This window comes from Capsicum annuum, chromosome 2, assembly GCF_002878395.1.
Source record: "Capsicum annuum cultivar UCD-10X-F1 chromosome 2, UCD10Xv1.1, whole genome shotgun sequence".
NCBI classification, from domain to species: Eukaryota; Viridiplantae; Streptophyta; class Magnoliopsida; order Solanales; family Solanaceae; genus Capsicum; species Capsicum annuum.
In genome coordinates, this window is record NC_061112.1 from 131,291,990 (window position 1) to 131,364,078 (window position 72,089).

At 34.7% G+C, this 72,089-nt stretch overlaps 3 protein-coding genes, 1 long non-coding RNA gene and 1 pseudogene across 5 annotated transcripts in view; 4 read left to right on the top strand and 1 right to left on the bottom strand.

Annotated features, from left to right (window-relative positions):
* The first annotated feature begins 12,632 nt into the window (after positions 1–12,632).
* Positions 12,633–31,371, top strand: LOC107858197 (annotated as a pseudogene).
* Positions 31,372–34,725: 3,354 nt separating this feature from the next.
* On the bottom strand, positions 34,726–38,160 carry LOC107861232. 2 transcript variants are annotated; one of them, XR_001671774.2, is made up of 3 exons: positions 38,060–38,160; positions 35,546–35,664; positions 34,726–35,470 (listed from the first exon to the last, which is right to left on the bottom strand). It is a non-coding gene; the product is annotated as an uncharacterized LOC107861232 (long non-coding RNA). The 2 variants fall into 2 exon arrangements; XR_001671773.2 differs by having other exon boundaries at positions 38,056–38,157.
* An 8,070-nt stretch (positions 38,161–46,230) lies between these two features.
* On the top strand, positions 46,231–51,500 carry LOC107858198 (F-box protein At5g03100-like). Its single transcript, XM_047407822.1, has 2 exons — positions 46,231–47,220; positions 51,183–51,500. The coding sequence occupies exons 1-2, from the start codon at positions 46,231–46,233 to the stop codon at positions 51,498–51,500; spliced, it is 1,308 nt and encodes a 435-aa protein (XP_047263778.1).
* Positions 51,501–63,024: 11,524 nt separating this feature from the next.
* On the top strand, positions 63,025–66,383 carry LOC107859468 (putative F-box/LRR-repeat protein At3g18150). Its single transcript, XM_016704494.2, has 3 exons — positions 63,025–63,940; positions 65,064–65,240; positions 65,826–66,383. Exons 1-3 carry the CDS (start codon positions 63,044–63,046, stop codon positions 66,138–66,140), a joined length of 1,389 nt encoding a protein of 462 aa, XP_016559980.1. The 5' UTR covers positions 63,025–63,043; the 3' UTR covers positions 66,141–66,383.
* An 854-nt stretch (positions 66,384–67,237) lies between these two features.
* Positions 67,238–72,089, top strand: part of LOC107859469 (bifunctional riboflavin kinase/FMN phosphatase) — a 7,020-nt gene continuing 2,168 nt past the window's right edge. The window contains exons 1-6 of the mRNA XM_016704495.2: positions 67,238–67,520; positions 69,687–69,774; positions 70,099–70,285; positions 70,673–70,803; positions 70,929–70,998; positions 71,093–71,158. Of these exons, the coding sequence (XP_016559981.1) occupies positions 69,699–69,774; positions 70,099–70,285; positions 70,673–70,803; positions 70,929–70,998; positions 71,093–71,158 (530 nt within the window). The 5' untranslated portion in view covers positions 67,238–67,520; positions 69,687–69,698. The remainder of the gene's footprint in view (positions 67,521–69,686; positions 69,775–70,098; positions 70,286–70,672; positions 70,804–70,928; positions 70,999–71,092; positions 71,159–72,089) is intronic.

The window sequence follows — 72,089 nt, forward strand, 5'->3', positions numbered from 1 at the left end:
TCTTCAAAGATACAATTCACCGATACTGTATCAAAAGTTTGATAGAAAAATGTCTCCTCTACATTGTTTGCTTCAATAAGGGACAAGGGAGAATATTCATAGCCGGACAAATCCCCTTCACCATGAATAACCACTTCTTGCCTGTCATGCTCAAACTTGATCATTTGGTGCAATGTAAATGCAACTGCCTTGGCCTTGTGGATCCACGGTCTTCCCAACAATAGATTGTAAGAGGATTCGATATTCAATACTTGAAACTCTATGGCAAACTTAACAGGACCTATAATCAACTTTAGTTCTATTTTGCCAATAGAGTTTGATTTTGCACCATCGCAATCCCTGACACATACGTTGTTAGGCTTGATCCTCTCAACACCAATATTCAACTATCGCAAGGTAAAAATAGGGCAAATATTTACGCCAAAACCTCCATAAATCATGACATGAGTGACGTAGAAATCTTCACACTTCACGGTAACATAAATCCCCCGATTATGCCCCGTACCTTCAATTAGCAATTCGTCATCAGAGAAGCTGATTCGATTGACCTCAAAGATTTTTCCAACCATTTTCTCAAGCTGATTTACTGTAACATCCCTAGGAATATATGCTTAATTTAATACCTTCAATATAATATCACGATGTTCCTTGGAATGCAACAACAACGATAAGAAAGAAATTTGAGCAGGGGTCTTCTTCAACTGATCTATTATTTAATACTCCGGAAATTTTATCTTTTTCAAAAATTCTTCGACTTCTTCTTCAGTGACAGGATTTTTGACAGATGAAGGTCCACTCCCAATTGGCTTGGACTTCCTTAAACTTTAAGGAGCGAAGCATCTTCCTGACCAAGTCAAACCCCCTACCTCATCTACATCTTCCACTACTTTCTTCCCCTGATAGGTCATCACAGTCTGTAGTTCCAGGGAACCTTTTTATATCAACTATTAGAGGTTGGATCACTGGTTTGATGATAATAGGCACCGCAAGAGCTCCTTTCACCGTCAATATAGGCTTACACAGAGCTCCTATCACCGTCAACTTAGGCTTGTCTTGACTTAAACCAACGATTGCTCCGACTTTTTTCACTATGATTGTGGGTCTCTTTATGCTTTCTTGGACTTTAGCTTTTCCCATTCCTTCCTGGCTTAATGACATTGCTTTTAATGAATCTGCTACATTCGCCGATTTTTCCTCATTGGTCTGTATCTTGACAATAGGCTTATAATACCTTGATGACTCTTTCCCATCATATATCAATTCTACATATTGGTTTCAGCATGGGTTGGCAGCGGATTTTGGTTAATGTTTGGAACCTCTGGGGCCTGGACCAGCATCTGATTTGTGTCAATTAAATCTTAGACAGCTCTCTTTAAATACCAGCATTTCTCGATATCGGGGCCTGGCATGTCAGAACAATATGCACACCTTAAAGAATAATCGAGATTTCTCGAAAGTGTAATTGAAATCCTTCCTTGAATTGGGCTTAAGACCTTCATCTTTCTCAACCTATCAAACAAGCTAGAATATGACTCCCCAAGAGGTGTGAACTGATTTTTGACCGCCTTCTCTTTCTTATATTTGGGCCTGGGTTGAAAACCAGGTCTGGAGGGGTTTTGGTAATTTAGTGGAGCTGATGGACGATTTTGTGGAGCTTGCGCACACCATTGCGGGTAAGAAGGGGTTTGGGCATATGGTTGTGTGCTATATCCTGGGTAAGGAGGGGGTAGAATAGCATATGGTGGGTTTTGCAGAGGGTAGTAATGGTGGGGAGGAATATATGGAGCTTGGACATAAGCTTGGGCTTGGGATTAGGGATAGGGGCGAGGCGGTCTTTTGGGATAGGAATGGGGTCCAGTAACAATGGTCGCCACGTCCTGTTTCTTCTTTTTACCTCCGAACGCGCCAGATCCACCTTGAATCACTTGTGTGGTGGCTTTTAACGCGGCAAAACTCACTATTCGGCCAGTCTTAATTTCATCCTCTATCATCTCTCATATTTTGAGGACTTCAATAAAAGACTTTCCCATTGCCGGAAGTAAATGTTGGAAATAGGTCTCATCCTGTGCCTGAATGAAGAACTCTACAGCTTACTCTCCTTTATTGGAGGCTTCACCTTGGCGGCCTATTCATGCCACCTTATCGCGTATTCCTTAAAGACTTCAGTGTTTTTGTTCTTCATGTTGACCAAGGATTTTTCTTCAGGAATCAGGATAACATTATACTGAAAATGTTGCACAAACTCGGAAGCTAAGTCATCCCAGTTGTTCCATTTGTCGATATCTTGATCAACAAACCATTCTGAAGCCAGATCGGAAAGACTCTTGCCAAAGAAAGCCATAAGCAACTCTTCCCTTGTCCCTGCAGCCCTCAATTAGTTGCAATAACGTCTCAAGTGTTCCATGGGATTACCGTGCCTAGCATACTTCTCGAACTTGGGCATTTTAAAACCGAGGGAAAGGTTGACATCTGGGAACATGCAAAGATCTTAATAGGAAATACTCCTATAACCTCCAGTTCCCTACAGGTGGCTGAGCATACCCATATGGTTCATTCATTCTCAAAGTAGGATTCGAGGCATAATATTGACTATCTGAAACCTTCAATACTGGGTCACTGGCAGACCGAGGAAGCACTATTGTCGGACTCACAGCATATGTGGGAGCTTCAGGAGGTGGCAGAGCCACAAACACAGGCGCTGCCTGTGGCACCAGCTGAGTTACGGGCCTTGGTTGAGAACTTCCAGGGGCACACTAAAAGTGCTAGGGTAATATTGCCGCGGAGTAAATCCTGGTGCGTGCTCTGGTGACTCAATGGGAAAAGAGAATTGTGCCTGAGAGAGTGGTGGGAAATTAGGGATATTCCCAAGATCTTCAGAGAGTGGAGGAGGAGGCATGCCACTAGCCCATGCTCGATACAGATTTAGCAATTGTTGTCTAAGTCTCAATACCTTATCATTGCATTCTGAACTTTCTTCCCTGGGATCCTGATCTGGGTCAATGAGCAAATTTTCAATCTCCCTACTAGCCATGGAGAGCTTTGCTTTTGATCTACTGAAGTACGGGTGACTAGCCAGAGTGCTGCAAATCGACCACTGTTATCTGAAAGAACATGCTTATCAAGGACAACACCCGTTAAGATTAGGGCACACAACACGCATGGGAATCGCATTGGTAAAATTGTCCTAGATTTATTTTCATTTCTACCAGCCTTTGAGGGTAGCGAGGTCATTTTAACATCATCCCGATTTCTATCTACGCTGATTCGCTTCTTTCCTCCAATCTACACCTCTTTTCTTTTGCCTTCATTTCTCTCTCCTTTTGTATCTGTCTCTGTTCTTTCCCTTCCTTCTCTCATCATTCTTTCTTTCTTTTCTTCTCTCGCTATCTACCTTTTTTTATCATTCTTTCTTTCTTTTCTTGTCTCGCTATCTATCTTCTTTTATCATTCATTATGGCTTTTGCTTTTCTTTAAAAGAGGAAAAAAAAATGAAAAACAAAGAAACAAAATGATCAGATCGAATCCAAAAGTAGGTTTCCTACATATCATGTTGTACATGAATCAGATCTTGCGTAGTTTGGGCAGCGCGTGCATAAATATCATAAAGTTGAAGATTTTTTTTTTTTGAATGACAAAAAATAAACAAAAAAAAGAACAACGCAATGTCACAACATTTCATAAAAGACTACTAAAATCAACTTCAAATTTAAGGCAACCTTAATACTAATAAGCAAAGACTAAACGATATTCTAGACCAACAGTACGACATGCATAACATTCCTACTAAAGACCCTAATGTTAAAACCACCTTTACACCGACTTAACAATAACACGAGGATAGAAAATAAAGGACTCAAACTATATAAAAGATAAAAAAAAAGTACCCCTTCAAACTGCTGCGCCGCGTGATGGCCCTGGTTGAGATTGACCTATTTATGAAGTTCTCACCTTTCCACTCAAACTTTCCAACATATCCTGCAATGACGCTTTGACACTCGGGAATAAGCTTCTCGCACGCATCCCCGCCTCTTGGAGACTAAACCCAAAAAGGTTTTTCTGATACCCTTCCATAGTTTCGATCAGACCTGATAGCTGAACTCTCAAAAACTCCATTTTGATACTAGGATCTTCCTGCTCATCGTCCTCAACCATAAATGCTTCCCGTGTTTGCCCCTTGGCTGAGCCGGTAATGGTCTACTAATGCCACAGGGTATAGATTGTAGCAAGATTTCATAGTTTTGAGTGCACCCTAGATTATCCAGACCTTCCACAAGAGTATCAACACCTAGCTTCATCGCGTTATTCCAGAATTGCTCATATCTGCTTTTCCCCAAGGCCTGGTCTTTAAAGTATTCTACATCCTTTAGAAGGTCCATTATTGGTGGGACGTTTTACACCCTACCCAACTGATGCATCACCCTTCTCGGACTGTAAGGCCTACTACAGTTAAGTCCTATCAAAACCATAAGGAGTTGCATTTGAGATCCCATCAAGATTTTCTTAGGACAAAACTACATATAGGACCAAAGAATGTTGTCCGGAGTTCTTGATTCGAGAAATTCGACCCAGGCATTGACTCCCATAGGAAAAGAAAATTTATCAAAATGCATTCTCTCTTGCATGGCTTGTACTCATTCATTCAGACAACGGTCGACCACATCTGCTTTAATCAAAGAAGGCATATACAAATGTTCCATCATCCACAACTGCAATATCAGATTACTCCCCTCAAAAAATTGTACCCCTCCTTTTACTTCAGTAAAAGCCTTTTATATTTTTGTTAAGATCATTGGTACAATGGTGACCTCATCTTTTTTCTTGAATAAATCTATAACCACTGATTGTAGACGAGTATTGATACATCTCTCATCTAACGGGAACACTAAGATGCCCAAATAATCCAGACAGAAAACCTCAAGACAACATTGTTCCCAGATATTTTTGATGGTATAGAATTCATCCCAAAAATAGTCAAAACCCTCTAAAGATCCATATCTAGCAAACAAATAATCAAAGGAAATCCAAGATTGTTTGATACATCCCAGATGCTTGTTATCTTTCAATCCACAGAGTCAAAGAAATCTCTTACGAGTATGATTGCGGGCTAAAATCATCTGCTGACACATATAAGTCAACTGAAACAAACGAGATATTTCTGCCAGGGTAGAAGTCAATTCACAACTTCCAAACCTAAACACCAAATTGTTTGGATCCCAAAAAGTCAACGCAGCTTCTATTAGATCCTGACGGGGCGTGAGATCCAAGAGTGCTACAAGATTGCCTAACACTTTTCTCACTTCGTGCTTTTTAGAGTAGTCGAATGTGCCCCACCACTTGACCAACTTTTTGGGTACCTTGACAACCATAAGGACTCTAGACTTTGTGGGCAGATCCATTCTGTAATAACACATAGGACATTAACTTAAACATTCGATAAGATAGAAACAGATCCCCACCTATAGGATTGTGACGCAGACATGTGTCGAAGGGACAGACCATTTTATGACTCAAATTTTCCGAACAGTAGCACTGAATAAAATCAGCCTACTTGGCAAGAACCCGCTAACAACACTAAATTACACGGAGAAAAACCCAGGCTATGACTAATATGAAAGCCAAAAAATAAAGATTACCTGACCTACCGAAGGTTGCCTACGTATCCCGCCCCGAGGAATGGGAATCAAGTATGCGTAGTTCGTCCAAGTTAGACAATTAAGGATCAAACGAACTAAGACTTGACTTAAGAGACGCAATTACAGACGAACGATGAAAAATAAAATCTTTTTGGGTTTTCAATTAGACATTTCACACAAAACTGACACCAACAACTATGAAAGAATTTTATTTTTTTGCGATATTTTCGTTATACAAAATGTACAAAAAATTTGGCATTTTTTTTGAATTTTTCTTTTATAAAAAGCTCCTAAAAGTGATTTTTTTTTTTTTTGAATTATGAATGCATGCTAAAGAAGACAAAGGGGAAATCTTTTTGAGGTTTGTTTTTTTGTTTTTGAGTAAATGCGTGAAAAAGGTAAGAAAATCTTTTAAATTTTTGGATTGTGAAAAATAAAAGCCATAAAGAACTCTAAAAATAAAATACGAAGCTCTCATCTTTTTGTTTTTCAACCGACTTTCCTTTTTTTTTTATTTTTATTGTTTACACACTCTACTTCTAACACATGCTTTCCCCAAATCAGTCTGTCAAATGACCATGTTACCCTCAGAGATGCAACATTTAGCATGTAGGGATGCTTTAAAGGTGAGTCTCCTACAAAGGACCGTGTGGGCCCCGCTAGGTCTCAATATGATGCACATAAGAATGACCTAAAGCTGACCTACGTTGTGGTTTACTAACAAGGCCGTTTGGGGGAGCATATAGTTGATAATGGCTTCTTTGCTTTCCACCTACTCCTACATCCAATGGCTCCCCCCCGAAAATAAGGGTGACTCAACTAAAGTCCATGCACACGACATGCACTCTGGGACATGTTGTAGAAAGAATTAACTCGGATTATGCAAATGAAGTCATATATAAAGCGGTAATAAATAAAGAAAAATTGTAAAAAAAGAGCACAGAAACACACAACAGTGATAAAAATAATACAAACAATAATCACAAACAATGTTTATACACCCATAATGCCAAACAAAGCTGATACGACTCAAAAAAATAAGCTCAAATTCTGGAAAGGGTCCCCAGCAGAGTCGCCAGAGCTGTCACACCCCCTTTTTCGACAAAAGATTGGTTTTTAGGTTTTGAAAGGGTTTTTATTTCTAAAGTGACAAAAATGAAGATTTTGTTTCGAAAAGAATTATTTACATTTAAACTCAGAGTCGCCACTTGACATAATCCGGTGTGCTAAGTCACCATTGGAAATCCTTTTTTGGAAAAATAATTTTTGACTCTTTTAAACTGATCCGCGAACAGAGATTCCAGTTAAGGAATTCTATTGACCGAGGGGAAGGTGTTAGGTACCCCTCGATCCCGTGGTTCGACCACGGTCGCTTGGTGGAGTGAATCGGCTAATTTGGCACCACGAATGTTTAAACCACATAAAGCACATAAACAAACATCAAACAACAATCCAAAGATCAAAATAATAATATCCAGTCCAATTATACAATCCTAAATAAAAAGGTACTGAAGAGAAAACCTAAACTACGCTCCCATGCTTAACCCGATGCCTCGGGCCTTCATCACGAATGTTTTCCGCCAACATAATACGTCGGGGAATTCCCCAGTGAATAAATACAATGTGTATCGGGGCATTCCCCAGCCAAATGAGTACAATTTTTCATTGCGAGAAAACCAAATCATTCACCCAAATTTCAAACATTCAACAATATTTCAAACATTCAACAAAATCACAAATTCTAAACTTTGCCTACCCAACCTACGTTTGCCTAAATCAATCAGCGTATCGTGATACTACCAAGTTCAATTAACTGTCATTTCAAGTTTAAACAAACAATTAAATCAAACTAACCAAAATCACCAATTATATCAAATTTTCAATTATCACCCCCAAATTTACACATGAATTTCAATCACGAAAAATAATTATCCACCCGACATCAACATCGATTTCATGCCAATGACTAACTACTCAGATACGCAACATCAAAACATCAACCAAAATCGTCTAATCCACAGTTATCAACACACAAACATTACTGCACTCAACAAATAGAACACCGCATCAAATCAATATTCGGAATCATACATAAAATTAAGAGATAGAGTTGAGAAATGGACCTCGATTCTGGTATGATAATAAAGAAATCCGAAGACCAAAATACTCGAATGGAGAACCTCAAACGCTAATCCCAAATGTACCTATCCTCCGCAATCCAAGCAGATTTCAACCCAAAGACCCAAGGTACAAAAGAAAAAACTGAAAAGCCGTCTAGATGGAGCTTCGGTGAGCTTTAGACGGGCTGTAGCGCCTAAACTAGACCCTAAAATATCTGATTTCGGCAAGTAACTTCACCGAAATAGTGACCTAAGCGCTAAAATAACATTTTCCAATGAGATCTAAGCGCGTGTTCCGATGAAAATGCGAATTTCGATGGAATCAACTTGTTTTTGTGATTATCTTGTACCCCCGCTATGAATTCTTGACTTGTGCGTGTGTATATGCGACTTTTTTATTGAAAATGGAAGATTTTGTGTCTATATCGAATGGTCCATGGATGGTGTGTGCATATGTGTTCTCCTAGAATGAACCGTGGAGAAGAAAGAAAAATTCTAGTGTGTTTGTGCTTGTCTTGCGAACCAAAAGAAACGAAGAGAAAAAATGGTCTTTTCCTTTTCGTGAGATTTTCTTTTCTTTTCTCAATGATGGATGATGATCTCCTCCTTTATCCTGATGTAGTGTGCCTATATAGTGTTGTTGTGTGTGAGTGGAAAATTCAAAAAAAAATGAAAATTGTGTGGGGGGCCCTTGAGAGTGTATTGCCAAGGTTCTTTTTCTTTGCTTTATGGACAAGAAATAAAAGGGGGTCACGTGGTGGGGGTTAGGAGAAGGGTGAGGTGTTGTTTTTTAATTGGAGAGGTGGTTAGGATAGTTAAAATAAGATAAAATTTTGTTAGGGAGTTTGTTATTTTTTGTATTTTTATGAAAGGATTATCACACGGGGTAGGACATATGGTAAGACGAGGGTAAAAATGAATAATTTGAGTTTTCGGGAGGGACAAAATTAGGTGTCTACAATAGAGAGTGGGTTTGATAGAGAAATCGATGAGGGAGAGAAAAATGCTTAGAATCTGAGAGAGGAGGATCGAAAATGCGATCTGGCCGGTGTTCTTGGCCGGAAACAGCATCCACTTGCCAGAAAAAAGTTGTTTCCATCCATTTTGGCTTGTTTCGATCACCGTTGGTGCTCACCGAAGTTCCAACGAGCTAATAGTTGTGGATTCTGACCCAAATCCGATCCAAATCAGTCAAGTTTTACCGGTTTTGGATTCGATTCCGGTAAGGTTTTGCCGAAAATCATCACACGAGGTCTTGGTTTTCCTTTAGAAGTTTTTTTGGGGTTCGGGCTGCTTGTTTTTTTTTTGGTTCAGGTTGGAAAGAAAAATAGAACAAAGGGGTGAAACCGAAGCTTGGATGGTTCGTTGTTGAGGTTTGCCTCGAGAATTTTGGACGCGGATTCTACCGGATTAATTGGAATAATACATCGATTTTTGAAAGCGGCATTGAGGTTCAATTCTATCTTCTCTACTTTTAGTTTTTACGTGAATGATTTATGTGTTTGGTATGTTTGAATCTTCGTGACATGTGGGGTGATGTTGGATTTGGATATGAAAACTTGATCGGTGGATTGTATATTGAATTGGTTTAATCGTGTTGAAGAGAATTTGGGACGCGAATTGAAAAATTGCTAAAGTGAATTAGGATTAATTTTGATTTATTGTTGTTTTGATTCATTGATGTCGTCTATAGAGATAGTGCCATGATAGGTCGAGTTTGGTAGGCAAATGGTAGGTTGGGTTGGCAAAGTTTAGGATCTGTGATTGTTGAATGATGAAATGTTTGTGGAGTAGTTTTGATTTATGCATTGGGATCTATTGTATTCATTTGGTCGGGGAATGCCCCGAGGGATTTGTATTGATTTATCCAGGGAATGCCCCGAAGGAACATGTACTTGAAGACGGTGCACGATCAAGGCCCGAAACGTCGTGTGGAGAAAGCAATAGAGCGTAGTTAGGATTAGCCTAGAATAGAGTAGGTTTACATTTCCGTATTTTTCTATTTTTTGGACTGTATAATTGGACTGAACATTATTATTTTGGTTTTGGGTTATTGTTTGACATTTGTTTGGTGATTGTTTGTGTTTTACGTGGTTTATACATTTGTAATGTCAAATTAGTCGATACACTCCATCAAGCGACCGTGGTCGAACCACGGGATTGAGGGATGCCTAACACCTTCCCCTCGGTCAACAGAATTTCTTAGCCGGAATCTCTGTTCGCGGATCAGTTTTAGAGTCAAACCGTTTTGAAAAGGATTTCCAAAGGTGACTTGGCACACCCGATTTATGCCAAGTGGCGACTCTGAGTTTTGAATATAAATAATCCTTTTTGAAACAAATTTTCACTTTTTGTCACATTGATAATAAAATTCTTTCGAACTTTAAAATGAATCTTCTTGGTTAAAAAGAGGGTGTGACATTATCTTACATGTCTTAAAGTTCCTGATGATTTGCTACTTTCTTACGTAAAATAGTCTAAGCACTAATAAGAAGGAAAAGGGGGTTGACATGCTAGAATATTTACCACTATACTACAACGATCGATTGTTAGGTGTATCATGACAAAATATTACTTTTCTCAGTTTATTTTTACTTGTCCACTATTTTTTTAAGAAGCAGTAAATGATTCAAGTTATTTTACCATATTATTCTTTCAATATAATAAATTTAATGCTTTGAAAAAAATGCATTAGATAATGAATCAAATTTAATGTTAAGGAGATAAAATGGATAAAAATAGATAAATTATTCATTGATTTTATAAACTGGACAAATATTACTGATGACCCAAGCTACTTCTGCATTCCATTTCATAGCTCTTCTTGCATACCCTTACCAAATGAGTATCTTCTCCCATATTATTTTGGCTGAGTAGTCACACTTTTTAAATGCTAACATGTCAAATTTTAGACACATTAGGAACATATTTCGTCAGAATATTATTTCCTTCAATACGTAATTAGCAAATTACCATATCCAAATATGATTTATGATACTAAAGTTTGATTCTTACATCTTCAGGTCATATTAACCCGTCATAGCTGGTTACCAACTAATTTCTAGTTAATTTTCTATTTCAAAAATTATATTTCTTTTTCTACTCCTCTCCTATCTTCTCTTCAAATTTTCCCATCTTCCTCAAACTGTTAACTAATTGTCACATAATTCATTCACTATTCCATTATCTTTGTTAATTAATCTCTAAAAATCTTAAATGCTGATTTAATTTATCAATAAAGTGAAAGTCAATCTCCTATATCAATATTAATTTCTTGTTCTATTTCTTTAATTTTTGTGTGTTCTTTCTCTATATTAATTCTTCAATTGATAATTGCATTTAATATGTATTGGTGGTTATATTGTTATCAATTTTCTTGTCGTAATTTCATTAGAAAAACAAACAAAAATTTAGAAATTATTTGTGGCACTTAAGAATTATCTACTTATGATAAGTATAATGTTGAGAAAATGAATAACAAAAACTTGATTTAGAAAAGAAGATAAAGTTGGTTTAGAAGATACTTCATCGGTCCCATTATAGTTGGGCACATTACATCCCATTATAGTTGGGCACATTACATTTTATATAATGATTAATAAATTGTAAATTGAATAATGAGTTTTACTACTCTTCCGTCTTATATTAGTTAGCCCTCTTGCTAAAAATATTTATTTCATTTTAGTTGTTCAGGTTCTAAAATCAAGAGAAATTTATGGTATTTTGTCAATCCTATCCCTAGCATTAAATGACTATGTAAAGTATAAATATTCAAATTCATATTTTCAATGCATAATTAATTGAATTACTTTAGTAAAATAAACCTCTATTAAATAATTTCTAAAGGGTAGGCCAAGTCAATAAAGGTCAACTAAAATGATACGGATGGAGTATTTTATTCTTTACCCATATTAATGATATTTATTGGACACGGGAATAGACATTGGAAATTGAACTGTTATTAGTCACATTTAATGTATATTATTATTTGTAGCGGTAAAATGGAAAAAAAAATTAATTAATTCCATCCTCATAAGTGATTAGCTAATATGAGACATTTATTTTTAGTAAGATGATCAATTAAAATAGAACAGATGGAGTAACTATTAATTTTGATTATAGCACAAGGAGTACTTATAAACTTTTCTTGACATAATTATAATCATATTTAAAAAGGAATATTACAAATTACTTAATAACGTTATCATGTTTATCTATAACAGTAGCCGATGATGTACAAAAATCTTATATACTGACGATGTACAAAATTTAAACTCTATTTGATATCCATTTTCAATTTATCGAAATCGAATTCCAAAAATATCGAATATCGAAGGCTAATCTAAAACAATTTATTGAATTAGGATTATTTAATGAATTTATTAGCGGATTTTAAAAAGTAATATATTTGATATTCACTTTTAATTATGGAAATCACTCTAGAAAATAAATTATAGAATATCCAAGGATAACCTAAAATAATTTATTAAATTAGGCTTATTAAATGGCTTTCTTAGCAGACTTTAAAATTCAATATATTTGATATTCGCTTTTAATATATCCAAATCAAACATTGAAAATATCGAATAAAATACTGAAAGAGTGAAGGTTATTCCAAAATAATATACTCTCTCTTTTTCAATATATATGACCTAATTTCTTTTTTAGTCAATCTTAAAAAAAATGACATATTTATATATTCATTAATAATTTTACTTTAAAATATTTATTTTATCCTTAATGAATTTATTATCTTTTTTAAAAAGTAACTTAGTGAGTGAAGTTACCAAAAATGGAGGTTGTATCCACTATATATAATGTTGATAATCTTGGAAATGCTGCTCTACTTGTTGAACCCTAGGCTCCTCTTTCCTTCATCATGTCTCATTCTGATTCTTCACAAAGTGAAAGTGAAAATGTGGACACTACTTATGTCGATCAATGCTATAGTACTGATAAACGCTGTAAAATGGATAACAAACCAGATCGTCTTAGTGCCTTACCAGACCATCTCCTCCGTCACATCCTCTCATCCTTCCAGATGAAAGATGTTATACGAACTGGAGTTTTGTCTAAAAGGTAGTGCCTTTTGTGGACTTCAGCACACAACTTATTTTTCACCCACTCTCCTGAATCAAATCGCGATGTAACTGAATTTATTAAATCCATTGATGACACACTGATTCTCTCCAAGCCTAGTAAATTGAATAAATTTTTGGTTGAGTTTCCTTACATTGCCGACCAATTTCCTTACATTGATGACCAATTAGTTGACCATGTTAACAGATGGATGATTTTTGTGACGATTAAATCTGTTGAGGTACTGGATTTGAATCTGATGGGGGGTTTCGAAGAGGGTTATAGCTTACCACAGATTATGTATTCTAATGTGTGTTTACGTAAACTAAAGTTGTCCAATTGTAATGATTAATTGGCTTGTTCTTAGGCTTTTATCTCTTTGGTATGCTAAATTGGGCTCAGAAGTTGTTGATGCCATCTGTTCTGGATGTCCTGGTTTGGAATCTCTCAAGTTTTGTATGTGTTTTGGGGTTCTTGGTTTTCATATTAATTCAAAAAGCATGAAGAAGTTGGTTATCGGGGGATACTGGTATCAAGAAAATAAAAATAGTGACGATGAGTATAAAGAGCTGACGATATGTGCTAGGAATATTACTTCGCTGGAGATTAATGGATCTTTTCATAAGAAATTACTTGTTCTTCAGAATGTACAAGCTCTAGTCAATGCTAAGCTATATTCCTTTGACTTTAGGACTAGCCAAAAGATGTTAAGTGATCTCCTTGCATCATTGAGTAATGTTGAGAAACTCTTCATTGGGCCATAGTGCCTGCAGGTTTGACGTAAACCTCTCTAGTTCATCTAGTCATTAAAAATTGATGGTTCTTAATTTATTTGTTTCCCTGAGTGTTTATACTTCTCTTAGTGATGATGTGGATTAATTATTTACACAATCATATCACTTAATCGTAGGAAAATCTATAGGATAAACATTTATTGATAACTTGATAAAAATGATGATCGATGAACCTATTATAACAAGCTAAATTACAGTCATACAATTAAAAATATGTATACTTCATTTGTTGTAGCTTAAATCCCATGCAATAGTCCTACAATTTTAATAAAAGAATTGTTGTTGCACAATGTGAAATGTATAAAGTTTCATAACTTACCAAAAAAGAAATGTTTGAAGTTGCATACAATATAACAATATTTTATGAAGTGGTGGTTAGATTGACGTTGTTCGTGTTGGAAAAACTACTACAATATTCATATTGAAACTAAAATTAATTAATAATAGTAAGAAAATAGTCACAAAGAATGTGTCCTGACAAGTCACTACTTTAAAAGCGATTTCGACCTGACTTTGGTGCAAATCGTTGTAGCTGGTCGTTCTCCAAGGTTCACGGCTAATTCCAAACATGTGCACTCATGGCTGAAATTTTGGAGTTGCACGAAGAAACAAAGCGCCCAGAAATTAACAAAGAAAGGAAGCCAATATAGAGATAGAGAATAGATGAAGGAGAGAGTATTTGATTTTCTATGTTTCTACATGTTTAGCTTACAAATAATGCTTCTTAAATAGGTATATCATGTATGTTTCATCCATCAAAAGAGTAAAGGAAGATAAACATAGTTAATGTAGATAATGTAACATTATTTTTGAATTAATGACAAAGTTATAAAGGCAAGTAACTTTCAAGACTCCTAAATATCTTTTCATTCAAAAAGTTGCATTTGTAAGAAATCATATTGTTATTAAGAAAGAATGCGTAACATTTATGTAGTAGTAACTCTTCCATTCCATAAATACAATATACGACTTACGAATATTTACACAGATTTATCATGGAGAGTTATAAGATGTTTTTTTTCTTTTCATTAATTAAGAAGGAAAAACATATAGTTGTATGGGGTGGAGTGTTAGCCAGTCCAAAATTTACATATTTAGAAGATGCATGGCGCAGAGATAAGGTGTTGAGATAGATGTGTGGACATAATAGGTGCAATAGAATCAGGAATGATGAGGTTATTCGAGATAATAAGGTGGGAATGACCTTTGTGGTGGACAAGATGAGGGAATTAAGCGAGATTGAGATGGTTTGAAAATGTGATAGGGTGAGGTTCAGTTGACCCAGTGATCGAAGAGGTGCAAGAGGTTGGATATAGTAAATATGAAAAAAAATTGAGGTAGGCTGAAAGAAGTATTGATCGGGAGAGATGATTAGACAAGACATGATACATAACTACATATTCAGGTTACCGAAAACAAGACCTTAGATAGGGGACTGTGGAGGACGCGTATTAGAGTATGATATTCTACATGACATGGAATTTTAGTGAATTTAACTTGCGAGTTGCCTGTGCGTGAAACAGATTGATTTACATGTTTCAATGAAAACAATAAAGATAGTAAGTTATGAATATAATAGTTTTAAATGAAAAATACCCGACTTACAGAAAATATAAAAAGGTAAAACCTATACCTCGACATGATTTAACCCCAACTTCACTAAACATAATGAGCCTCCCAAAAGATTACAAACCTATTGAAATTATAAACTCTAATTCCTAATATTCAAGCTCCCAGTTTTCCCGAATTTGAAGTTAAGATAACATAACTCTTGCAAACTTAGGAACCAACTTTAATTCCTAAAAGCACACAAATCTTTCAAGGTTTATGTTTCCAAGTCTTCAAGTTATCCCAACTTGAAGACTATACTTCTAAACCGGTTTATAATACACTGACACTAAGGAAACATGAAAATTACATCTTGATTAAACAAAAATCAAAACTAGAATAATCAAAAACAGTAAAACATAGTGCTATGAAACAGGTTCTTCGGACTGGCAACACTTGGATGGCTAGGTAAAACTCTCTCAAATATTGTTCTTGCATATTTGCTCGTTTTCTACCTTCTTTTCTCTAAGTATAAGTGCATAAATCTTGTTTTGAAAATTCTTGTTTATTTATATTTGTAATTGATCTCCACAACTAAGTAGACTTTTAACTCCACTAGGACTTCCATGCTTCTTAGACTTTCTTCTTGAATTTAGTTGTCAAACATTATTAGAGTGCGTTCCCTACTAATTTTAATATTAGACTCTACTGGTTGCCTATCTGTGGAACAAGTAAGTAAGCATGGTTCAAAGAAGTAAAAGCTGAATACAGTGTTTTTACTTGGAAAACACCCGGCTCAAGAAAGGTGTAAAAAATCACGACCTGTACCTCTACAAGATTTAACCCCAACTTCACTATAACTCTTAAGCCTCAACAATCAATAAAATTATAAGACTTCTTGTCAACTAGGAATTAAAACTTCTAACTCCTAAAACTACAAAAACACGAATCTTACAAAGATAAGTGTTCCCAAGTCTTCGAGTTCCCTAACTTGAAGACACAACTCCTAACTCAGTTTATAGATCACTGAGACTAGAACAATGACTCATTATAACTCAAAGAACCTACCTATTACAAACAGTCTAAGACTTACTAAGTAAAGGACTAGGTTCTTCTTCAAGTAAGTAAACTGTTTTGCTGATTGTTGATTGTCTTATCAGTGCATGAGTGAGTTACTTGAATGTTGTTTGTCATATATATGCACACCTTGATACGATAAAAACAACAGAAATAAGAAATCAGTCCAAAAATAGTCCACAAAATGGAAGAAATCTATTAACCCTTTTGGAGACAAGTCTTGGCTTCCCAAGAACACAATAACAAGAAAATAATAAGGTATTTATTACATCAAATCAGCGGACAACAAACTAGATTAACAGCATAAGATGATGAACAAGAAGACACAAGATTCAGATTTAACAATAACAAAAACAACGAAAACACGAAATCAGTCCAAAAACAGTCCACAAAATTGAAGAAATTCGTGAACCCTTTTGGAGACAAGTCTTGGCTTCCCAAGAACACAATAACAAGAAGATAATAAGGTATTTGTTACACCAAATCAACGGACGACAAACTAGATTAACAACATAAGATGATGAACAAGAAGACACAAGATTCGAATTTAACAATAACAACAAGAACACAAGATTACAACACAAACACTAAACAAGATTAGAAGAAGGTAAAAGGATAAATAGTTAGACAAATTGAAGGTATAATCTTAAAAACCCAAAAGCCTACTCCACTCTTGGACCTTTAAAATCACACACAATAAATACCTAACTCTTACGTTGGCACAAGAGTGACCTCGATCTCCCAAGCATCCAACTTTTCCAAGCTTGAGTCCAACATGAGTGAAACCACACTCAATGTTGATTTTCCTAGTTACAAGTTTCGGCCATGGGGGCCTTTCTTATAAGAGAGAGAGTTTCAAGTGTTAAAACTTCAATATTCAATAAAAACTAATGACTAAAACCCTACATCATTCTATTTATAGTGTGTTACAAATAATAGGTAAAATGACCAAAAGGTCCCTTTAATGAAATGTGACCAAGGGCGCCCTTGGAGTGCAAGTTTAAGGTCGGTTTTGGTGTGATCCAAGGTCTTATCCCCACTTCACTTAGATTCTTTATTGAACGGGTCCAATGCATTCTCACATATGTGCATCCACGTGGTCGTACCCGTATTATCCTCCCCTTTTTGAAAAAGGATTCGACCTCAAATCCGTACCTCGCAAAATCAAGAGAAGACAACAAGCACACATCCTAAGGACATGAGGGGTTAGGGTTAGCAAAATACACACATCATATTTCATGCCAGAGGGGGTACAAACTTGGAGTATATCCATGGGTCCTTTGTGTTGAACATAAAAAGCTTAGTACAAAAGACACAAAGGAAGTTGTCATCATCCATAAAAAGAGATAAGGAAGAACCTTGTCTTTCTTCATTAGCACCCACAACCAAACATTGCTTGTTGTCTTGACCAAGCATTAAGTGGGGAGTGTAGAGATTTTCACATTCCAAGAGGGTGTCGGGATCAAATGGAAAAATTAGCAAGGTCTTTAGTCGAGGCTAGCACTCCCTTCCCCTAGAATGTCACTCCCACACTCACACACAAAAATATTTTCATACACATGGTCTCTATGAACAAAACTAATTGCAATGCTTTTACCACACAAGATGTTCAAAGAGTGATGTACATTATTAAGATCAATTCTATAGAGATCATCACTAACTTGAGAATTTTTAAGCACACTATTCACATGCTCAAGTAGTGAATTACATTTAAGAGTAAATTGATCAAAATGCACACTAAGAGTACTACCAAGAGTACTCATTTTCGAGACTACACATTCCTTGCCCATAAGAGTACTCTCATCTTCCAAGAAGAGATTTCCATCTTTAGGAGGAATGTTGTCACACCATAGTGGGTTAGCATATCGGCTATAGCCTTCAAGGCAATCCATACCATCATTTTCACCACTAGGTTCATTAGGAGTGTTTATATCATCTTCAAACAAAACATTAAACCTAAAGAGAGCATGATCTATCTCAGGACAGATTCGAAACTAGCAAGTGCTTTGCTCTCTATAAGTTCACTATCAAGTACCAAAGATGTTTAAATCTCCTCTTTACCTTGGTGTGGGTTGGGGTAGCCCACCTCTTACTTAGGAAAGCCCTCAGCACAAGGTGTTTGGACAAGGGAAGTAGGATTTTGTGGGATAATTTTAGTTAACAATTGGCGTAGCCTTTCCACGTGCCATTTCATTTCTTCAATATCGTCATTGATACGATCAAACATGGCATCAAGATTAGTGGCGTCCATGGTACCTAAAGCAAAGGACAACAAAAAAAAACAAAACAAACTTGTTAGTTCAAAATGCCTCACCACACTCTTACTCTCGGTTTTACCTCACAATTGGTTTCACAAGTGTTGAAAGCCGGCTTGTACTTCGTGAGTGATTGAGGGTCGAGTCTACTCTTGTCCGAAAAGGATTTTTGATTGAGATGACTCAAAGAAAATTTATTTACGGACTTGAACCAACAAGATACAATGAATTCACAAAAGAAAAAAGCACACAACAAACGTTTAAAATGAATGAACGAACACAAAGACTAACTAACAATCTAGTAGATGAGTACTAGTTTGTCAATTAGTATTGGAACCAACGAAATGGAAACTAAGGAACAACAAAAGAAAACTAAGAAATATGAAATTTGAGCTTAAATATGTTGCGTGAACAGTAACAATGATGACGTGGGAGCACATAATTGGTTGCGGTTTCTAACAATTTTTTTTTGTTGTTGTCCAATTTCAAGTCTTGGTCAATTTACAATTTAGGAATTGGTGGAATTTGTTTTAAGGAGGGAAATTCAAACAAGTTTTGGATCCTTTTCAAAGTCAAGTTTTCAAGACTTTGACTTTCTTGTACTTCTCCTTATAACATGGACCCTTGTTTTATGGAAAGTTGTTGGAAAATGGTTGAGATGTGATTGACTATTTGATGAGTGATGGGAAGTCTTTCAAGACTAACAAAGCTTCACCCCTTTTTCCTTCACCTTTATAGATCTAATGTTCACTTTATATTAACAAGCTATGAAGGTTGTGAAGAAATTTAAGAACAACATCAACAATCACCAAGAACAACCAACAACAATCTCCAAAAATACCACAATTTTCACATGGCCAACTTCTAATTTTCACAATACAATATCTTCAACACTTGTCCAAGACAACTACAATTTCAAAAAAATGGTTCTTAGGCCACCAATGAACAACACTATCACATGGTCAAGCTTATAACAACAACAAGATGAAGACCACAATGCCAAAACAGTCCACCACAACAATGTTTCCACAACAATTCGGCCAAGCCTTATGTTCACGAAAACAACACCAACAATGTAAGCTCAAACTTAAATTTAGACTCAAGAGTGTTAGAGATGAAGAAAACTAACACTATAAACAACAAAACAAGTAAAAATCTCAGCCAAGACACAGCAATAACACAATTTCGGCCAAGAACACAAAATGGACAGATTTGCTTCTTTTTTATTTTTCAGTTTTCTAACACCTTTTTTTCTTGAATTTTCTATCAAGCAAGCCCAAGATTGATCTTGTAGGAACAAGATCAATCCATTCTTTGATACAAATGATACGAGAAAAATAATGAAAACATGAAATCAGTCCAAAAACAGTCCACAAAATGGAAGAAATCTGTGAACCCTTTTGGAGACAAGTCTTGGTTTCCCAAGAACACATTAACAAGAAGATAATAAGGTATTTATTACACCAAATCAGCGGACAACAAACTAGATTAACAACATAAGATGATGAACAAAAAGACACAAGATTCAGATTTAACAATAACAACAAGAACATAAGATTACAACACAAACACTAAACAAGATTACAAGAAGGTAAACGGATAAATAGTTAGACAAATTGAAGGTATAATCGTAAAAACCCAAAAGCCTATTCCACTCTTGGACCTTTAACATCACACACAACAAATACCTAACTCTTACGTTGGCATAAGAGTGACCTCGATCTCCCAAGCATCCAACATTTCCAAGATTGAGTCCAACACGAGTGAATCCACACTCAATGTTGATTTTCCTAGTTATAAATTTTGGCCATGGGGGCCTTTCACACAAGAGAGAGAGTTTCAAGTGTTACAACTTCAATATTCAACAAAAATTAATAACTAAAACCCTACATCATTCTATTTATAGTGTGTTATAAATAATAGGTAAAATGACCAAAAGGTATCTTTAATGAAATATGACCAAAGGCGCCCTTGGAGTGCAAGTTTAGGGTCGCTTTTGGTGTGATCCAAGGTCTTTTCCACACTTCACTTGGACACTTTATTGGACGGGTCCAATGCATTCTCACATACGTGCATCCTCGTGGTTGTACCCATATCACACCTTGTGATAAAGTCCTTTTTGATCTTTACTTCTATCTTCAGTGGAACTCTATCAAGTAACTTCACTTCTTGTTGTAGCCGTCTCTCCCTCCTCGGTTGAATAGGATTCTTTTCATTTATCCCTTAGTCTTGCAGTATTGGAACACCTAAGTCTTCTCATAATATTGCCGCAAGTAAATCTGATAAGATTGAATCCAATTCAACTCCAAGACAAACTCTTCTGGATACTAGTTAGAGTTGTATTATATATCTATGAGCCTTACCCTTTGTTGTAGTTAGAACTCTCTATATATATACTTGTATATGTTAAATATAGTATGAATAAAAAGTTGAGAAATAATACATATGGCAAGTTCTTGATTTCATATGGTATCAGATAGCCATGTCTACCTCTACTTCTCTTCCTCTCTCATCCTCTATTCCCACCATGACTTCTCTTTATTATTCTCTGTTAAATCATGCACATCACTTTATATCTATTAAACTCACTTCCACAAATTACTTGTTTTGGAAAACACAACTCGTTCTGTTTTTAAGTGGTCAAAATCTTCTTGGTTACGTTGATGGAACTTTCCCGTGTGCACCTTCTCATGTTGCCAAAGAAGGAACCCCTCATATTGAATCCAATCCTGCTCACACCCTATGGGTTCAGCAAGATCAGTTGATAATGAGCCTTCTTATTTCTTCCCTGTCGAAAGAAACTCTTCTGCTTGTCGTTGGCCTATCCACCTCTAAAGAGGTTTGGGACACCCTCACGCAATCTCTTTCCTCTCCTTCAAATACTCACATACTTAGTCTCCATATGTCTCTCCAAAATCTAAAACAAGAGGATCTTTTAGTTTCTCAATACCTCCAGAAGGCGAAGTTACTTTCTAATGAACTTGCCGCCTCAGGAAGGCCCCTTTGTCTTGCAGACCAAAATATCTATATTTTTAAAGGTCTACATCATGAGCTCAAAGATCTTGTTACCACATTATCTGCCATAGCTGGACATGTAACGTATTCTGAACTTCACAGTCTCTTACTTAATAATGAATTTCTTCATGGTCAGCCCACTCTCTCTGTAACCCCAAATATCCAAACTACTGAACCCCTCCTTTGTCACGCCTCAAAACCTATTGGGGCGGACTGGCACCCGTAACCAAGGAGGCCCGGGAGAACCAGCTCATAACCTTATACTACCCATGCATACCTCTATGACAACCCAAAATTCGGACAGCATCATGTCGCATATAAAAGGAAATAATCACCTGTATAAGCTCGAGCACACATATATATGTATTTACAATACTTGGCCATTGGAGCCATCACGTCTATTAACAAAACACCACCTTGACTGTACATTAGGTCTACAAAACCTCTAGACAATACACGGAGTTTAACTAAGGTCGGGACACACCCCGCCATATAACTAACTTCTATACAATACCAAAAGTGACTGGATATGACACAGAAAGCCCTAAAGCAAACTGGAGCTCACCAAAAGCAGCTGGATATCCTGGCTCCTACTTGTGCGGTGTATGAGCTGAGGTACCTGTGCCTGCAGCATGAAATGCAGGTCCCCCATGGGGGACGTCAGTACGAAATATGTACTGAGTATGTAAAGCTGTAGATAATCACATATGATATAGGAGCTCAATAGAGATCAGAAACAAGTGAATAAATCGTAATAGGAGTGGACCACACTTACTAGAACTTGTGACAACCTGTACATTGTATTTATTCAATCACTTTACCTTCGTTCTTATCATCTTTGTAATCATTACTGTACTGTACTGTGACCATTAGGCTGCCTCCAGTACATATCAACTGGGATTGACCCATGATAGGCTTATGCCCCTGGGATACCACCCACAAACACATAACTAGGGATCGACCCATGATAGGCTTATGCCCCTGGGATATCACCCGATAAGAGAGAACTTCCATCACTTAGTTCAATTAATCTTTGAGATTGTTATTTCGGTCGCCACCACATTTTTGATACTTTGAAACAATGATACATCAATAAGAGACATATAAATAGACCATCAATACAATAACAATGAAGTAAGAACTCATTGGCACATCAATAAAGCATTTTGGAGTCATCAATGCCATAACAATGAAGTAGGAACTTATTGGTATATCAATAAAACGTTTTGGAGTCATTAATAGCACATGGATCTTGTTTGAGTAACCGGATACATTCTGACATTCATTAGTGCAATAAACATGTAAGATTTGGAAAACAAGTAAGTATTGGAATGTCTTGACATCTTGTAGGGTGGAAATAAGTTCATTGGTAACGTAGGACATCATACAAAACCATTATGAATCACATGTTACTGAATAACTTTGGAAACTTTCTTAATAGAACAATTGTTCACTTTCATGCCAAAGATATGGTATGGAGTATGCTTTACATACCTGATTGTCAACCTTCAATACTAGTCCCAAATGGACTTCTCGTCTTTTCGGATTACTTATCTATAATGAACATATATAGCAATCTAGTATTAGCGACCAAACGTCACAATTCAATTATTTGAATTCACCAAACTAGTGGTTAAGTAGTAAGCCTTAATTACACCATAAAGGGTGTCACTTTAACCCTCTTATACTCCAATTACATTCACATGCCATGCATATTCATACAACATCCTCCAATATCAAGTTTGGATTCATTTATCCTTCAAACCAATCCATTAAATCAAATTGAGCCATAGACATAAATAATCATCAATTCAATGGTATATCACCATATCCACCTTCCATAACTCAATTACCATATCCACCTTCCACAATTCAATACAACCAAACCATGCAAAATAGTCCATAACCCTATTTTCATCACCTTTCAATAACAACCAATATATATAATCCTCTATCACACATATACATATGGAAGAGAACAAAGGCAAACAATATTCATACCTTAGAATTCCCCTATTGATTATCCAATCCTGTTTGCACAAATAATAGGTGCCGTTCGAAGCTCTCGAGATGACAAACGCAGTTATCGGATTACTTTGGAATTTCCACGGTTGAATGAAAAGTAATTTAAAGGTCAAATTTGGCTAGGGTTTGTTCTTTCTCAATGATTGATGATGAAAATGAGTTTTTGAACTCATATACATGTATATATACACATATCCCCGTCCATAATATCATAGGGAATGACCAAAGTGCCATTAAAATTTAAATAATGTCAAATCTGTCCTTTGGTGGACTGTTTTGATAAGTTAAAGTAGATCGACCATAACTCTTTGCTCCAATATCGGATTTGGGTGAAATTGGTATCGTTGGAAAGATAATTCAAAGGGATTTAATTTCATATAAAGTAGGCCACCCAGTTCGTCCTTTACAAGGAGTTATGATCGTTTGAAGTTGACCCTAAAAATCTATTTTGAGAGGCTGAAGTAAAATGAGTATAACTCCTTACTCAGACGTTGGATTTGGATGAAACCAATTGCATTGGAAAGAAAACTCAAACATATTTCTTTTTATAGGTTGAATCTCTCCCAGTTCATTATATTAAGGGAGTTATGATCGTTCAAAGTTGACCCAAAAAAATGGCTGGCCTCAGTAGTTTGTGTGTAGGAAATTTTCCTGCACATTTACTATTCACAAATATCCCGGCCACCGTTTTATAGTTTCGAGCATGCTCGATTATATCCGAAATCTATCCATTTTTGGAAATATTTATATCGTTGGAAAGCTTATTCAATAATCTTCGTATGGAACCATCGACGGGCAAATTCCGGTATAAATAAAATAAAATAAAATTAATTCCATATAAATAAGACCAATCCACGTACTTGAATATGGGGTGTTACATCCTTCGACCAACTTGATTCAAAAATCCAATCACTACCACCCTTCAAATTCTACTCGTGGTAGAGGAAGAAATTCATGAGGGAGGAATGGAAGAGGGGGACGCAACTCCTTCTCTCGATCCTATAATAATTCTGGCCAATAATGGCAAAATCAATAGGATTTAAAGCCACGATGTCAAATATGTAATAGCACAAACCATCTAGCTCCAACATGTTTTCAATGATTCAATCACACAATCAATCCATCAGCTTATCTCTCCCAACAATCACCCATGCCATTAACTCAAAATTGGTTCCCTGACACTGATGCCACTCATCACGTGACTCCAGAGTTTTTTGAAATTCAACAACTCAATCATTACAAAGGAGGTGACCAATTATATGTTGGCAATGGCACTGGATTTCCCATTCAAAACACGGGTAATTCTTATTTCCCCTCTCATGATAGAACTTTTCATTTCAAGTGTATTCTTCATGTTTCTTCTATTACGAAACCTTTACTCTCTGTTCAAAAATTCTCTCATGATAATAATGTCTTCTTTGAGTTTCATGTTGACTATTTCTTTGTCAAAGATCCAACTACTAAGAAGGTTCTACTTTCCGATCGGAGTAAAAATGGTCTCTACACTTTGCCAATCAAGATTTCCTCATCCTTTCAACCTTTTGCCTATCTCTCTTCCAAGGCTTCTTCAGATTGTTGGCATCTCAGGCTGGGTCACCCACACCAAAGAATTCTCCACCAAGTCTTGAAGAAGTATAATCTTCCAGTTTCTAGTTTAGTATTGCATAAACTTTGTAGTGCTTGTCAACTTGGCAAGTCGCACAAATTGTCTCTTTCGATTAGTTCTAATAAAATTTCCTCAATTTTATAACTTTTATATGCTGATGTTTGGGGACCTTCTCCGTTTCTTTCTTCTGAAGGCCATCGTTATTTTCTAGTTATTGTTGATGATTATACGAATCTTGTTTGGGGGTTTTCACTGTTTTAGAAATCTGATGTTCTTACTATATTCAATTTAAAATTTTTGTGGAAAATCAATTTAATGCAAAAATAAAAGTCATTCAAACAGATGGGGGCAGTGAATTTCGGGCTCTCGCGCCTACTCTCACAAAGTATGGAATTCATCATCATTTTTCTTGTCCTCATACTCATGAGCAATAAGGAAAAGTTGAGCGTAAACATCATCACATTATTGAGACGGGTCTAACTCTCATGGCTCACAGTTCTACTTCGTCGAAATATTGGCATTTCTCTTTTGAATGTGCCATTTATCTTATTAATCGTCTCCCTTCTCCTAAAAATCAAGGTCTATACCCATATGAATTGGCATTCAACAGAACTCTAGATTATCAATTTCTTAAAGCATTTGGTTGTTTGTGCTTCCCATTCCTTCGTCTATACAACAAAAATAAATTTCAATTCTACACTGCTCATTGTGTATTCCTAGGATACAGTTCAAAATACCATGGTTATCGTTGTTTGGACATCCGAACTTGAAAGATCTATTTTGCACAACACGTTAGATTTTATGAAACACAATACACCTTTGCTTCTTAATCTATTTTGGGACCGCCTCCCCTCTCCGTAAAATCGTCATCGAGTCAGCCCATTTGCATTTCTCCGCCAATTCATGATGATCAAATCCCATGCATTCTACCTCTCCGAACATGCACATGTCTTCACCTGTTACTACTGGTCACACACAAAAGTAAAGTCTCATTCCTCATCCATTAACTACTACTAATGTTGTTGTATTGTCCCCTCCATCAACACCGATTAATCCCTCTTCCTATCCTACTGTTTATCCAGTGGTCGTTGACTCGAATACTGTCCGGCAGCTTCCCTCGCTACCACTAGTTGTGAATTTCATAAGTTTCTCACCCTCTCGAACTGCTCGAGTGTCCAAACTGGCTATTGTTCATAAGCCTCAACCACCTACGGCTACCTTCAGATCTAATCCTATGACTCTTCGCTCAAAACATCCTTCAATGCAGCTTGTCACTCTCTCTTCCTCTCAAAATACCCTAACTTCAGAACCCACCTGTTTCACGGAACCCAACAAATTCAGGGAGTGGTGAGAAGTAATGTCTATGAAAATTTCTGCACTTCTTAAAAATAACACATGGACTCTTGTACCTCCCAATCCCTCCATGAATATATTGGGTTGCAAATGGGTGTTTCGAATAAAACGAAATTCCTCTGGTGCCATTAATAGATTTAAAACTCGACTTGTTGCCAAAGGCTTTCATCAACAAGAGGGCCATGACTATTTTGAGACTTTCAGTCCGGTAGTAAAATCAACAACTATTCAGATAATTTTATCCATAGTTTCCTCAAAGAACTGGACACTTCGTCAACTCGACATGCAAAATGCGTTTTTACACGGAGACCTTCAAGAAGATGTCTTTATGTTGCAACCCCTTGATTTCTCCCATCCTCAGCTTCCTCACTATGTTTGCAAGCTTAATAAATCACTTTATGGTCTTAAACAGGCACCACGCTTATGGTATATGCGCCTCTATAATTTTTTTTATAGTTTTGGGCTTCATAAGCTTAAAGACTGATGCATATCTGTTCATATTTAATTATGATGGGTTCAGATTTTTATACTTGTCTACGTTGATGATGTTATCATTACTGGGAACAATCCTTCATTTCTTGAATCCATCATCTCCAAATTAGGTGCTGAATTTGCCATCAGAGACCTTGGACCTCTATCATTCTTCCTAGGAATTCAAGTGACCCGCCACTCTATCGGTATATTCTTGTCTCAAGAATGTTATGTCTCTGATATACTAACGAGAGCTAGAATGCAAGCTTGCAAACTACTGCCTTCCCCCATGTCTACTTCCACCAAGCTTCACATTGGTGATAGCGCCTTTTTCCATGATCCTATTCTCTATCGGTAAATTGTAGGGGTGCTACAGTACTTGACACTTACACGACCTGATATCTCCTTCTCTGTTAACAGAGTGTGTCAATATATGCACAATCTCACTATAAATTAGTGGGCAGCTGTGAAAAGGATATTACACTATCTTTGCTTATTCCTAAGTCCACATCCTTCTCGCTGCAAGCATTTATTGATTTAGATTGGGCAGGTTTCTTGGATGATACAAAATCTACAGGTGGATTTGCTATATTTCTTGGTTTAAGTTTGGTATCTTAGTCGTCAAAGAAATAGTGTACAGTTGCTCGTTCATCCACAGAGTTTGAATATAAGGCACTTACCGACGGCAAGACAGAATTGATATGGATTCAGTCCCTGTTATTTGAACTTGTTATAACTTTATTTGATGCTCCTATCTTATGGTGAAACAATATTGGTGCGGCCTATCTTTCTATTAACCCGATATTCCATGCTCGCACCAAACATTTGGAAATTGACTTTCACTTTGTTCGTGATGAAGTTGCTCGAAGGGATTTATCTGTGAAGTTCATCTCCTCAAAGGACCAGTTAGCTGATTTGTTCACAAAGCCTTTAGTATCTGAGAGGTTTAAATTTCTATGTTCCAAACCGATGGTAAGCTACCATCCACAGCTTGCACGGGGTATTGGAACACCTAAGTCTTGTCGTAATATTGCTGCAAGTTAATCCGATAAGATTGAATCCAATTCAACTCCAAGACAAACTCTTCTGGCTACTAGTTAGAGTTGTATTATATCTCTATGAGTCTTACCCTTTGTTGTAGTTAGAACTCTTTATATATATTAAATATAGTATGAATAAAAAGTTGAGAAATAATACATATGGCAAGTTCTTGATTTCATAGGACTCCTCTTATTGTTGGACTTCTTGATCAATATAATTTCTGGATACTTCATTTGTCTTCTACTTTACTGAAGTGTTAAGTGTTGAGAGAAGGTCTGAATATTCTTGCTTATCCACTCCTGTTTGTGCATCTTATCAACAACCTTGCCTGCAGTTATGCTTTGTACACTTGAATGAACCAGCTTTCACAACATGTTTCATTCACCTGTCTATCATCAAAACTCCACGTGCCCTAACAAACATTAACTCTTCTTTCAGCATGGTGATCTCATTATGTTTATTTCAAGTAACAACTTACGTTCCTTCATTTTTGCACATGCGACTTTACCCACAAAAAGTCCTCTAGCAAGTTGAACTTTTTCGAATAAGATTTTCTGAACCAGTTATTCTTACTTGTTCCATGATCTCTTGTCAATCATCAAAACATCACATGTCCTAACAGAGTAGACGGTTTGCCAGGTTTAGGAATATTTTTGTGCACTAGTTGTAGTATTGTAGCTTAGGCATTATTGTTGTTTATTGTGTTTCAATTATCTCACTATTTTGTGACATTATTATTTTTCTATTAATTTTACACTGTTTCCTTATTAGTTGTCATATTTTTTTCATTGTTTTTCTCTTATTTGTACCTTTACATTCATTGGTCTCAACAGGTATCTAGCGCCATCTTTCGAACAGATACGGATCTTCAAACAACTCTTTCTTTGTCATTACTTTAAACCTACTTGAATAATTAAAACTTCTTGCAAATATAATATTCCCTTAGTTTCAGTTTGTTTTGCCTATCATGACTTGACAAGAAATTTAAGATAATAAAGAAAAATTTTTGAATTTTGTTTCTTAAATCAAAGATATGTTAAATATTTCAAAATATCTTTTAGGGTGTGTTTGGTATGAAGGAAAATGTTTTCTTTCTGGAAAACAAATTAATTTCTTACTTGTTTTCTTATGTTTGGTTGGTGGATGAAAAATATTTTTCGAAAAATATTTTCTAGTATTTGGTTGTTAAATGAAAAAATATTTTTCAAAAAAATACATTTTAGTGTTTAGCTAAAGCGTAAAAATACATTTTAGAATCCTTTTTTAAAAGCAAATTAAAAAAATTAAAGCTTTTTGGGGGAAGGGAGTCGGTAGACGGGTGGGTGGGATGTCAGAATAGGTAGTATGGGTGTGGTAAGAAAAACTTTTGAATTTTTTTTGTTAACAAAAATTTAAAAAATTGGCCGTGGGGGAGGGGGGTTAGTAGAAGCTGGGGGTCAGGGTAGGGGAGTGAGGAGGAAGGGGAAAGAAAAAAAAGTGAAAAATTTTTAAAAATAAATTTAGTTATTTTTTTGAGGTTGTTGGGAGGAGGGGGGGAGATGGGAAAGGGGACAGGTAAGAGGGGGAGGGTAGGGGTGTGGGATAAGAGAAAAGTTTGAAATTTTTTAATAAAATATAGATATTATTTTTTAAAGGGGGTCTGGTAGGGGTAGGGATAGGGGATGGACTAAGAAAAAATTTTGAAATACTTTTTAAAACAATTGAATTCGAGGAATGGGGTGGGTGGGGGTGACGGTAGGGGGTGGGGGTGGGGGTAGGGGTAGGGGTGAGGTAGGGGTAGAGGTGCGGTAGGGGTAGGAGTAAGGGGTGGGGTAGGGGTAGGGGTAGGGGTGGAGTGGGGTAGGAGATAGACTAAGAAAAAGTTTTGAAATACTTTTTAAAACAATTGAATTATGGGGGTGGGGGTAGGGATAGGGGTGGTGTCGGGGTGATAGGATATTGGAGGCGGGGGCGGGGTAGATGATTTTGAGAATTGTATGAACATTTCAACTTTAAGTGAGGTTGAAAGACAGTTTTGAAAAATATTTTCCTTACTTTTTGAATGGAAATCATTTTCCTTAGATTTAAGGAAAATAAGTTGCTTTGAAAAACATTTTCCAAAACATATAAGCCAAACAAACATAAGAAAACTGGAAAACATTTTTTGAAAAATATTTTCCTTCATACCAAACACACCCTTAATCCCTTAATCTTGTGATATTAAACATGTCATATAAAAAATTAAAATTATAACAAAAAGTAGATTAAGCAAATTGAGAAATAGGGAGTAATAACATGAACTTTGACAATTCGTGAATTCTTATGAATATGGCTATGATACACATATGGGAAGTTAGTAAATTACATTTGTAGTCAATTATATTTTGGAGCGTGGCTAAAAAGGGACACATATGTAAGGACTTGTTTGGGGATTGATGATTAAATAAGGTGTGGGTTGCATTGTGTGCATGGTTTAGGCTATGCTGTTGCTACTGTTGTTTCCTAAGTTGTTTCCTTCAGAATTAATTAATTATATCTTCAACATACCTCATGTACTACGACATACTGTTCAATTGTGTCACCATCTTATCTAAAATTCTAAGTTATTTGAGAAAATACATTTTTATTTACTTAATTACATCTTCAATACACTAACCTCTAAACCTAACTTGTGATGACAATTAATTGCCCTAGGTCCTTACTATATTAGAGAGTAGAAACTGGCGATGCCCATTGATGAAATGCAAATACTTGACCTTGCACACTCGTTTGGGTGAATTGGAGCGTCCTGGGTCAGCAATCCTTCTACAAAGTAGTCCTCAGGTCGAGATCTTGATCATAAGCAGTGATGGATCCACTTTCAAACACGTATGCAAATGCCCCTTCTCATTCTACTATATAGTTCTTCTTCTATAACCTCTTAATTATTTGATGCTTTTTTGCTCAACCATCGCTTATCTAGAGGCAAATTCAACATCTAGAGTCAATGAGTTCAGAATGAGCGTGATCTTCACATACACATACTTTTCTTTTTTCATGCATATGCATACATAGTTTGAATCTGAAAACAATGGGTTGTGAGTTTCCTAATGAAACACTATGTAGCAGAATAACTTGGGGTTTCATGAGAATTCTAATAATGACCTTACTGGAGAAAATTACTGGATATCAAGACCTTATTGGGGGCTGCGTCTCAAGACTTTAAGGATTTATGGTACCTGGATATATGAGAATTCTTATTTTGAGCAGATCATGCCATTCCTGGAAGCTGCTCTGAAGAATGGGATAGTTCTTGAGAAAATCATCCTTACTCCCTTCAAGGATGGAATATCAATATACCCCATGCAGCATGCTAGAGTTACACAGAAGTTTTGAGTCAATCAACTAAGCTTCAATTCCAAACTAGCTAGTTAATGGATTATTCCGTGTGGGGTCTGTCTGAACTGGTGGTATGGACAGCATAAACATAAACTTTCCAAACCCCACTTTGTGGGAATATACCGATTATGTTGTTGTTATTATTGCTGCTAGTTGGGGTGGATTATATAAATTAGTGGTTCTTTAATGCTTGATATTTATATTTCTCAAGTGCGATCAACTTTAGTTAAACATACCTCAGATTGATCATAAGAAACTTTTTTGAAGTCTTGTTCAGGTCATTAACTTTTAACAAAAATTCTTTGAAGTTTGATTTCTTAAAGCTCATGGCTGATGTTTGGCCTTCACAAGACAACCTTCAGACAAGCGCGATTTTTCAACTTCAAATGTGTACGCTTGGAGTTGTGCTTGTGACCGGTAACTTGCAATTATTTTTTATGTACCAATGAAACTACAAGCAAGGATAAAAATTACACCACATCACAAAATAGGGATGTTTATGCAATTGACCCAATAATTTGTGCATGCACTTCAACCAACATAATTCCACAACCAGTTGAGAAATTATAATCTCTAAATGGATTTTGGACAAAGACGACAAAAACGCGCATTATTTTCTTATATTACCTATCTTATGTCAAGAGAGACAAAAGTTCAATTTCAAAAAAGAAAAAAAAAAGAAAAAACCTCTAAATTAATGCCAAGCAAATTAGGTTTGAATAGATAAGTGTATGTACAGTCAAATCTCTCTACAATGTCACCTCGTTATAACGACATTTCTCTATAGCGATTTGATTTTTTCTCATAACCAATTTTTCACAATATACTTTATTTCTCTATAATGATATTCTATCTATAATAAATTCATGTCGCATACTAGCAGGGCATAGTGTGTTCAATGAAAAATAGCACACATACACACATTATTATCCTACATTACCTATCTTATGCGAAGAGAGACAAAGGTCCAATTTCAAACCGAAAAATGGCAGTAGCGTCAGACCAATTCTCTATTTTATGCTATCTGTTTTCGCCGAGGCGTAATTGTCGGTTGCTAGTTCTGTTATAATTATTGTGTTAGTTCATATTTGCTTTCTAACTTCAGCTTGTTTATTATTTTAGTCCTTTTTTTAGTTTATTTACTTTATTGTCTAGCAAACTTTCGCAACCAATACGAAGTTGTTCTTGACCACCTATAAATCTACTATCTCAAATCAGCGATAAAACATCTTGCCCGCTCATTAGTTTTTCATGCTTCATGCTTATTATATTTACTAGCTTCTAAACACGATGTACGTGTATCTCAAGTTAATAATGTACATAAACAAATTAACAAATAAAAGTTTCATGAATGTGATACTTTATAGTGAAATTTATTAGGAACATGTGTTTGAGGTATATAGATTAATAAAGTTAAATTTCATGAACCTCAAAGTTTGTTACAACTTATATTTCAGTTTAAAATAAGCTAATATACAAAACATAAAACACAGAGCAAATATATGAATTCAAAGTGGAAATTGTATAAAAAGTAATATGCATTCTAGACTATAGAACATAATTAATTAGATGTAAGTATAAGTAGATTCAACAGGGAGATTGTAAAGTATTGGAAATAAATTAAAGGTCATGAAACAGTAATCTTTTCATCCTTTATTCTGGACCATTTTCTACATTAATTCAGTAGTTAGTATAGATAATGAGAAAAAAAAAAAACATCTTTTACATTTATTAGAATGTGCGTTTAAATTTTTGTACAAATATTTTGGTGCACATTTTCGTCTTTCAACTTTGTCCCTCTATCATCATGCTATTGAAGTAATGCAGATCTGCATATTCTCTTACATATATGTCTTGAAGTTCCTTATGATTTGCTACTTTGTTACGTAAAATAGTGTAGCACTAATCAGAAGGAAAAAGGGTTGACAGATGAGAATACTTACCACTATACTACAACGACTTGATTGTTAGGTGTTTTGACAAAATATTACTCTCGGCTTTCATCTTACTTATCCATTTTCTTATTGGCACAAGATATTAAGAAGCAGTAAATGATACGATGATTCTACGATATTATCCTTTCACTATAATAAATTTCATGTTTTAGGAAATACATTATCTAATGCATCGTAATTAATGCTTAGAATAAAATGATAGAAACACTGCTAAAAAAACTGTAAAAAGAGACCTCATGAGGTCTCTTTTTCTTAAAAAGTGACTTCAAAAGTGACCTCAATGGATAGCCTCTACAACATAGATTGCTTTTTGTAAGACACCTCATGAGGTCGCTTAAAAGCAACCTCATGCGGTCACTAGGTTATTTTTTAAATTTCCACAAAGAGACCTCACGAGGTCTCTAAACTATTTTGTATAATTATTATTATTTTATTAAAAGAGACCTCATAAGGTCTCTGTTTGATTTTTAAAATTTTATTTTTTTAATTAAAAGACACCTCATCAGGTGACTATCTAGAAAATGAAATTGAAAAAAAGAGAACTCCTGATGAAAAATTAAAATGCAAAATAGCGACCTCATGAGGTCTCTTTTCTGCCACCAAAAATGATGGCAATAACAACTTTTACAGATACCTGTCATTTAATTCAATTCAATAATATGTACAATCTAATCAACTAAATCGAGCTCCAAGAGCTCACACCAATCAAAATAACACCACAATCCAATGAAAACTGAATGAAAATCAACTTAGAGTACCTTGAAATTGAACGGAAAAACATCGTGGTCAAGTTATTTATACAATAGTACTATTGATTAGACTAATTCAAAGCTCTCATGCGTTAAAAAAACTTCACAATTTAAATCAACCATCATAAGGTATTCTCCACATAATAATCCTCATCATCTTCATCACTGCTAGGCTCCTCAGTCACATCTCTGTATTGACCATATACGCCATGTGAAATAGATAGAGACTGGGGCGGAGGAGGGTGAACTGCATCACCAGGACAAGGGGAAATCCCCCCGAAGAAAGTAATGCAACGAATTGAGCCTTCATTCCTACATACTGTATATCCCTTTTCCTTTCCCTTGCCTGTGCGGCCTTAGCTTCATTAGATAACTTAGCTATCATCTTCTTCAAAGCCAAAATCATTTCCCTTGACTCATCAACCTGGAAGCTCCTGAGGCCTTCTAGTTCCGAATAAAATTCACGAAAGGTTCATTGTGGCAAGCCATAAGCTGATACGATAAAAACTTGGAAGACACGAAATCACTCAAAAAATAGTCCATAAACACACTCCAAAACAGTCCACAAATCATTAAGATCCTTGGACCGATTGGAGACCTCTCTCGGATTCACAAATACAATAAGAATACAAGGTGAACAAGGTGTATTTCACACCAAAACACCAACAATACGTGAAGAACAAGATGAACACAAAGGCACAAGATTCGGATTTAACAATAACAACAAGAACACAAGATTACAACACAAACACTAAACACGATTACAAGAAGGTAAAGGGATAGATAGATAGACCACATGAAGGTATAATCTCAAGAACCCAAGAATGGATACTCTTGGACCCTTAACACTACACACAACAATAAACCTATCTCTTACGTGACACAAGATCGGATTGCACCTCTCTAGCATCAACGTTTCCAAGCAAGCAACAACAAAAGAGAATCCACCCTATTGTTGTATCCTAGTTTCGGTGTTGGTGCCTCAAGGAGAGAGGACTTGTGTTCTTTGGTCTTTCAAGACTCACAAATATCATCAAAAACTAAATATAAAAACCCTACAATGTTCCTTTTATAACTATTACAAAATATAAGTTAAAATGACCAAAAAATCCTTCAAAGAGTGGGCACCCATCTAGTGTAATTTATGGGCTGATTTGGGTGCATTTTGGGCCTCTTTTACACTTCAATTGCACATGCCAAGGCTCGAGTCCAACATGCACTCTCCTAAGTACATATCCGAGATTATTCCCGTATCATAAGCATACGCATACCTACTCGGACCACCAACCGCATCTAACCATATTCTCTCATTCTGCTCTTGGCTAACTGGAAGGTCTTGACTATTATCTGACAGAGTCCGGCGGAAATCCTCTATGGATTGCAAATATCGATCTAGAATTTAATGATAATAACATTAGAGTATAAATTTAGAAAATAAAGTAATTATTACTAGAAATAGAGGCTTACATAGGTTAGTTGAGCTCGTGGCTCAACCCAAACATCAGGATCTACATTCCGCGTTGGTTGAATCCGTAGTAAATACACTGTATATGCCTCTAGCTGTTGCTCCCCCAATTACAATTGTCCTGGATCGCAAGAGTTAATAAGAATAGTCCAGGTTGATAGAGGAAAAACTTTCATTTTGAGGGCAAACTGGTGATGTTACATTTTAAATCATTATGAATGACAACTGTTTTCGTAGGCACCAGCTCACCAAATCCTCCTTAAAACTATTGACACCATTACTCATTGAACATACTCGATATATCCTTGGCTACCACACAGTGCAACAACAAGTGTTTTGCATTTCTTCCCCTGCTTTACATAGAAAGCATCTATTGTAAAGTTCAAATTCTCTCTTCGTTAAGTTGACTTTTGCATAAGCAAGCTTCATGCACCGCTATCCAGCTAAAACAAATTAGATAGGTTGGAGGTTTAATCATCCATATCTTTTTTTGCAGCAAGTGTTTTACATTCTCTGCCTCAGCTTTACATAGAAAGTATCTAGTGCAAATTTTATATCCTCTTCAAGTTGTCTTTTGCATAAGCAAGCTTCATGCACCACTCCAGACGACAAAGAGAATGCAGAACAACAAATTTATCAAAGTCAAAACAGATAGAAACTTCAGCATGACTCCATTATAAATGTAATAAGTTACTAAGTTTCAGTCAATATCAAGGAAGTATCGAATGTGTATCATTACAAAAATTCAGTCTTCACTCTTCCATTATAAATGTGGAAAACTTTTCCACGGTGGTCGTCGTCTCGTTGAGGGGTTTCTCAAAAAAGTAGCTCGAGCTAGAAGAACACTTTAGTTTTATCTTTGGTGTAGTTTTTTGTTTACAATATAGATGTTACTTGTCTCAAAAAACAAGTATATTTCAATTTTCAATCTTGATAAAATCAGATAAAATAAATAGGAAAACTAAATAAAACAAGATGTTGATGAAGATCCCAGTTAAGTTTTTCAGTAAAAAATAGTAAATGAAAACAATTTAAAATGTAGTAGTAACCAGTTTCTATGAAGCAACATCACATCAAAACTTATTAAAAAAAATTCACTACTGATGTATCTATAACTGGATGCAGCAGCACAAATTTAGCTCTTTTAAAATAGTCAAGACAGTAACCAAATGTCCATCTCCTACAAAATCCACCTAGTCTTAAAACTACTGCTCATCAGTAGCACTGGAGTAGCAACAGCATAGCAAACACAAGCTACCAAGAATTCAATTCAAGTAATTGAAAAGGGAAAGAATAATTCAATAATTAAGCCATGACACGTCTACACAAAAGGTTTCATTATTAAAGGTTCTCTAACATCGACATTCTTTACTACCAACCTAATAAAATCATTTTAAAAGGTAGTAATTAAATTTCTCTACTTTATATGTTATAGTATTAGGTAAATTGATAAGCCCTTAGTAAGAAGTGAATCAGTCTTCTTGTTTTGCTATCTCTTGAGGACTCTACTTGAACTAGAACTAGTACATTAATTCTCTAATCTTCTTGTTTTGCTCTCTTTTGGTTGTGTTTTATATACATGGTACTCTAAATTGATCAAATTTTCCAATATTCAAGGAAAACAACAATTTCTCTACTTGCTTGGCAGTCAGCAATCAACTAAGGTGGGACACTATGTTGCTCGGACTCCCTAAAAATATTTCTACACCCCTGTTGGATTCTCCAAAAATATAGTACTTTTGGAGATTTGTTATGGAACCATCGATTATTTTGAAGAGTCCGAGCAACAAGGTGGGAGATACTACACATACTTAGAAAGTGGAAAAGTTTCCCAGTTTCACTACATGTTTATACCTTCAGATCTTCAACTGAAGTCCTCGTAGAAAATTTATGCCTCAGATGTAGATTAAAAATCTGTTTCATGTACTCATTTGGTACACTTTTGAAACAATAATTTTAACAGAATTCAAACAACAGACTAAAGAACATATAGAGATAATATATAGCAAAATTCAAAATCCTAGCGTGAATTGAAACCCAATTTAGTTAAAAACATAACAAGTCATTGTAAATTCAAAATCATTAGTTCTTAAATTATCGTAAAACAAAAATAGGATACATCAAAACTGACTGTGTTTCCCATATAAACCCTTTTCACTTTTCATTCTAAAAGCACCATATACAAGCAAAAAGTATCAAATCTTAGAACAAAAAATGCAAAAACACAAAATACATAGAGGTACAAGACTGAATCTATAACTCAAATTAAGATGAAAGAAATCAACAAGGCATATAAAGCATAAACATAATTCTGAAATAGGGCAACAAAACCCCTAACGATTCATTCATATTTTGGAAAAAATGAAAGAGCCCCAAAACATTCATAGATTCAAATTCTATTATATACATAAACAAAAAAATTGAAGTTACTTGGAATGAAAGAACTGGGCGAGAGAGCTTGAGCGGGAGAGAAAGAAAAAAATTAAACAAGAGTTCAAGAATTCACACTTACTTACTTTTGGGGTGACATCAAGAGTGCGGAGAGAATTCTGAGAGAGTGGCGGATGAGAGAGTTGCTCTTTACTATTGGGTTTTGTTTTCTCTTAATTATAATAATAAATATAAAAAAATTAAATAAATATATATATTTTGACTTCACATTTAATGAAATAATTACATACAATTATTTTTAATAATAAATATTAATTTGTTAAAATAATAGCGACCTCATGAGATCGCAATGTTTAAAATTTTATTCCCCTCTTTATATTTTATTATTTTTTTTATTCATTATTTTGGTGCTAACTTTTCTCGCATTTGTTTTTCGACCTCTTGAGGTCCCAAATATTGTGTAGCTAAATTTTTTTATTATTTACCGACTTCATGAGGTCTCTTCATTTAAAAATAATAATTAAAAATAAATTGAGGAAAAAAGCGACCTCATGAGGTCTCTTATTTTCGACCTATTTTTGAGGTCTCTTTTTTTTTTTGGTCTCTTTTTACAACTTTTTTAGTAGTGAAATATTTGATCAAAATAATTTTTCCTTCAATACATAATTAACAAATTACCACATCGAAATATGATTTACCATACTAAAGTTTGATTTATCAAACCAAACTTTAAAAATTGATATATTTGATATCCACTTTTAATCTATCAAAATCGAGGTTTGATAATATGAAATCGAATACCAAAAGCGACCCAAAATAATTAACTAAGTTAGGGCTATTAAATGACTTTCTTTATGGATTTTAAAAGTCCATATATTTGATTTTTATTTTTTAGTACTAGCCAACTTTTACATTTATGGATTCACAACAGAAGGGGGCGGGGACTAGACCTTACCCCTTGATATACGATCAGAGATAGCAGGTGAACCAAGCAAAAAGAGAATGTCTAGCAGAAGTTATTACACATTCTCCAGGCTACTATGACCTACACAACTAGCTTACAAAAAAATTGTCTATCATACCGTAGCCTTACACTAGACAACTGTCTTTTGTCCAGCAAGTAAGGCCCAAGGACCTCATTAGGTAATTGATTCAAATTCTGCACAATGCGAAGTAAACCTGTTAAATGGGCCGAGTTGGCCCGTTTCAGCCCATTTAACCCGACTTGTTTGGTTGGCCCGCCTTGGTTAACCTGGCTCGGTCAGCCCACGGGCTGTAAGGCCAGTGGTCCCGGGTCTAGGCCTTCCAAGTGGATTTACCCGGTGGACCGGTCCAGTTAAAAAATCGGACCAGGCCCACCCGTTACCCGCATCTGCCCAACCCATTTTTTATTAAATTTTTTTATAAAAATTGAACCGTTGGGATTTTTGGTCCAAATGGACCGTTGGAGGCCCAACCACTATAATATTGTTGGCCTACCAATGGCCATTTGACCATTTTCCCCATAATATTTTTTTAAAAAAAAAAAATTTTAAATATTTTTTATAAATACCCCCAATTCAAAATTCATTTTTCACACAAATCTCATTCTCTCAAGTCTCAATCTCTCTCAAATATTTTAATTATCTCCTAAAGTGCTCAATTTTATTTTTTAATTTTGCAATTACAAATACAAGTGGAAGTTTTCTAAAGTCGCAACTTTCAGATACTTCAAAAATTTGGTATTGTTGTTCCATCTCTTACTTTTAATTTTTAATTAGTATATTAACTGTTTAATATTTATTTTTATTATTTTTATGAATTTTGAATATTTTTAGTTTGATTTATATAATGGATAAATTTAAAAACATCGGTAAAAGTGTTAAAAGTTTTTGTCCCAAAAGTGGTAGTGGTAGTAAAAAACAAATTCGTGGCGGTTCCGATAGAGGTAGTTCAAGTAATAGATATACCCGTGTGCCTTCGGTATCCGTTAGTCAACTTTTTGAGAAAGAAATAGGTGTAGGCGCTCACGATATGGATTAGGTAGAAGCTCAGAAAGATTATGGTATAGAAGAAGAAAATGAAGTAGATGCGGTTAATTTAGATGAAGATGATGAAAATATTGGTGAGACACCCGCAATAGGAAATGCTAATGTTAGATCTGAATCAGTTGATCTTCCTCCCCGTCCTCCCCGTGCCCCAAGAGCTCGTAGAAGAACTAGTATTGCATTAGAATTTTTTACGTAAATAGAAGGAGAAAGTAAGGTGCAATGCAATATTTGTGAAATTATACATGAGCATAAAATCGGAGGCAATAAAGGGGTACTGGTTCGTTGATGAGATTTTTAATAGATAGACACTCCGGAGAGTTAATTATTGCACAAGGTGGTGAGGATGTTGGTGGACCAACACAAACTAGATTGAACCAAACGAGCGGTCAAGTAATTAAGAATAATAATAAAATGAAGGACCGAAAAGAAATAGCGAAAATGATAGTTGTTGTAACATCCCGATACTACACCCTGGGCGTCACACGGTGCTTACAACCCCGAAGGACCACAAGCTAACCCATGACCGGTACCTGCTGTGAGCATTGAATATAATACTGAAATATTTATGCGAAAGTAACTGAAAATACCATAAGTTTCTCAAAATACTAAAATAACAGCTGACTATAACTGATAACACATCTGAAAACGGAAATAACTGACTGTGCTAGTCTGAAAGTCTCTAACTATCTAAATGTAAAGTTGATGGGACAAGTCCCCAACTAACTCCGTGTAAGTAAATAATGAAATAATAGCTCTATCCTCGAAATATGAGGACTCACCATTGAAGTTGTTGCTATATCTTAGGCTGCTAAGTACCGTCAGGAGCCTGAGCGTCTGAACCTATAATATGAGATATCATAGCGCAAAAGAGAGTATGCGTCTGTACGTGGAATGTACTGGTATGTTAAGTGAGGTGAGGTTGATGTACATGGGTTCATATGCATGATATGATAACTGACTGAATGAACACCATGAAGTAACTGGATATGTGTACATGCAAAACTGAAACTGTTGAATATACTCAACATGCAATATTGCACATGTATATATACATCATGTAGCTGAGATTATACTGAATCTGAATACTGAATTCTGATGGCTGAGTAATTGATAACTGATAGTCATGGTTCTGTAGAACTGTATGAGTTCTTTACTGAATGCTGAGACTGAAATTGTAACTGTGGGAGTGTTCATCTAACCGATATACCCCAATTTATACTAATTTAGGATTCAACCTATGACCCCAGTTGGAAGGGTGTTGGCACCGTGCCACGGGATACTAACAAAGTTGGGTCAACCCTAATCTGGAAGGAAGACTTATAAATATATATATATATATATATGTGTGTGTGTGTGTGTGTGTGTGTGTATGTGTGTGTGTGTGTGTGTGTATAACCCTAGTCTAGCAGGAGGACGATGTACCTTACGCTAGATACATAGTTCTGTAACGCAGGGACTGCTACTAAGGGTCAAATCCTCTGCAATACTCCCATCCCTGAGTTCGCTCAGTGCTAAATCCTACACCCAACCAAATTGATACTGAACTGATCACTATATTGTACTAGGCTTGACTTAACTGACACTGATCATGTTGACTGACTGAACTGGACTGAGTTCACTAAGTTCTGTTAGCTGACTGAGTGCTACGGTTCTTGACCTTGACTGGGACTAGTCTAGATTTCGAGTAATAAATACTCCCAAGACTCGATAGCATCGATAATAAACATAGCAAATCTTAAAAGCATAGCAATAGTCAATCGTTCACAATTCATTCATTGAGACATTTTGTCAAAACACTTGGAAGCCATGAACTTGTATATGAATGAGAACACATGCTAACGTATCATGATTTCACTATTCAATTCACATGGGCATTCTATCAAACACTTGGGGAGCATAGTTAATACACATGATAATAAACAACACATAAGCATCATGACTACAACTTAAACTTGCAATTTCAAGGGTTATGACATGGAAACTACATAAATCAACATACATGTCATCTTATGTTCATGAAACAAATAATTAAATCTTGAATTGAAACTCATATAACAATAGAAACATTAATACATTTCAATTTGTGAAAATAATAAATTAATCAACTTTTAGGAGTTAAATCATGTGTTTAGGATTGATTAAATTCATGAAAAAGGACCAAACTGTTTCTGAAAAGAATTAAATTTTCGTCACTGAACATCTCAATTTTGGCCATCACCGCAACACAATGCCATCGCGGTGAGCCACTGAAATTTGTGTGCTGATGCATTTCCACTGACAAGTGCAAAAATTCAGCTTGGCGTGATGCGGTGCTATCGCGTTGCGCCACTGAAATTGGACGATCCCGAACTGAGACCTTGGCACGATGCGATGGCAATCGCGGTGCTTTACTGGAAATTGACAATTGCGAAATGGCCCTCTGACGTTATGCGACGCTATTGCATTGACACACTGAAAAATGCAAATTGGAAACTGAAACTTCACCGATATGCGGTACTATAGTGGTGATTCACTGGAAACTGATGAATGTCATTTTGATCTCACTGTGATGCGGTGCTGCTCATTTTGACAGACTGCTTCGCTAAAAATGCTACAACTTCTCATCCGAGTATCGGATTTGGGCAAAAATTTATATCGTTGGGAAGCTGACAGGATTTTCTACACTTTCGTGAGTCTTAAACTGGAAATTCTAAGTGTATTGAAAGTTCTACTTAGAAACTCTCATACACTAAGAGATTAACTAAATTAGGAAAGTGCGAGGTATTACAGTTGTAGGTTGTTTGCCTTTCACTTTTGCTTCTTCGGATGCTTCTATTCATTATATTCAAGAAATGTATAATCCTTTGTTTAATGGTATTCCTAAAAGCACTTGTTAAAACGATATTTTTTGACTCCATGCACAATATATTTATTATTTATCTACATTATTAAAAAACATTCAATGTAAAATTGTTCTAACTTCTGATCTTGGTCGTGTTGTTAATAAAAATAATTATTTAGCCATTACTTGTCACTAAATAGATAATAATTTTATTATGCAAAAACGTATTTTAGCTTTTTTGTATGATGAAGATCGTAGATATACTGAAAAATTTATTTCGGAATCTATTACTAAAATAGTAGATTATTATGGTATTGAAAGAAAAGATTTTATGTATTGCTTTTGATAATACATCTAACAACAAGGCGGCTATTGACAAGTTAAAAATTGACCTTTCTCCGTCGTTACCTGAAATATTTCAAGTTAAGTGTGCTTGTCATATATATAATTTAATTGTAAAAGATCATCTTGAATTTTTTGAGCTTTATATTAAAAAGCTCCGACTTGTTGTTGACTTTATTCAAGGAAATAATTGAAGAGGTAGAGTAAAAGAATTTAAAGTTAAATGTGAACAAAATGGACTTAGACCGATATTAATGCGTGAAGAATATGATACTAGATGGAATGCTACTTATACCTATTTAAAAATTTGTCTTACTTATAAAGTTTCTATTGCAATGACTTTTAATCAATTTTATGGTTCTTTTTCTGAGTGTATGCTACATGATTCTAATTGGACTGCAATTGATGATCTTGTTAAGTTTTTTGAAAGATTTTATATAGCTATGGTTGAATTTTTTGATGCTTATTATCCTACTGTTTGCAATATTTTAGCTTATTTAGCCAACATTTCTTGTTTGCTTAAAGAATATAAGGATAGAGAAGGTTACAAAGAAGCTATTTGCTATGTTTGCTAAATTTAAAAAGTATTTTTTCTCTTCTCCCGATTTACTTGGTTGGTGCTATACCAAATCTATGTATAAAATATAATACTATGTGCGATTTTAGTACTGTTATTTATAATTCCTTAGAAATAGAGCCTTAAGAAAAATCGAATTTATTTACGACTATGAGTGATGCGAACATTTACATAGAAGCATTATATACTAATTATGCCGATTTATTTGATGTAGCTGTACCGACAAATATCACTCCAATTGTCGCTCCTCAACCTCCTGAGGAGTCATCATCTTCTAAAAGGCTGGAACATATTGATTTTCCTGATTACTTATATGATTGAAATGTTTGGACAGAGTTTCTCACTCAACAGCATACACAACAAATTATTGAGAAGAGCTTAGGTATTATCTTCGACAGCCGACAGAGGATCGTAGAGCAAGGATCAACGCATTGGATAAGTGGAAGAATAATGAAAGACAATAACATGTGCTTTCAAGATTAGCTAAAGATATATTGAATGTTCCAATGTCAACCATTGCATCGGAGAGCGCTTTTAGTCAGGGATGACAACAGATTGGAAAGCAATGCTATGAATGTTCTAGTTTGCGTTAGAGATTGGATTAGAGCAGAATGAAGAAACCAAGGAATGGAGGTGGAGCCGAAAGACGAACACAAAATTGAACGATCAGCTTGTGAATAGCATTCTTGGTTGGAGTACTCCAGCAATCTTGTAGGAAAATCCTTGAGGATTTTCTTTGATAGTTGATGCTCAATGGCTGTAGAAAATATTTCCAAAGAGTTTGTGCAACCTCACTCTCAAAGAAGAAACGTTGGATAATTTCTGTTACTGCAACTGCACAACAAAAACAATTGGTTGGCATATCATTAACAAACTTGCAAACTGAATTGTTAGCAAATGAAAAATTATTTTTAATAAGTCTCCAAGAAAGGAAAGATAATTTAAAGGGAATGCTTTTTTATGCCAAACTCTATTTATCATCTGGTCAAATTGCATTTGTACTCTGATGTTGTTCCAGGCTTCTTTGTTGGAAAAAATTCCATCAGCAGCTGATTTTCAAATGATGCAGTCATTTTTGTCAGGAGCACCTATTTTGATAGTGTATATGTGCTGACAGATCCAATCAGGGAGAACATCATGAAGGTTTCTCGTATCCCATCTCTGATTGTCAATGAAATTTCTGACCGTGGTCCTTATAGAATGGTTATGTTCCGGATATAAATAAGAAATATAGAGTTTAAATTTTATGTATTGTCAGTTTATTATTTTTTTCCATCATTATGTCATATTAATATGTTATAGTAGGTTATCAACTAATTTTTAATTAATTTTTTATTTCAGAAATTATATTTCCTTTCCTCTTCAAAGTTTCCCATTTTCCTCTTCAAAGTTTTCCATCTTCCGCAATCTCTTAGCTACTTATCTCATGATTCATTCAATGTCCCATTATCTTTTTAAATTTAATCTCTAAAAATCTTAAATGGTGAATGCCAAATAATGATTTAATTTATCCATAAAGTTAAAGTCAGTTAGCTCTAAATCTCCTATATCAATATTGACTTCTTGTTTTATTTCTTTAATTTTTGTGTGTACTTCCACTGTATTAATTCTTCAATCATTTTCAGTCCAATCATATTTTCAAGTTGTTCGTGAAGTTTCTCAGGGTTGATAATTGCATTTAATTTATTTTAGTGGTTATATTGGCATCAATTTTCTTGCCATAATTTCATAATAAGAAGCAACAAAAATGTAGAAATCATTTGTGGCACTAAAAAATTATATACTTAGGATAAGTATGATATTGAGAAAAATGGATAAAAAGTTTTTGATTTAGAAAAAAGATAAAGTTGGTTAAGAAGATAAAAATGAATTAATTTTAGTTAGAGCTCAAATAGTACTAAACTTTTTTTGACTATATATTTTGTCATAATTATAATCATATTTAAAAAGGGATATTATTAATTACTTAATAAAGTTACTATGTTTATCTTTAACATTATCAAATGGTGTAAAAATCTTATACACTAACGATGCATAAAATTTAAACTCTATTTGATATCCACACACTAACGAAATCGAACTTCCAAAAATATAAAATCGAATATCAAAGGTTAACCTAAAATAATTTATTAAATTAGGCATATTAAATGGCTTTCTTAGCGGATTTTAAAATTCAATATATTTGATATCCGCTTTTACTATATCCAAATCGAACATTGAAAATATCAAATAGAATACTGAAGGAGTGAAGGTTATTCCAAAATAATATATTCTCTCTTTTTAAATTTATATGACTTAATTTCCTTTTTAGTCAATCTTAAAAAAAATGACATATTTATATATTCATTAATAATTTTACTTTAAAATATTTATTTTATCCTTAATGAATTTATTATCTTTCTTAAAAAGTAACTTAGTGAGTGAAGTTGCCAAAAATGGAGGTTGTATCCACTATATATAAATGCTGATAATCCTGGAAATACCGCTCTACTACTTGTTAAACCCTAGGCTCCTCTTTCCTTCATCATGTCTCATTCTGAAAGTGAAATTGGGAAAACTGCTTATGTTGATCAATGCTATGATACTAATAAACTCCGTAAAATGGATGACAAACCAGATCGTCTTAGCGCCTTACCAGACCATCTCCTCTTTCACATCCTCTCATCCTTTGAGATGAAAGATGTTATACGAACTGGAGTTTTGTCTAAAAGGTGGCGCCTTTTGTGGACTTCAGCACACAACTTATGTTTCAGCCACTCTCCTGAATCGAATCGTGATGTAACTGAATTTATAAAATCCACTGATGATACATTGATTCTCTCAAAGCCTAGTAAATTGAATGAATTTGCGGTTGAGTTTCTTTACAGCAATCGATTTGTTGACCACGTTAATAGATGGATGATTTTTGTGAAGATTAAGTCTGTTGAGGTAGTGGATTTGAATCTGCTGAGGAGACGGGGTTTAGAAGAGGGTTATAGCTTACCCCAGCTTATGTATTCCAATGTGTGTTTACGTAAAATGAAGTTATCCAATTGTAATCTTGTACCGAAGGAGGGGATTTATTGGACTGCTCTTAGGGTTTTAGCTCTTTGGTATGCCAAATTGAGCTTAGAAGTTGTTGATGTCATCTGTTCTGGATGTCCTGGTTTGGAATCTCTCAAGTTTTGTATGTGTTTTGGGGTTCCTGCTTTTCACATTAATTCGAACAGTGTGAAGAAGTTGGTTATCAGGGAATACTGGCAACAAGAACATGAAGATAATGATGGCGATGACGATGCTGATAAAGAGCTGACAATCTGGGCTAGGAATGTTACTTCGCTGGAGATTAGTGCGTGTCTTTATAAGAAAATTCCTGTTCTTCAGAATGTACAAGCTCTAGTCCATGCTAAGCGATATTTCGGTAGGGAACATGAAGACGATGAAAGTGATGTTAGGACTGACCAGAAAATGTTAAAAGATCTCCTTGTATCTTTGGGTCATGTTGAGAAACTCTCCATTGGGCCATGGTGCCTGCAGGTTTGACCTAAACCTCTCTAGTTCATCTAGTCATTAAAAATTGACAGTTCTTAATTTATTTGTTTCCCTGAGTGTTGATACTTCTCATAGTGATGATGTGGATTAATTATTTACACAATCATATCACTTAATTGTAGGAAAATCTATAGGATAAACATTTATTGATAACTTGATAAAAATGATGATCGATGAGCCTATTATAACAAGTTAAATTACAGTCATAATATTAAAAATATGTATACTTCATTTGTTGTAGCTTAAATCCTATGCAATAGTCCTACAATTTTTATAAAAGAATTGTTGTTGCACAATGTGAAATGTATAAAGTTTCATAACTTACCAAAAAATAAATGTCTGAAGTTGCATACAATATTTATGTTGGAACTGAAATAATAGTAAGAGAATAGTCACAAACAATGTGTTCTGACAAGTCACTACTTTAAAAGCAATTTCGATCGAACTTTGGTGCAAATCGTTGTAGCTGGTCGCTCCAAGGTTTACGGCTAATTCAAAACATGTACACTCACGGCTGAAAGTTTGGAGTTGCACAAAGAAACAAAGTACCCAGAAATTCACAAAGAAAGGAAGCCAATATAGAGATAGAGAATAGATGAAGGAGAGAGCATTTATTTTCTCTGTGTCTATATGTTTAGCTTACAAATGATGTTGCTTAAATAGGTATATCATTTATGTTTCATCCATCAAAAGAGTGAAGGAAGAGAAACAGAGTTAATGTACATAATGTAACATTATTTTTTAATTAATGACAAAGTCATAAAGTCAAGTAACTTTCAAGACTCCTAAATATCTTTTCACAAAGTTACATTTGTAAGAAATCATATTGTTATTAAGAATGAACGCGTAACATTTATGTAGTAGTAACTCTTTTATTCCATAAATTAAATATATACGACTTACGAATATTTACACAGATTTATCATGGAGAGTTATAAGATGTTTTTGTTTTTTTCATTAATTAAGAAGGAAAACATACAGTTGTATGGGGTGGAGTGTTAGTCTGTCAAAAACTTTCATATTTAGAAGATGCATGTCGCAGAGATGAGATGTTGAGATATATGTGTGGACATAATAAGTGCAATAGAATCAGGAATGATGAGGTTATTCAAGATAATAAAGTGGGAATGGCCTTTGTGGTAGACAAGATGAGGTAATTAAGCGAGATTGAGATGGTTTGAAAATGTGATGAGGCGAGGTTCAGATGATCCAATGATCGAGGAGGTGCAAGAGGTTGGATATAGTAAGTATGAAAAGGAATAGAGGTAGGCGGAAGAAGTATTGATCAGGAGAGGTTATTAGACAAGACATGGTACATATTCATGTTACCGAGAACAAGACATTAGATAGGGGAATGTGGAGGACGCGTATTAGAGTATTATATTTTATACGACATGGCATTTTAGTGAATTTAACTTGTGAGTTGCGTGTGAGTGAAACGGATTGCTTTACATGTTTCAATGAAAACAATAAAGACAGTAAGTTATGAACATGATAGTTTTATGTGGAAAATACCCGACTTACAGAAAATATAAAAAGGCAAAACCTATACCTCGACATGATTTAACCCCAACTTCACTAAACATAATGAGCCTCTCAAAAGATTACAAACCATGTAACCTAAGAAATTATTATAAACTCTAATTCCTAATATTCAAGCTCTCAGACTATTGAATCTCACTTCAAATTTTCCCAAATTTGAAATTCAGATTACATAACTCTGGCAAACTTAGGAACTAACTTTAATTCCTAAAAAAAAAAACACAAATCTCCCAAGATTTGTGTTTTCAAGTCTTCAAGTTATCCCAATTTGAAGACTATACTCCTAAATCGATTTATAACATACCGACACTAAGAAAACATGAAAATTACAACTCGATCGAACAAAACTCAAAACTAGAATAATCAAAACAGTAAAACATAGTGCTATGGAATAGGTTCTTCGGACTGGCAACACTTGGATGGCTAGGCAAAATTCTCTGAAATATTGTGCTTATTTGCTCGTTTTCTAACTTTTTTCTCTCAGTATAAGTGCATAAATCTCGTTTTGAAAATTCTTGTATATTTATATTTGTAATTGATCTCCACAATAAAGTATACTTTTAACTCCACTAGGACTTCCATGCTTCTTAGACTTTCTTCTTGAGTTTAGTTGTCAAACATTAACTCTTCTTTCAGCATGGTGATCTCATTATGTTTATTTGAAGTAACTTCCGTTCGGTCATTTTTGCACATGCGACTATACCCACAAAAAAGTCCTCTTGCAAGTTGAACTCTTTCGAAAAAAAATTTCGTGAATCAGTTATTCTTACTTATTCCATGGCCTCTTGTCAATCATCAAAATACCACATGTCCTAACAAAGTAGACGGTTTGTCGGGTTTAGGAATATTGTCGTGCACTAGTTGTAGTATTGTAGCTTATAAGGGTTTAGTTGTAGATATCGACCATTATTGTTGTTTATTGCGTTTCGATTATCACACTATGACTGATTATTATTTTTCTATTAATTTTGTACTGTTTTCTTGTTAGTTGTCATATTTTCTTCATTATTGTTCTCTTATTTATACTTGAATTTGCTACACTAAACCAAAGGTGTTTCAAAAACAACTTCTCTACCCCATTAAGATTTGCGTCAACTTTACTCTTTCATACTTCACGCGTGGATTTAATTTATTGGAAGTGTCGTTGTATACTATATAGCAACGCCATTATGTCGGTGTTACTGCTCTTCCTTTTGATTCAGAAGCATTATTCTTTATTTGTACCTTTACATTCATTGGTCTCAGCAGGTATGTAGCGCCATCTTTCGAACAGATACGGATCTTCAAACAACTCTTTCTTTGTCATTACTTTAAACCTGCTTGAATAATTAAAACTTCTTGCAAATATAATATTTCCTTAGTTTCAGTTTGTTTTGCCTAGCATGACTTGACAAGAAATCTAAGATAATAAAGAAAAACTTGTGAATTTTGTTTCTTAAATTAAAAATATGTTAAATATTTCAAAATATCTTTTAATCTTGTGATATTAAACATGTCATATAAAAAATTGAAATTAAAATGAAAAGTAGATTAAGCAAATTGAGAAATAGGGAGTAATAAGTTGGAACTTTGACAATTCGTGAATTCTTATGAATATGGCTATGATAGACATATATGGGAAGTTAGCAAATTACATTTGTAGTCAATTAAAGTTTTGAGCGTGGCTAAAAAGGGACACATATGTAAGGACTTGTTTGGGGATCGGTAATTAAATAAGGTGTGGGGTTGCATTGTGTGCTTGGTATTGGTTTAGGCTATGCTGTTGCTACTGTTGTTTCCTGAGTTGTTTCCTTCGGAATAATTAATTATATCTTCAACATACTGCATTTACTGCGATATTCTGTTCAATTATGTGACCATTTTATGTAAAGTTATGATATACTGTTCAATTGTGTGACCATTTTATCTAAAGTTCTAAGTTGTTTGAGAAAATACATTTTTATTTACTTAATTATATCTTCAATACACTAACCTCTAAACCTAACTTGTGATGATAATTAATTGCCCTAGGTGCTTACTATATTAGAGAGTAGAAACTGGCGATGCCCATTGATGAAATGCAAATACTTGACCTTGCACACTCGTTTGGGTGAATTGGAGCGTCCTGGGTCAGCAATCCTTCTACAAAGTTGTCCTCAGGTCGAGATCTTGATCATAAGCAGTGATGGATCCACTTTCGAACACGTATGCAAATGTCCCTTCTTCTACTATATAGCTCTTCTTCTAACCTCTTGATTATTTAATTTGCTCAACCATCGCTTATCTAGAGTGAGTGAGTTCAGAATGACCGTGATCTTCACATACACATACTTTTCTTTTTACATGCATGCATATGCATACATAGTTTGAATCTGAAAACATTGGGTTGTGAGTTTGTTAATTACCTTTGAAACATTATGTTGCAGAATAACTCGGGGTTTAATGAGGACTCTAATGACCTTACTGGAGAAAATTACTGGATATCAAGACCTTGTTGGGGGCGGCGTCTCAAGACTTTAAGGATTTATGGGACCTGGATATATGAGAGTTGTTATTTTGACCAGATCATGCCATTTCTGGAAGCTGTTCTGAAGAATGGGATAGTGCTTGAGAAAATCATCCTTACTCCCTTCAAGTATGGAATATCGATTTACCCCATGCAGCATGCTAGAGTTACACAGAAGTTGCTAAGCTTTCCCAGGTCTTCTGAGGATGTTGTTATTGTGTTCTCTTCTTTCTACTAAAAGTAAATTTAACAATAAACTTTGTGTGTTTTTTTACTTAGGTTCGATATTTTTTCCTTTTTTGAGTCAATCAACTAAGCTTCAATTCCAAACTAGCTAGTTTAGAGGATTATTCCGCGCTGGCGTCTATATGAAACAGTAAGTTTCTACTTCGTATGAAGTGGTGGTATGGACCGCATACAATTTACCCACCTCCCCGGACCTCACTTTGTGAAATATACTGAATATGTTGTTGTTGACTTGTTGTGACTGCTGGTTGAAGTGGATTATATAAATTAATGGTTCTTAATTTATTGCTTGACGTTTATATGTCTCGCACTTGATGTCAATCAACTTAAGTTAAAAATACTTCAGATTGATCTTAGCAATCTTTTTTGAAGTCATGTTAAAGTCATTAACTCCAATAAAAATTCTTTGAAGTTTGGTTTCATTAAGTTCACGTTTGATGTTTGGCCTTCAAACGACCACCTTCAGACGAGCGCGATTTTTCAACTTCAAATGTGTACACTTGGAGTTGTGCTTGTAATGGGTAACTTGCAATTATTTTTTTCATGTACAAATTAAACAACAATAGAAAAAATGAGAATTACAAGTTTTTGCACGGCTTGTTTAATTTTAGCTCCTGCCACTCTTTTATGAAAATTCTCGATCAAAGTATATATTTTGAAATATTCAGACCTAATTCGCTTGGCATTTAAAGTTTTTTTGTACCTGCCTCAATAAGCTTTGTAGAAATTAATTACTTATGTCGCATAAGTTTTGTTGTAGTGTTTTAAAAGTAGAGTTATGCTTTTTGGTGCGTGTGTGTATATATATATATATATCCTTTTTAGAGAGTATAACATTGAGAGCTTTTTGGTGCATACATATTGAGCTAGTATGTATGTATTCTTTTTTTTTTTTTGGAAATAGATTTTTTAAAAATATATTGTGCCTCTCGACGTATGACATTAACTTGTACGATATTAGCAAACGAACGTATAAATTGATGCCCCAAAAAATTATTTATTATTTCGATATAAGAGCATAGCTTACTATGCTTTAGTGGTATAACTTGTAGAATATTATGATACGAAAATATAAAGATGGCCCGCTTTTGTTATGTTTGTCGGTGTTAGAGAACTTTTAGTCATTTATTTATTACTTAAACTATTGAAGAATAAAAATTATACCACATCACCAAATTAGGATGCTTAACACAATTGATCGAATAAAAATTATACCACATCACCAAATTAGGATGCTTAATACAATTGATCGAATATTCAAATCCAGTTCATCAAAATTCAAGATCAAGACCGCAAGATTCAAGAACAAGCTCAAAAGTCATTGAATTCAAGCACAAGTCAGGATTAAATCCATCAAATCTACAAATCAAGTTCAAATTTAAGATCAAGCTCGAAACCCTTGAATTTATATTTGAAAAGGCGAATCAGAGAATTCATAGAGATTGTAACACTCACTTATTGAAATCAATAAAATGATTGTTGCAGTATTTTTCTTACCTCGATTATCATTTTTCGGTTTCAAAAATTTTATTGTCCAAAAATTTTGAACCCAAGTTGTTTATCAATAAAAAATTTATGTTTCTTCAAATTTTATTTGTACTTGCAATTTATTTATGTCACTGTAAAAATTTATTAGAAACAAGAAGTAAAACATAACATGAAAAATTGATTACAAAGAAAATCAAACCACTATAGAGAAATGTCGTTATAATAAAGTGACGAGGAGTCTGACCGTACACTTATCTATTCAAACCAAATTCGTTTGGCATAAATTTAACTTTTTTTTTCCTTTTTTGTTTTTTGAAATTGGACTTTAATCTCTGGTGACATAAGTAATGTACGATAATAGAGTTTATATGTGGATTTGTGCTATTTTTCTTTGAATACATTATGCCCTCCTAGTAAACGACATGCATTTATGGGATATTTGTCACGATCTGAGCCAAAGCTCTGACCTCAACGAACATTCTGAACCATAAAAGCTCGGGTGTCCATCTCTATCTGGCAATCATGCACATCATTCATATATTATAAGAAAATGCAAAAAATATAATAAGACGGAAACATGATCAATCTCTTAATTCAGCTGAATAATACGAAATTAGGTTCATAACATTCAAAACACCTGACACCAGTCTGCGAAATCTCTAACGATATGAAAATCAACATCTGTCTAAAAATTGAGACAAAGCTCTCAGTCGAACCATAAAACAAAGTGAAATGACAAACTCTAATAACCAGACCTTCCGGAATAGAGAAGGTTCACCAACTACAAGTCTTGGACACCCCAATCTACTGCTTAGCAGGACTCCGGGACTGTGCCTCAGATTCTGAAATATACGGTTAATACAGATGTACTGGTACGCAGAGCAATCCAAAAACAATATACATTTTTATACAACATAGGTGAGAGCTTTTATAAAAACGGCATTACAAAATCATTTGAAAACACATGGGCATAGTATGCTGAGTTTCAAACACATTTCTTTTCTTTGTAACTCAATTTACTTCAGCACTATGGCTGTCAAGTGGGTCGGGCCGAGCCAACCCGGAACCGGCCCGTGTTATTTAACCGGGTTAAGGGCCGGTCCGGGTCCGGGTTGGGGTCTAAGTGGGCTGGGTCGATCCGGGCCCAACAGTAAAAAAATAAAAAACCACCCTAACCCGGCCCACTTAACTCAACCCGGTCAAACCCACCTAAACCCGGTCAAACCCGATTAAAAAATCGGTCAAAAATATAAAAAAAATAAAAATAAAAAAAATTCAATATATATTATATATGCCCACCTATATACATTATAAATACGTTAAACAATATATATATAGTATATACTACATTAGAATTTAAAAAATATATACACATATACACAATTACACATATATACGCACCATCCAAATATATATGTACTACTTTAAACTATAAAGTTTAAATAAAATATACTACAGTATATATATATATATATATATATATATACACACATGTATACGTTAAATATACACGTCTATAGAAGATCTATTCACATATATACACTCTATTCTATGTATATGTAATACTTTAAATGAGATATACTACAATATATATACATTACAATATATATTTGTATAGTTCTATACTAATTTATAAAATATATACACATATATATATTAAATATACACGTCTATAGAAGATCTATTCACATACATACACTCTATTCTATGTATATGTATTACTTTAAATGAGATATACTACAATATATATACATTGCAATATATATTTGTATAGTTATATACTAATTTATAAAATATATACACATGTATACGTTAAATATACATGTCTATAGAAGATCTATTCATATATATACAGTCTATTCTATGTATATGTAATACTTTAAATGAAATATACTATAATATATATACATTACAATATATATTTGTATAGTTATATACTAATTTATAAAACATATACACATGTATACGTTAAATATACATGTCTATAGAAGATCTATTCATATATATACAGTCTATTCTATGTATACACACCATTCAATGTATATATTCTACTACTTATAAAATATACTACATTATATATACATTACAATATATATAGATATACTTATATACCAATTTATAAAACATATACACATGTAGACGTTAAATATACACTTCTATAGAAGATATATGCACAAATATACAAAACATATGCTACTTAATATAATAAATTAATAATATTTGGTAGTAAATTAATAATATATTAGAAGTAAGTTTTTAATTTAAAGTAGAAAACTAGAAATTCAATTTAAAATTTTAAATCGTTAAATGAAAAAATATAAAAAGCAAGGACTAAGGAGTGAATGAATTTGGGGAATTTTATTGATTGCAAAATGATCCAAAATTTATAATTTACATGAATGAAAAATCTATAAATTATGCATCATTTTTTCCAACTCATTCATGTTAATATTAATGGGAACTTGCATAGGATAGTCGAAGTCAACGGGGGCAAAACCATGCATTGGACTTGATTCTGCTGAGTTCTCCCGTGAAGTCATAATTTCTTCAAGTTTCAGCTCGGCGCTAGGCTCCGGTTCCATTCCTTGATTTCTTCTTTCCGCTCTAATACAATCTCTGAGGCAAACTAGAATATTCATTGCATTGCTTCCCAATGAGTGTCGGTTGTCTCCAAGCTGCTGTCGTCCCTGACTAAAGGCGTTCTCTGATGCAACGGTTGACATTGAAATATTCAAGATATCTCTAGCTAATCTTGAAAGCACAGGATATTGTGTTTCATTACTCCTCCACCAATCCAACGTGTTGATCCGTCGTCTGCGATCCTCTGGTGCCGTCCGAAGATAATATTTCAGCTCTTCCCGATAAGTTGATGTGTAGGTTCTCTCATCAATACTGTTCCAACAATTTAAATCATAAAATGAATCAGAAAAACCACTATGTGCCGGCCTTTTAGAAGATGATGGCTCCTCGGGAGGATGAGGAGCGACAGTTGGAGTGATATTTGTAGGTACGGCTAAATCAAATAAATCAGCATAGTAATTATATAATTTTTCTATGTAATCCTTTGCATCAGCCGTACCCGTCCACAAATCAGGTTGTACTTGTTCAGAATCATGGTTAGTATTTATTTATAAGTTAGTATAAATAAGAGTACTAAAGTGGCACATATTATTATATTTCATGCATGGATTTAGCATAGCACCAATCAAGTAAATAGGGGGAATTGGGAAAAAATATTTTTTAAATTTCGTAAACATGGCGCCAACAACTTCTTTATAACCTTCTTTATTTTTATATTCTTTGAGCAAACCAGAAATATCGGCTATATATGCCAAAATATTACAAACAGTAGGATAATAAGCACCGGAAAATTCAACCGTAGCTACATAAAATTTTTCTAAAAACTTAACAAGATCATTAATTACAACCCAATCAGAATTATGTAGCATGCAATCAGCAGAATCAGCAAATGAACCGCAATGTTGGTTAAAAGCTAGTGTAATAGGAATTCTATATTTATAACAAGTTTTTAAAAATTTATACGTAGAATTCCATCTAGTATCAATTTCCTCAGGCATCAAAATCGGTGTAAGTCCATTTTCTTGACATTTAACTTTAAATTCTCTAATTCTCGATCTACGATTATTTTCTTGAATAAAACCAACAGCAAGGCGAATTTTTTCAATATAAAACTCAAAAAACTCAAGACCATCTTTTACAATTAAATTATATATATGACATGCACACTTAATATGAAAAATTTCAGGCAAGGGCGAAGATAGCGTAGATTTTAATTTTTTTATAGCAGTGTTGTTGTTAGAAGCATTATCAAAAGCAATACATAAAATTTTATTTTCGATACCATAATATCCGGCAATTTTAACAATAGAATCAGCAATAAATTGTCCAGTATGTTTACGATCTTCATCATATAAAAAAGCAAGAATACGTTTTTGCATCACGAAATTACTATCCATCCAATGACAAGTAACGGTTAAATAATCATTTTTATTTACAGCACGACCAAGATCAGAAGTTAGGGACAATCTACATTGAATATTTTTTAACAATGTTGATAAATAAAAACAATATTGTGAATGAAGTCTAAAAATATCAGACCGACAAGTAGTTCTAGGAATACCGTTAAACATAGGATTATAAATTGCTTGTATATAACGAATAAAGGCATCAGAAGAAGGAAAATTAAAAGGCAAACAACCCACAGCTACCATTTTAGCTATTTCTTCCCGATCCCTCAATTTATTATACTTCTTCGCTACGTGACTGGTTACTGGGTCCATTCTAGTTTGCGTTGACCCACCAACATCCCCACCACCTTTTGCAATATTTAACTCTCTTTTGTGATCTTCAGCTACATGTCTCATTAACGTACCCGTACCCCCTTGCTTGCCTCCACTTCTATGCTTATATATTTGTTAACAAATATTGCATTGCACCTCAATATCTGATATACGTTCAAAAAATTGTCATGCAATACTAATTCTTTTACGAGGTTTTGGGGCATTGGGAGGACGGGAAGGGAGATTAACTGATTCAGATCTAACGTTAGCATCTCCTACTGCGGGGTTTCTTAATTTATCCATAATATAAATTAAATTAAACTAAAAATATTCAAAATACACAAATATAATAAAATTAAATATTAAACAATTAATACAATAAATAAAAATTAAACGTAAGAGATGGAACGACAATACCAAATTTTGGAAGTATCCGAAGATTGCGACTTTAGAAACTTCCGCTCGTAATTTGTAAACGAAAAATTAAAAAATTAAAGTGAACACTTTAAGAAATTAAATATATTAAATATTTGAGAATTGAGAATTGAGATTTGAGAGAGAATGAGATTTGAGAGAGTGAAAAATTGTGTGAAAAATGATTTGAAGTTGTAGGGTATTTATAGATTTTTTTTTGGGATTAAAAAATATTTTTTAAAGTTTTTTGTTTTTTGTTTTTAATAAATGGGCCCAAACTAGCCGTTTGGACCCAAAAACGGCCATATAGCCGGTTAGCCAGGCCCATTTTAAAAAATACTCGGCCCGGGCCCCGGAACCAAGTAACCTCATGATCCTTCAATGTTTTTTTTCAAATTGTTATCACAATGCATGCTCTTTGTTAAAAACGAAAACCCCACGCTTATAATCATATACATGCTTAAGGGATTTTTAAAACTTTCTTAAATTCATAAAAACATGTGCTCATAAGATTAGGACAGGCCCACGTACCTTAGATTACTTGGTTTGAAAGATGAAACCCGAATCTTGATTCGTTTCTTGAAAATCTTGAACTTAAGGATTGACTCTAGATCTTTGTGAGGGAAGTTAGGGTTTAGTTTTGAGGGAATTTGAGTGGTTTTTGGAATGATATGCCCTAAGCACGACTTGATTTCGTGTTATGGCTGAGATAAGACGAAGAAAAAAGATTGAATTATCCTTCTAGACCCGAAAATTATTAACACGAACTGGGCACCCAATGCGCTACCCATCGCGTCGCGTCGGTCCCCCTAACGCTATAGGCGACGCGACGCGTCAACCCCCACCGACTCAATTTCTAGCGCGATGCGACGATATCGCGTTGGGATATTGTTTTGATCATCCAAACACTCCTCAAACGTCGTCTGAAAAATCCAAAAATTCCCCCGAGACAACTTCTTTACACTCCTGAATATGAATCAACTTAAAAATTCATGTATTGAGATCGGAAAGATCGATTTTGAAATCGTTGAAGTTCAGGAGCTTAAAATATGACTAAGTCCTTTTTAACACCTAGAAAAATTTCAGGTTGTTAGCTCCTTAAGCATGCTACTAAGTGTAGACACCTAATTTTGTCCCTCCCCGATATCACTTTTACTCATTTTTACCTTATCCTATCGTGTACCCCTCAACCATGAAATTATCCCTCTATAAAATGACAAAAAAAACCAACAACCTTTAACAAATTGTACCTTATTTTAACCTTATCATAACAACCTCTCCAATTATAAGTGGACACCTAGCTACCGTACCCCACCTCACCACTACCCCTCACATTATATTCATTTTTTCTTAACCAACTCACGAAAAAAGAACAAAAAAGGAGGGGTCCACACGCTATATCAAAAGATACCCATTTATTTAATCATCTTCTTCCATTCTGAAAAGGGGGAGAACAGATATACATACAGGTGCACCATTACATATCCATGGAGAGAATATAGAGAGGGGCCCACAGGGAACAAAAAAGGGAGGCCATTCTTCTTCCTTTCTCTTGACCAGCAGAAAAAAATATTTTTTTTTGGCTTCTTTTTATTTCTTCGTCATCAAAGCACACACAACTGTCATAGCTATGCACTAATCCACGCACAAACATAGAAAAATCCTCACAGTATCCACATAGATCACGCACAAAATCCATTAACCACTATATACACACACCCTTTCTGCACACACTCTCCACATTCGAACACAAAAACACATTAGTAAGGGAGAGATTAGGAGAATTGAGGGAAATTCAGTGAGGATTTGAGCGTGAGGAAGGAGAGAAGATGCGAGAGAGAGGAGGTTGAGTGAAACGTGAGAGAGAAAAGGAGTAAACTCCTGCGATAAACCCTTTGTTTCGGCGGGTTCTCGCCGAAAACAGTACCGACGCCAATGTGCCAAGTTCTTCGTCACCTCTAGCGTCGCCGGAATTCCGGCAGGATAAGAATAGTCTGGTCAGCTTCATTTTTTACTCGAATCCGACTCGAAATAGCCGAGTATTACTTGTTTTAGTCTGATTCTACCGACATCTATCGGAAGACGATCGAAATTAGCGATCCGGGATCCTACGAACATAGTTTCGGTTTGTTTAAATCTGCCTGGTTGGTCTTTTCTATATTCGAGTTGGCATTGTTCTTTGTCGAGGTTCAAATCAAGGTGTTTTCGGATGCGGAATCTACCGGAATTAATCGAATAATGCATTGAGTTTGAAAGCGGTATTGAGGTCTAATTTTATCTTATCTCCCTTTACCTTTTACGTGAATATGAATGATTTGTTTGAGATGTTTGAATCTTTGTTGTGTGTTGGTTGATGTTGGTTTCGGATTTTGAAAGGTGAGTAGATAATTGAAGCATGTGTTAATCATTGGTTAGGATAAATTGGGGTGAGAATTAAAACATTGATAAAGGTGAATATTAGTTCTATATTTATTCATTTATAGTCGCTTGATTCGGAATAAGCATTGACTTTTGTTATATTCGATAGTCACATGTTTTAAGTCGATAATGGTTAGGCAAACGATAGAGGTAGGCAAATGTAAGAATTGTGAAATCTTGAATGCTTGACATATGTTGAATGGTTTGGTTTTATTGCTTTTGGATCAAATGTATCATCTGGCCGGGGAATGCCCCGAGGTATTTATGTTTATTCACCGGGGAATGCTCGGACGTATCATGTTGGCAGAGGATGATCGTGATGAAGACACGAGGCATATTTACATTTTCGCAATTTTTCTATTTTGGGATAGAATAAATCGGACTGGTATTATTTTTTTTTTTTAATTTCGTTTGATTGATTTGTGTGTTTTGTGTGGTTTATACATTCATAGTGTTAAATTAGCCGATACGCTCTACCAAGTGACCGTAGTCAAACCACGGATCGAGGGGTGCCTAACACCTTTCCCTCGGTCAACAGAATTCCTTAACCAAAATCTTTGTTCGCGGATCAGTTGAAAAGAGTCAAAATCGTTTTGAAAAGGGATTTCCAAAGGTGACTTGGCACACCAGATTTATGCCAAGCGGCGACTCTGAGTTTAAAAGTAAATAATCCGTTTTCGAAACAAAAATTTCATCTTTTGTCACTTTGATAATAAATACCCTTTCGAAACTTAAAATATAAATCTTTTTGGTAGAAAAAAAGGGGTGTGACACTAAGTATGGTATCAAGTCGAGAATACTACAACAACAACATATTTAGTGTATTTCCACATAGAAGTCTGAGAAGGATAGAGTGTACACAGACCATACCACTACATCAGGTGAAGTAGAGAGATTGTTTCTAATAGACCCACCGCTAAGGACCGATAACAGTATAACCAATACAAAAAATAATTACATATAAAGTATGATATGCAAAATAAACGAACAGTATAACAAACACAAAAGATAAGTGCAACATATAAATTTACGTCTCGGAAAGTTATTATTAATTCAATAGCAGGAGCATAACTTGTTATGATTTGTGTTAACCGGTTTCAAGGTATTTTAAGCTACTTGCATCATCCAGAATAACAATGTTTGTGCAAATAACCAAGTAATTTGTGCGTTTCAACTAAAATAATTCCGCAATTTACTTCGAAATTACAAGGGAAAGGGACAAAAATGGCCACTTGGTCGAAATTAATTTCAAAAAAATGGTCATAGAATTTAAATTCCATTTTCTAGCCATTTTAATTTGATGGCTAATTCTATACAGTTTCTATAGATATTCTATACAATTTCTATACATATCTTATGCATATAAATATTCTATACGATACACAATTTATACAATAATTGTATAATTTTTTTTTACATATTTTATACAACAATTATATAAGTTTTATTACACTTTCTATATATTTTCTTATATATATTTTATACATGTACATATTTGATAGAACTATAAAATTTCTATACATATATCTTATATAGATACATATTTTATATAACAATTATACTGTTTTTATACAATTATATTTAATTATTATTATTTTTAAAACAAAGACAGAATATTTTTCAGTTAAAAAAATTGTAGCAAAAAAACTGAAATATTTTTAAAAACTAAAAATTACACAAGTACACAACTTATGTTTTCAATATTACAAAAAATCACAACTCTCTAAACATATTACAAAAATCTCAACATATACACAGAATGCTATGTATATATCGGCTATGTTATGTATATTAATAGTGAGAGAGAGAAAAGTAATTTAAAAAGTGGGAGAGAGTGTAATTACTTTCAAAAGGGTTGACATTTATGTTATTTATACTTTTAAAAAAGGTTGAAGGGCCCAAGTCGGAAACTGTATCATGTTGTATATGGACTGTATCAATATGGTATATAACTTGTCCCGAAACTACATGGGTCAAAATGACCCAAATTAGAAAATGACTATAATGTGAAAATAAAATAGCCGACTGACTAATTTTTGGCAAAATGTTAACCTTGGGTTATTTGTTTTATTAAAATAAGGAAAAAATACACTCTATGACACTTTTAAAACAAATAGTCTAAGTTTGAAAACTTTTCAAAAAGTGATCAGTTGGATATACTATTTCCTCTTTATAGCTATTTTCTAATTTGGGTCATTTTGGCCTATATAGTTCATATACAGTCTATATACAATGCTGATACAGTCCATATACAATACTGATACAGTCTATATACAGTACTGATACAATATTCAACTTCGACAATTTGGTCTTTTTAAAAATATTTCAATTTTTTTTTTATAAATTTTTTAACTGATCAAATATTCTGTTTTTTTTTCATTGTTTAGAAATAATAATTAAATTATATAAAATCGATATAGTTGTTAAATAGAATATGTATCTATATAAGATATATGTATAGAAATTGTATAGTTCTATCAAATATATAAATGTAAAAAAAATATATAAAAAATATATAGAAAGTGTATGAAAATTATATAATTATTTTATAAAACGTGTAAAAAAAATATACAGTTATTATATAAATTGTGTATCAAAACTGCATAATTTTCGTATAGAATATTTATATGTATAAGATTTGTATAGAAACTATATAGAAGGCGTGTAGAAACGGTATAGAACAAGTCAGTAAACTGAAATGGGTAGAAAGTGAAATTTAAATTCTATGATCATTTTCATGAAAATAATTTAATTTGAAGTATCGTTTTTGTCCTTTTCCCTTAAAATAATCACCTGTCTTTTTTCCAAATTACGATCCTAAATAGATTCCAATCCAACCCGACCCGACCCATCTGACATGCTGACCCACTTTTTTAGCCTTAAGAGCCCCAAAAACCAAAAATTCAACCAAAAAATGGCAGTAGCTTCAGACCGATTCTCTTCTTTACCGGACTCGGTTCTTCTTCACATACTCTCTTTTCTCCCTTTTGACGACGTCGTTCGGACAAGCCGTCTCTGCAAACAGTGGAGAACTCTCTGGTGTTTCAGTAGCTTCCTCAATTTCATTCATCGTCCTAAAGACTTAGTTTCTTTGAAAAAGTTTGTTTCTTTTGTTGACAAATCACTCATTAACTTACACTGTAACTGCAATACAGTTTCAAGAATTCACCTTGATTTCCCTTTCAAACGTTGTTTTACATCTGATGTTACTGTTTGGGTCCTTTTTGCTGTCTCATATAAAGTCAAAGAACTCAACTTGATTCTTGCTAATGATGCTGAGGATGCTTATTGTTTGCCTAAGAGGTTGTTTTTGAACTCTTCTCTTGAAAAGGTGAACTGGGTTTCTTGTAGATTTGAGAAAATTGAGGTTGTTAGATGGGATTCTTTGAGGGAATTAAGAATTGGGTCGATGGAATTTCGTGACGATATGGTGAGGAAAGTTGTTGTTGGTAGTCCGTGTTTGGAGTTGTTGGAGTTGGATAATTGTTGGGGGTTTAAGCGTTTGGATTTAGTGGGTGGGAAGGTGAGTAAGTTGGTGGTGAATGGGTATAGGGAAGTGAGTACCTTGGATTTTGAAGTTGAAATTGAAGCACCCTGTGTTAAGGTTTTGGAGTTAAAGGGGTGTTTTAGAATGAATATTCAGTTGAAAAATGTGATGAATTGTGTTTCTGCTAAGCTGGATTATCACTTTAAGATTCCTAAGGAAGAGGAGCGTAGTAACTTTTATGAACAGCAAAGACATATATTGATGGCCATGTTTGGGAGTTTAAGGCATGTCAAAGATGTTATGTTTGGGACATGGTGCATTGAGGTTTGTGCTATTTGTTTGAATTTTATTGTTTTTTGAGGTCAAGTTTTGATCTTGGAGGGTAAAATCGTTTTTTTATAATGGTTGTCTTGAGTTTATCTGTATGTTTTGTTCCTTGATTGAATTTCAAGTAAGGATATACTGCAATTGTAATGCACAGGTAGCATTGAGGAGTTGGTATGTTTGTGTGTTTTTAGAGTTTATGATTATTTCCCCACCCCCATCATGTAATGGTTTCCCGGTTAGCAAGTTTAACCTAATCGCTTATGTTCGAAGTATCTTATTTGGTTCATCTGTCTGAATCCATATATATTGTCCTTACTGTACATAGAGTGTGTTCGCCTATTTTTCCACGTTCATTGCTCAAAATTTTTTTTTTGAAAACATTTTCCACAGGAAAACAACAAAAATAAATCTAGTGTAACTGGGTATATTTACATACCTTATCCTATCTTTGTTGGCTAGGGAGACTATTTCTGACAGACCGTACCCACAACAACAACAACAAACCCAGTGTATTCCCACAACGTGGGGTCTGGGGAGGGTAAGATGTACGCAGTCCATGCCTCTACCTCCGAAGAAGTAGAGAGGCTGTTTCCGATAGACCCCCGGCTCAAGATAAAGGATAATAAACAAGGGAATGGATGACATAACCGAAATAAAGAAAAGACTTCCTACTGGAAGTAGTAGTGGAAACAAGTTTCACAAGTGGCATTCCACGTTGATTGTGTCCTCCCCACCCTCCAACACACCTCATTTTCTTCTTTTAAGATAATACTTTTTGGTTTACATGCCGAACGGAAGAAAATATTTTGGTTCATACCGAACACGCCCTTAGTCTGCTTGCTTCTGATACTTGGGACATGGATTGTCAATTTGTCAAGACTTACCTATTTTACTTGTTAGTATCTTTTGTGTCACAAAATCCTTTTGGATAGGTGTAATATAATATTCTTTGGTAATGATCTACAATTAGTGGGACATTCTAGTATAGCAGAAGGTTGATTACATATCTGTTTAATATTTGTGCTTGGAGAATGGAGATATAGGAAGACTATAATCTTTTTGCTGGATGGTCAGATGTGTTGCTAATTGGAATTTTTTTTGTGTTTCTACCATCTTGAAGGTTATGGCATCTTGGGGCATGACATATATACCATTTTCCATGACCAGATGTGAGTGTTTAACATTGCATACTCCCATCCAGGAGCGCTATCTCGCTGGCATTGTACGCTTATTACAAAGTTCATTCAACCTTCGAAAGTTAATCATACATATGGCCCCACCCTATTTTGAGTTCGAGGTTTGTTACTGTCTGAAACATTGTTATGAGCTATTGCTTTTCACTTATTTAGGCAATGTGCTGATTCAATCTGTAAGTAGTAACGGATATATCCAAATCCGCTCTCCTCACTTATATACTGAACATATGTTTGTGGTTTTCCTCTTTGAAAATATATAATCAGGCTGGGATGAACTTATAGTTTTGAATATGGGTTCAATCGAACCCACCACTTTTGGCTTATGCCATAAATGTACATGTGTGAACTCCTTAAAAATATTATAAATATTGAACTCATAATCTCTCAGAATTCTGACCCTTTAACTCATTAAGATTAAATCTTGATCCGCCAATGAACTCTAGTAGTTGCAAAGAAGGCTGTACTTGATCTTCCTACTACCCAGATATCAGTCCCGCTGTTCCTTTGGCCAAAATGTATGGATGAGTAAATAAATTACTTATGGTCTGAAATCAAGCATTAGAAGGTATTTTTCTCAACTCAACAATCAAAAAAGAAACGATCATTCTTCTTACTTAACCCATGTAATGCCCTTAATGTGGACTTGTGATCATTGATTGCTGTTGTAATAGAATTTCCATTTGCAGACTTGCTTTGTTCCAGTTGTACATGATGTTTACTCTGTTGGAGGAAAGTTTCAACTGTCTATGCTTTCTAAAGATTGGGGTCTTAACCTTAAAAAGGTTAAAGTTTGTGGCTTTGAAGGAATGCGATCTGGCCTAGAAGTTCTATTTCTGCGCGATCTTCTTTTGGTATCTGCTAACCTTGAGGAGATGGTTATTGAATGGAGGAGATCTGGACATCAGAACTCGATTCCGGATCCATCAGATGATTTTGTGACTGAAAGTTTATTAAACGTTCGAGGACGCTCAAAGAATGCTGTGATTTTGTTCAAAAACTAACTCTTGATTTTCTGCTGCCTGTTTTACATTAAGCAAGCACCAGAGGAAGATGTTGCTATTTTTTTCTTCTGGAAATAGTATTCAGTATGTTGCTGAAGCATGTTAGTAAGAAATGAATTTGCTAACTATAGTCAGAAAGATTTTTCATTATTTTCCTTTTCATGTTGTGCTCTATTGAATATTTTTGCCATTTGGTGTCCAATATCCGTATTGAAATCCATCTATTCTGAATTCCGCGCTGCATAAGCCGATATGAGGGAAGCACTCCCAATCAAGGATACCTAGAGTTCAATCGAGATCTCTGATTAAGGGAATATCAGCTTCATCTGTTGCACCACATGTTTTGATGTTATGTTAAATTCATATATCATGGCATTGATTATGACAAGTTTTGGTGCAACTCATTTTTATCTATTGCTTATGGTTTGGATCAGATATTTAGACGATAAAAATATCGATGCGGGATTATCTTTGAATATACTGGCATTTTTACTTCAATATTTTCCTTGAGTGTTGCTGGTGCATGTCTTCATTTGCTTGCTTCTCTCCTTTTTCTAGGGAGATTAATTTGGATTAAAGAACAACTGGATAATGAAATAGGAACACAAGCACTTGTGTTTGGATTGTACCTGGGGTTCTAAGAGAATTATTGACGAAGAAAGATTAATATTCTTTTTTTATTGTACATAGGATTATGAGAGCTTTTTTTTCCCTTTTTTTTGTGTACCCCTCACTTGGGATAGTGGATTATTTTATTGTATTGATTTAGCGATTTTTTAGATCTTATTTTATGGGATTATATTGGATATATGTTGTTGTTGCATTGATTTCTCAATATATGATTCAAACATGCGAATTGAAGTTAAAAATTTGTGTCTAAACTCCATATAGAAATTATCTTTAATTTAATATTAAGGATAATTTTATTTCAAAATTTGTCACGTGTTTATCCGTCAAAATTAAGAGTAAATTTATGCTAAAGTATATTGGGAGAAGACTGTCGGTGCAACAAAATGAGCATCTATAGATCAAATAGTATAACAAAATGTATATTTAAATTATTTGTAATAGTCCAAGAATATATATTTACGTAACCATGTTTGACACAAAAATGGAATAAGTCAACCAAAAAATGAAGAGAGAAATGAGGCCAGGAAATAAGCCCAAATTAGTGAATTGATCCGAAATTATTACCCGGGCGAAAACATTGATGGCGATGGCGGCAGGCAGTATAAAGCAGGACAAACTTGGATTTCTCAGTCCCCATTTCTTCATAGTCACAACTCACATCAAATAAACAAAAGAACTTCCCTATTTTCCACTGCTTTTATCTTCTTATCCCTTTAATTAAGTGCGAAGTTGGATTCGAAGCATTATCAGGTCAGTATATACTCTCTCTCTCTCTCTTTTTAACGCAGTTAATTGATTGGTCATACAAAATTATATGTTTCAAGAGCTTTTCGTATGCTATTTAGGAATATATTTTTGTTATTTTAATGTTGCGGATTCCAAATTAGATGAAATTAAAGGACTAATCAGACATAATCTCGTGTGCTTGTTCTGTGTTATTTTGTATTTGTCGAATTATACTTGTCTGTGTCATGTATTTACAAGCAATCACGTTTAGATCCATCTGTGATAAGATTTAGTCTTTAAATCCTTGCAAAGTTACCTCAGTTTAAAAGAACAGGACTATTGCTCGGGTTCAAAATCTGTTTGAGACTTGAGACTTGTTCTAACTTCTGAGCATATTATATTGTGCCTCTTATTAAATGCTATGTCTGCTACGATGATTACTGTAATGCTACTGTGTTAGCTTTTCTATCGGTGTTGTAGTTTATTCAATGCTATGTAATAATATGTTTGCCTGCTCCTCTGTTTGTTTCTGTCCAAGCAGAGATGGCAACAGGGTGCGGCTGGTGCTGGGCTTGGGGGTGGGGCGAAATAAAAACTGGAGTAGTAAATTTGTGCGGTGTGGGTCTGGGTGCCGGTTATATAACTTCAAGCTATATCTACTTTCTTTTGCCTTCGTTATTAGTGTGTCCAGTGTCATTAGACTTTTCATGCATAAGCTTTATATCTGGAATAGTCAATGATATTAAAAAAAACTGCTCCCATTATTTCTGAAAAAAAGAACTTTGGGGAAGATCAAGAAGACTAAGAATTATGTATGTAAATAATTTCATGATGCTAGTGCAACTAGCTGACATTGGTTATTTATATTATGCATTATTAATTACTGTTTGTTCTGGAAAGTTTAGTGATTTAAATTAAATTAATTATGAGTTGGTTATGTATTTTTCTGTTTTACAGGTAGTTCATGATGTAGGAGTAATAATTTGAATGCACCTACCGTGGAAATTAAAGAAGAAAAAATGTGGGGACGGGTGTATGCGGGTGTGGGTTTACGTGGGTGAAAATGCAATATGTAACGGGTTGGGATTTTGCGGGTTAAGACAGAACCTGCACCCGTTTGCCGTCCTTATGTCCAAGTGAATTTCACAAGTCTTGCCCAACTTAATTGTTTGTTGGAGGATATAATTTTTACACAAATTATATTCGGTTGAGTCAGACATGTCTATTTGGAAGAGCTCTGTATTGTCTCTGCTTTAATAAAGAAACCAAATTTCATATTCCTGCTTCACAACTCACAGTATCAGGGGATCAGCTTCAATGCTTCTGTTATTTATTGTATAATGACTTTGAAAACAAAGATATAATATATTTATTCGTAAAACATGTAATATAACAGATTACCGATGGCGAAAGTTGAATAATTTGCTTAAGCTTTGTAAAAGTTTAATTCTACTTCTGAGGCGCATTTTTCGTTTGAGAAAGAAGCCCAATTTTGACAGTCCCAAAACCAAACCGTTAAATTACCGAATGAAACTACTTTGGTTCGGTTTCGGTTAAAGATATTACAAAACTGAAAACCGAAACACCCTACTGAAATTTTGTAAAATCGAGAGAAACTGACCGACTCCTTCCCTAGTTTCTAGCCTATATAAGTATCTATGTTTATTATTTTGATGTGGTTCTTTACATATGTGGAATGGAATGTTACTTCATGTTATCTATGGAATTTGAGAATAAGGACCCACCACTCTTAGCGTTAAAATATCCCCAAGCTAGTTGCCTTTGAAGGGGATAATTTCTTCGTCCTGAAAATTCTGAGAGAGCAAACACTCAGCCACAGAACGCTGAAAGTATTTCGTTTTCAGTATGATAGAAGCTTCTCAGTAATGGTCCTGATTAACAGGACCTTAGCCCTCTACGGCAGAATTAGAAGTGTGGTTTTTCGTTTTAAACATGACAGTGAAAAATTGATAACTAGACTTAAACAGTTCTGATGACCAGGAAACTTAAAATGAAATCCAAGTAATAGTAGTTTTAGTTCTGTTGTAGTCATGATAGAAAGATGTTTGTATATTGATTTATGGTCTACATTTTACTTCAAGATTAAATTCAGGTATTTTGCTTTATTATTGTGCGAGTATATCTCATATTCACATCATGTGAACATTGGTTTCTGTTTCTGCGTGGTAGATATTGCTCTCCATGTCTGTTGAACGAACTTTGAAGAAGCTAGCTTCTGGTGTCATCCTTGATTTGGATGGTACACTTCTTAATACAGGTTGGTAATGCTCTTCTTGTCTGACTTCACATATCTCAGATTATATTCTTGTCCATTCACCTAAATTATTCATGGCATTAGTTCTCGATAGATGAAATAGTACTGTAATATTCAAAATCATACACTTGTGCTCCCTTCATTTCCTTGTTGGGTGTGAATGTTTTACAACTAGAAGTCCTTTTTGTACGAAAGTAGGTATTCTGTTGTAGAGCTAAGTGCAGCATAATATCAATCTCTGTGTTGTCTATGACTTCCCTCTCTTTGTGTGTGTTTGTTTTTAGTCTCAGTTTTTCTGATGTTAATTTGACCTCTTTATTCTCACAGATGGCGTTGTGAGTGAGATTTTAAAGATCTTCTTAGTTAAGTATGGAAAGCAATGGGATGGGAGAGAAGCTCCTAAAATAGTAGGAAAAACCCCAACAGAAGCTGCTGCAGCAGTTGTTGAAGATTATGGGCTCCCATTATCAACAGATGAATTTCTTACACAATTTTTCCCAATGCTCTCTGACCAGTAATAAACCAGCAAATATAGTTTCATTTCCTTTCTGTTTATTGATTATATATTCTGAAATTGAATAGATTATTGGAGATTATTCACATTAAAATATTAGTAGGCAGACTCTTTTCCTTCAGATCCGAGTGTAGAAAGAATTAAGTGATATATATACTCATAAATGGTGTTTAAGGAACATGATTTCATGGAATCTTGCTGAGATTGGAAGCAATGTTGGATTGGTGTTACCTTTTTCTTTTCTTTCAGCTAGTAAAACTCTGATTATCTTCTGATTGTTTGCATGATCTTGTGATCTATAATTATGGAACTTGTATATCTATTGGCTTCTGCAGATGCATTCCAGTCCAAAGCTCTTACTAAACTTTGTTAATTAATTTGACATAGGTGGCGCAATATCAAAGCTCTTCCTGGGGCCAATCGATTGATTAACCATTTGAGGGGTCATGGTGTACCCATGGCATTGGCGTCAAATTCTTCTAGATCTAACATAGAGGCTAAAATTCTTCATCATCCAGGTAGGGCTTTAACATACATTGATTGAGAGGTATTTCTTTCCTTTAGAGGTGATTTGTGCTAGTCCTGCATGTAAGATGGCATCTATGCTTGGTGCTTTGATTGGGATAGCATTTTTTGTTTTCAGGATGGAAAGAATCATTCTCAGCTATTGTTGGAGGTGACGAAGTAAAAGCTGGAAAGCCATCTCCGGAAATGTAAAACTGGATGAATTGCTTTTTTTTTCTTTCCTCCTCATTTCATAATCTGATATTCTGTATGTTTAATTAACTTTATATTTTCTTCTGTAAGATTTCTTGAAGCAGCTAAAAGACTCACCATGGATCCATCCAGCTTTCTTGTAATTGAAGATTCAATGTGAGCTTTTATCTTTATTAATTGTGTAGCGATATATCCTAGAAGCATAGGAGCATGTTGGAAAATCCAACTACTGGTCAAAAGAGGGGTATCTGTGGGCTGGGTTTTCTCCTCTAGAGTTTGTCATGCTCAGCTCAAATTTACACATGTTAATATGGATAAGCCTGCATGGTTGACTGAATACGTTAGCTACTAACTTTTGACATCGTAATTTACTTGGAGAAGGCATACGACAAAGTTCGTAGGGAGGTTCTTTGGAGATGCTTGGAGGTGAGTGGGGTCCCGGTGGATTAAGGACATGTATGAAGTAGCTAAGACTCAGGTGAGGACGACGGGAGGAGATTCTGAGCATTTTCCGGTCCTGACAGGGTTGCATCAGGGATTGACTCTTAGCCCTTTTCTGTTTGCTTTGGTGATGGATGTTTTAACGCGGCGTATTCAAGGTGAGGTGCCTTGGTGCATGCTTTTTGCGGATGATGTAGTGTTGATTGATGAGACGCGGAGAGGTGTGAATGATAAATTGGAGGTTTGGAGACAAACACTAGAGTCTAAAGGGTTCAGGCTGAGTAGGAGCAAGACAGAGTATATGGAATGCAAGTTTAATGACTTGAGGCAGGAGGACGAGTTGGTAGTTAGGTTGGACTCTCAGGTGGTGTGTAGGAGGGATAGTTTTAAGTATCTCGGGTCCTTGATTCAGGGAAATGGTGAGATTGATGAGGATATCTCCCACCGGATTGGGGCAGGTTGGATGAAGTGGAGGCTAGCCTCGGGAGTGTTGTGTGATAAGAGAGTGCCGCACAAACATATGGAGCGGAGTGTTGGCCGTTAAAGAACGCCCATATCCAAAAATTGAAGGGGGGCAGAAATGCGGATGTTGCGTTGGATGTGTGGGCTTACTAGGAGTGATAGAGGTAGGAATGAGATTATTCGG

Excerpts from the sequence above, each read along its gene's own strand:
- LOC107858198 (XM_047407822.1), top strand. The coding sequence starts at position 46,231 with ATGTCTCATTCTGAAAGTGAAATTGGGAAAACTGCTTATGTTGATCAA. Across the intron at positions 47,221-51,182 it reads TTGGGCCATGGTGCCTGCAG|AATAACTCGGGGTTTAATGA; the intron begins GTTTGACCTAAA and ends ATTATGTTGCAG.
- LOC107859468 (XM_016704494.2), top strand. The coding sequence starts at position 63,044 with ATGGCAGTAGCTTCAGACCGATTCTCTTCTTTACCGGACTCGGTTCTT. Across the intron at positions 63,941-65,063 it reads TTGGGACATGGTGCATTGAG|GTTATGGCATCTTGGGGCAT; the intron begins GTTTGTGCTATT and ends ACCATCTTGAAG. Across the intron at positions 65,241-65,825 it reads CACCCTATTTTGAGTTCGAG|ACTTGCTTTGTTCCAGTTGT; the intron begins GTTTGTTACTGT and ends TTCCATTTGCAG.